At 48.7% G+C, this 72,089-nt stretch overlaps 1 protein-coding gene across 1 annotated transcript; it reads left to right on the top strand.

The window, feature by feature from the left end:
- Window positions 1–23,279: 23,279 nt before the first annotated feature.
- Window positions 23,280–25,642, top strand: LOC141021485 (uncharacterized). Its single transcript, XM_073497349.1, has 2 exons — window positions 23,280–24,206; window positions 24,997–25,642. The coding sequence occupies exons 1-2, from the start codon at window positions 23,298–23,300 to the stop codon at window positions 25,273–25,275; spliced, it is 1,188 nt and encodes a 395-aa protein (XP_073353450.1). The 5' UTR covers window positions 23,280–23,297; the 3' UTR covers window positions 25,276–25,642.
- Window positions 25,643–72,089: the final 46,447 nt, after the last annotated feature.

The raw sequence follows: 72,089 nt of genomic DNA on the forward strand, positions 1-72,089 counted from the left end.
GTTTGACACAAGAAAAACAAAGGAAGTGAAAAAAAGTTGGAGTGGATGCTAGATTGCCAATTAACACATGATTTCATAGGAAAAATTCCTATATCATTCTATCATATGAATCAAACGACCTATGTAGGAAAGTTATGAGGTGGGGTCTCTCCAAGAGTGTTCCTCGGCTCACACCTAGCATCATGGGGGTCGAACTTGGAGTTATTCATCTGGTACATGTGGCATCTCAGATCTGGACACAAGGTGACTCAAAGCCGGACGTACACGGTCAATGTCCACCGTCAAGGGGGTAAGGGCGGACACGACATCTCACTACATCCGGCCGAGGGCGCCGCCAACTGCACTCCCGGTTGTACCCGCCTCCTCGCTGCATTCAAACACCTACATTTAAACCCTCGTGGAATGCAAGAAACCCACTCCAGCCACACGTCCGTTCATGAGCGGGACGCCGGCCAAGCTCCTTCTTCGACCATTTTCACCACCCTTTCAGCGGCATCCAGGAGCAGGAAGAGCAGATCTTCAGCATAAAAGCCGTCAGGGTGGCCCGTCGAGCCCGACAGTTACGAGCGAGGCAACTCGTTGCTCCACCTACCTCCACTACAAAAAAATACACTTCCGTGATGATACGTGTTTGACACAGTAGGTCACGTTTTCTGTCATGCCTGTACATCCATGATGATTTTATGACAGAATCAAGATAGTCATACCTGTGCTGTCGTAGAAGTGTTCCACGACATTACCAAAATTATCATCACGGAAGTGTCCACTTCCATGACGATAAATGGCGCGTCATGGAAGTGCTTTCATCAAGGGTAACCGACACGTGGCATCCATCATATCGGCTCGCCGTTAAGCTATCGGGTTCCGGTTTGGATCCATTAACCCATTAACAGCCCAGACCAATGGGGATTTTCCACGTGTAAAATTCTCAATGGATAGAGGAACCACGTGTCGGCTCAGCTTCAGGACAGATGGCATCCACGCATTGGACAGGAGGCGCCTATAATACATCGGCACGTGGCATGGCCCAACAGAAGCCCATTCAGGTGAAAAGGCCGGCCCGTTTGACTTGGTCAAAAGGTAGCAGGCCGGTGCATGGAAAGCCTGTTAATGGCATGTTCCCATATAGCCCATTTACAGCCCGCTAACTCAAGGCCCATTATGGCCTATCCGAATTGGGCCCAATAGCGTTATCTGGGCCGTCCGATATGATTCCAGCCTGTTTTAACTTCCGGTCCATGTATAGCCCATGACGTCTTTCGGCCCATACGAGGCCATTTGTAACTCTTGCCCTTTAAAGGCCCATGGTGAAACTGGCCCATAATGAACAGTGTAACGCTTTACACCCATTAACGGCCGTTTCCAGCCCGTGTTACCTTTCGGCCTTCTAAGGGCCCATTTATTCTAGGGCTCATTTCCAACATTCGGTTACTTACGACCCATTACTGGCATGTTCTACTTTGAGCCAAATTCAGCCCATGGTTACAGTCGGCCCGTCAAAGGCCCGTTAACCCGTTGGGATGTTCTCGTAGCGTCATCAAATATGGCCCATTAACGACCTGTGATGCCTATGGGTAGAATTAAGCCCGTTATACATTTCGGCCTATTAACGACCTGTTATGGTAGGGCCATAAACAAACGATTTCCACTCTAGCCCGTTTACGGCCCATTTTGTGGATCGTTATTGGTCCACGAATAATATGGCCCGTATAAGGCCCATTGAATATACAACCCGTTGAGGGCCCATGGATCCTACGACCAGTAGGCGGCCCATGGTCACTACAGTAGGTAGCAGGACCACGGTTACAACGGTCCGTATTTTGCCCATGGTTATTGTGGCCTAGTTATAAAAAATAGGTTATTGTGTCCACTAGAAAAACACAGAAAAAAAACTACAGTGACTACAAGCAGAGAACTAAACAAGACAATAAGGAAATAAATAAGCAAGCAACTAATGCTAGACTACTACGGCTATCACACATATTACATCCACTGGGCATCAAAGTTCGCCACCACTGTAAATATAGGGAACAAAGTAGCATATCACATACGCTGGTTGTCAAAGTTGGCGACCAATGCAAATAAACGCCGCAACAAAACAAGTCCAGAACTGAAACCACTTCAGAAGAGCTCAAGAAATAATATCCTAGGTACCCAACATGTTGGCAAGATTCTTAGCAAGCTTATGAACTTTCTCTTGTTTTGCGCTTAAATCCTCGAGCGCTTGCTGTTGCACCAGAAAGTATGCATCTGAATTCTACAGGGACTTCCTTAGTCCTTCGGCTTCGTGTTGTAGCACATCTGATCGATGTCTTTCAAATTGATGTTGAGACTCAAGAAGACGAACTGATACAGGCAGCGAGTTCGAAGAGCTTCTGCCAGGAGTAGTGGCCAGTAACTCGAACACTACTTCAAGATAGGACTTTTGGGTTCTCTCACTGTCATCAAGATAGTTTTTATCAGCTGTCTTGGAGACCAACAGGGATATCTCGCTATCTTGAACCTTATCTGCATTACTTCCTTTACCATTGCATAATGGGGTACTCTTCTCCAATATTTTGTCTGCATTCTAAAAGAGAACAAGCAAACACATCACAGGTTTACCATGTTGTATATGAAACTCATTTTGGTAAATCAGTTCAGTGATAAAGTGGAAAGGATAACATCATGAAACAAACATATATCTATGTACCATGGTCACTATATGGTCTATATCATTCTAGTTTTTGTTGCCAAATCAAGATAGAGACACAGTTCAAATAATATATGTTTAAGATAAAGCAGAATAGTCAGAATATAAGTGTTGGAAACTACACAGCAATAACAACACTTGTAATGTGCATGACATGAGAACATAACTGCTTATTCAATTGAAACTAAAATCAACACAGAGCAAGTTACAATGGCAAACTAGTTAAAGAAACAGGTTTAAAACATACGTGTTGCGCCATTGGAGTTACAATTCAATCCTTCAAATTTGAAAATAGTTGGTATGAGTAAATACGGTGACGCAAGAGCAAAGGAGTATGAACCATAGCTACAGAACCTGACCTGAGAACAATTATTCTTCTGCTTTAAGCATTGATTTGGGGTTCGGAGTGGTGGTCCTCGTGGTTTTGGCACTTTGGTTGCCTTACTAACTGCTCGTGTTTGGGTGCACTGTGTTGGAGATTGTGCTGTGTCAACTGAAACTAGGTTACTATGTGCTGGGGTTGGGGTTAGAAGGGGTGTAGCTGGTTCTCTGTCCAACATAGTAGGGGTACAATCTGTGAGAGTCTGGGTTATGTGTGGTGGGGCTGGTTCTTGGGCAAGTACAACCGTGGTTCTATCTGCATTGACTGGTAGCATATATTTTCTGAAGACCGTGTTGTTACTCCCTTAGATACTGCCATCACCCTCTCCAATTCAAATGGCTAATAAACAAGAAAAGTAATTGAATGTACAGTCATTGTATGATAGACATGTGCAATGGATAGTGGGGAAGAAAAGAGGGCATGAAATAATTCACATTTATGTTGTCTAACCAAACAAGATAGCATGATACAATTTCACATATATGATGGCTAACTAAACATGATAGCATGACACAATTTCACATATATGATGGCTAACTAAACAGGATGGAAGACATAGTTCAAAATATGATGACTATGTGAACATGATGACATGATATAACTATATAATGTGTTTATTAAATAGGTTGTCATGCCATAATTAACATACACGCCGCCTATGGAAACATGATAGCATGATATAATTCACGGATAGAATGACATAAATATGATGACTGTAACACTATACAGGATGAGATGATATAACTATATGATGTGTTTATTAAATGGATTGGCATGCCATAATTCAGATAGATGTTGTCTATGTAAACATGATGGCATGATACAATTCAAATATATGATTTATATACTAAGCAAGGAAGCAGACGGCAATCGCATATATGATGTAAAAATTAAGCAATGCAAGACAACATATGCATGATATGAGTAATATAACCCTGCCAAGTTTGAGCATCGACCTCAGGGGGGAAATAGGACTGGTCATCTGTCTCTGAATCCTGCTCTGAGGAGCTATCTGTAACCAGAAAAATGTCTGCTTCAGCAGTAGTATTGTCTTCTCTGAATACCTTGTTTTCACTCCGGATACTTCCACCGCTTCAAATGGCTGATGCACAGGAAGAGTAGTTGAATATACAAACGTTGTCGAGAAATGGAATACGTAATACAAAAAAGGGATAGCATGGTGTAATTCACATATATGATGATTGGCTAAACAACATCGCATTGCATAATTCACATATATAATGCCTTGAAACAAGATAGTATTGCATAATTCACATATATAATGTCTTGCAACAAGATGGCATCGCATAATTCACATATATGGTAATTAGACACTAAACAGGTGGCATTCACACAAAGCATGTCTAAACTAAGCAAATGACATAGCAATGCAAGACACCATATGCACGATATGAGCAACATAACCATGCCAAGTTACAGCATACACCTCGGGGGAGGGGGATAGGACTGGTGATCTGTCTCTGAATCCTCCTCTGAGGAGCTATCCGTAACCAGCGAGATATGCGCTTTGTCAGATAGCATAGTCTGCTCTGAAGACCTTGTTTTCACTCCAGAATTTTCCATCACCGTGTCAAATGGCTGATGCACACGAAGAGTAGTTGAATGTACTAACATTGTTGACAAATGTAATACATAACGAAAAAAAAGGATGGCATGATATAATTCACATATAAGATGACTGGCTAAGCAGGATGGCATTGCAAAATTTACATGTATGATCCCTGGCTAAACAAGAGGGCGTTGCATAATTCACATATACAATAAAGAAACTAACATATGGAATTCACACAAAGCATTTCTAAGCTAAGCAGATGACATATTTGATGTATAAAGTAAACAATGCAAGGCACCATATGCATGATATGACCAACATCAGCATGCCAAGTTAGAGCGAAGAACTCAGGGGGTAAATAGGAGCGGTCTTCTCCTTCTGAATCCCCCTCAGAACAGTTATCTTCCTCTTGATTACAATCTGAAATGGGTGGAGGGGGCTGCCTTTGCACCCACCATGGAGCGACACCTGCATGAAATTTTATTGCCACGCAAGGCTGGTCTCTTTTGCTCTACATGTTCAGTTCCATTGTGTATAATAACTGACATGCATAGGAATAAAACATAGTGAAATTATGTTAGGAGTGCATCTAGAAATCTAGAGTGATGGTAGGAACCTGTGGATAGACTCAAAACCGATGATAGCAGGCATATAATGGCTTTAGTTAAAAAATACAGATAATGGCTTCTTTACTGTTTATTTCCCACCCAACATGAAACTCATAGTAGACACCAGAGATTAACCAGATAGTAGATAGATACTATTGATTGCGGCCCCGATATGTACCCCGCAACCATTTAGAAACTCAAGTTTGAGCATTAGTTTGGATCTGACTCAGAGTCTAATAGGTGAACAGGAAAATAAAGTAGCATGTAATATTAAGTGATGCATAACGTAAGTAGACACGAAAGAGTGCGACCTCTCTTGCGGATCTGTGCAGTCCTCAAGGTCATCTGCTCAGTTGATGATGGTAATGCAGTTGTCGTGGCTGCCGGCGGTGGGGAAGAAGATCTGAGGCGGTGAAAGACAGTCTGGAGGGCGGATCCCTGTTGTGGTGGACCCTTCTGTTGTTGGAGCAGCTGAGCTAGGGTGGACAACGGCGTAGCATGAGCGGGACAAACCACACAAGGTTTTCTTTGACAACTATCTGTAAGAGAAATAATTCTATAAGGGCTCATTTGAATTGGAGAATTCTAACAACACAAGGATAGGAAATACACAGTAATACGATAGGAATGTATGTGCAAAGAATTTAAAATCACAGGAATTGGAATGCATGTGCAAAGAATTTAAAATCACAGGAATCTGGGTGTTTGGTTCACAGGAATTGGATGGTCACAGGAATGCAAAGAAGCATGGTCAAATTAAGTCAAACCACAAGAAAATGTACTGTTATAATGCTATTATGCTACTATCACTTAGTCTTGTTCTTCATGATTAGGATTTTGACAAGGAGGGCCAAGTGGATATTAAAATTCCATGGTTTTTCTTTGAAAGAGACACTAATGGAACAAATCCTACAGTTTTCCATTGATACATTCCTTTGAACCAAATGCATTAATAGTAGTACCATTGGAAACTTTACATTTCCTATGTTTTTCCTTCACTTTTCCTTTCGACCACTGGTAATTCTAGTAGGCAGGCTTGAACAGGCAAAAGCCTACAGTCCAAAAATGTTTTTGTGCTACTTGTACTACTTTGGACCCAGGCCACTGCCCTACTAACTCAACTCCCAGGCCCATCTACACATGCACAACTCAAACACGCAGAAATAAATAATGATGGTTTTCCAGAGAGTCCATCACGGATAACTAAGTTGCCTGGTACCTCACTGCTTGTCATATAGTAGGAGAAACTATTCGTATTTCACGTTACTATGTGTGCTCAGTGGACTATATATATAACATGTAAAGTAAAAATGTGATGCAACAAGTGTACAACCTCTTTGGCGAAGCCATGTTGGTCTCTTCATGATTGGGTTGGTCGGTGAGGATGCTCCGGCTGATGTGGCTATCGGAGGAGGGGAAGAAGATCTTAAGCGTCTGGAGATGGAGCCGAGGGTACTGCTCTGCTATGATGGAAGGTTTCGTCGTTGGAGCAGCTCCGGTGAGTTGTACGACGGAAAGGCTGAAGCAGGACAAGAGAGACAATATTAACTTAAGTGGAATTCTAATAGCATCTCCAATAGATGATGTAAAATACATAACCACAAAGTGCTAGATGTAAATACATCAGCCGCTCATCTCTGAACTTAAATGTTGAAACTGAATTTAACTGTCGAAACTAAATGTTACTATCGAAACTAAATTTTGCTGTCGAAACTGAACGCACTAGTAGCAGAAAAGTAGTAGTAGCAGCAGCAGCGTCCGGAGTAGCAGCGCGTGCAAGTGGCCGGCGACGCCGCCGTAGATGCAGTCGCGCCATGGCTCGGGACCGAGCGCCAGCAGTACCGCGAGATCGAATCAAGAAGAAAATGCAGAGATTAGTGTAGAACATCTTTGGTGGCGCTGATTTGGCCTCAGCTTCATCCGAGGAATCGGTGATGATGTTGCTGCTCCGTGTGGTGCAGGTGAAGACGGCGTTGTGGGAATCGAGGTGGCGCGAAAGACGGAGGGGACGTCGGGGCAGCTTCTTGGAGGTGGAGGACGAGGTGGATGAAATGGCGGGATGACGAGATAGATAATGGATCCTCATCCGGTGCGGAGGATGAGGGACGTCGAGGTGTTGCTGTGGACGACGTCGTTGGGGAAGAGGCTGCTGCTAGGTGGGCGACCTCGGTGTACGAATGGGGGTGTAGGGGACGGGAGGGGGAACCATGGCTTAGGGACGCACTTGTCTGAAATGTGGGGTAAGTTACGAAAGTAGCCCCACTGATTTGCACTAGGTGGTTCTTTCGGTTCAGTGGTATCACGAGAATTTCGTGTGTCGGGATTTCATAGGAGGTGGGAGTTTTCGCGTGCATTGTAATTTTGGCATAGCAAGGCACGGGTTGAGATGTAGGGAATTTTAGGAGTACAACGAGATAGAGATATATCTTAAAATTTCGGGATAACAAGGCGCGGGTTGAAATTTCCGGACAAGCCTAACATGTACTCTAACAAATCAATTCGCACTTCCCTCGATGAAAAAACAAAAAGAAATCAATTCGCATCACAAAAGAGTGTCTAGTCCCATGTATTGTACCAAATCAATTCGCACTACAAATGCCATTCATAACTTTGAATCCATGTTATGTTCAATTAAAATATTTCGCTACGTGTATAATGCATGCAACCTCCTACTCAAATGAACGTTTTAGTGCATTCCAAACGTATATACTACTGCTTCAATACGAACTAAATTTGAATTCGTTTCTCTATTTGAATAAGATCTAATATCATGATTATTTTCATGTTAAACCATTTGAATTCGTTTCTCTGTTTTAATAAGATCTACAATCATCATTATTGTCAAGTTAAACCATCGTTTGTATATTATCTTCACAACACACCACATGATTACTGTCGAGTTAGATATGAACTATGTGTACTATATGAACTCGAACTTGATTTTTTGAATCCACTTTATGTTGATTTCAAATCATAGTACATTTCAAACTCTAACTAGATCTTCATAATCTAAACCATGTCTCATATGTATAATGTGTTTATCACATAATGTATGGTGGCCCGCCCCCTACGCCTACAAGTATTTAGATGTGAGTTGCAAGCGCCACACATTATCACAAATTCAAATAAAATGTGAGACTATTCAATATATAGTATGGTTTAGGTTGTTTGATATTTAGTTGTGAGCTGCAAACGCCACACATTATAAAAAATTCAAATATAATGTGAGATTGTTCGATATATAGTACGGTCAAGATTGTTCGATATTTAGCTGTGAGTTCCCAATGCCACACATGATCACATTATGGTATAACATGTCCAAAACCACACCACGCGTATCACCGCTATATTCAGGCATGCATAGGTTTATATCACTATGATCTCTTATTCAAATATATGAATCCACTTCCATATCGAATTATGATCTTTGTTAGTCTCTTACACCCACACAATCCTCTAACCTTTGTAGCTAGCACTAACTTTCTCTCGTGCATGCACACACCCTCCTCGCCCTCCCCCTCCCTCAGCATCCTATCCATCGCGCACATTCATTTTTTTTCTTTAGGTCGTTCTCTCACGGTCTCCACAACTCCTTTCCGATACACACCGATCAATAAACCTCTCCAGCGATGTCTGCCTACCACATACACACACACTTTCCATCTCCTCCTTTCTGTGTCCATGCCTCATGTCTCTCATACGGTCCCACACATGTGTAAACTCTCGCCCCTCTTTTCATCGATCTCACAATCGCACACTCCTCCCCCTACCTAGCTAATAGGCCTCTCGCACAACCTCCTTGCTCCATCTCTCTCTCTCTCTCTATCCGTCTCTCCAGGCCTTATTGGCCTCTAACAAATGGATGTACACCGACCGATCTCCCTCTATACATATAGCTAGCTTGGTCATTTATAACTCGTTTTCCCCATGCGTCGATCGATCTACCTCATTAGTTATGTCTCTCCATTCCTCCGACACACAACAATTGATCTACTGATCTAGTTAGGTCTGCTTACCAAACACATGGCCCCCCTTCATCATCCATGCATGCATCCCGACACATCTATCATGCACACGCACACACAAAAACACATCCCCACTCTTCTTGATAATATTGCAATTGTACCCTCAGTTTGTCTAGTAGACCTCTTTCACCATCTCCGAGAAGCAACTCCACCACCCCTCCGGCACTCCACCCCTCTCTCCCCCCTCTCTCTCTCCCTCTATCCCTCTCTCTCTCTCTCTCTGTCCCAACCTATTTCCCGTCCTTCACTTATGTATGGATGTCGACCGATCTCACTCAAGACATAGCTCGGTCTCTCCTTCTCAACACATATATGAGTCGATCTACCTCTCTAGTTAGATCTCTGCCTCCCCCTCCCCTCCCCCACACACACCGATAGATCGAGCGCTCTAGTCATGTCTCCCTACCACACACGAACTTGCTATGTGCCCTCTGACGTTCCGTAGGTCAGTCGCCCTATATCTTTGACGTGCACACACACAATTTCGATGGCTCTCTTCATCGATCTCACACCCACAAACTTGATCCTCTCTTCGACTCTATCGATATCTTTGACCCCTCCCTCTCTTCTCGTGGATCGCCCCTCTATATATGATATAGACAGGCCTCTATTTCACACACATTGCATGTGTCAAATTTTTGTTTGAGATATCATCGACACATATTCCCATAAATCACCCCCCATAACACAAAACACTCATGAATGCACACGCCATCTCTCTAGCTTTGTAGCTCTCTGACACACCCCCGCATAGGTGGGGGACGTGCACGAAGAGAAGAGGCACACGCACGACGCACGTACTCCCGTCTCTTTCCCAACCACACATGCGCGGGTACACGGTGGCGCCCACGTGGTAATTTGAGACGTGTACTAGTTGTCCACTTGATGGAGGATCGTGTACCACGGGTGAACAAACAAATTGTGACTTGACGTGTTATTTAAAAAAAGAGGCAAACCATGTGGGGCCTACCTTAGAGGCAAGGCTCTATACACTGGAGAGGCTCTGTATTACTTTTGATGTGTCCCGTCAACTCACAGAACAAGGAGAAAGCTTGCTTAGTACACCCTCTCCCCTGCCCAGGGGCGCGGTGGCTCGCATAGTCGCAGGATGAGAAGAAGCTTGCTTACTACGCCTACGCCCACTCCTCGCCCACGCATGCGGTGGCTCGCAGGACGCGGAGAAATTTTTACTACTCCCTCCATTAGACGTATATACACTCCTCGTCCCTACATTGATTAGAGAGATTATCATATTGTTTGAAATATATGTCTTTTAGCAAATTTGAATGTGAACTACTAGTACATACTCCAAACACTGATGTATATAGACGTATTTTAGAGTGTAGATTCACTCATTTTGCTCCGTATGTAGTCCATATTGAAACGAACGTAGTAGTACGCACACTCCCTTGCCCCTCGACCCTCGCCCATTTGGTGGACGTGCAACAATTCATTCTGTCTCAGATAACCAAAACCATATACTGTAGTACCATTATTGCTCGACTTCCCGAAGAGGCGAAGAGCCAAGCGCAAGGTTAATATTTTTTAGATGCCAAGCGCAAGGTTTATAGGAGAATGAGTAGTAGTAGTACTAGTAGTATGTACCAGTGGTACGTACTGTATGAGGAAGAAGGCAAAAAGAATGTATGTTTTGTGTGACAGTCTCTTCTTGCACGACGTGCTAGACCTAGTGGACCTCATTGTTGCAATGGGAGTACTATCATAGATGGCACGATTCAGAGTGGTGGGCAGCGGGAATAATTCGGAGCTGCTTAGTCTTAAACCCCATGTAGAAGTCCCATCAAAAGGAATAGCCATCCTCTAAATGTGCTCCTATGTAAAATGAGTAAATGAGACAAAAAGATAAAAAGACAAAGTAAAAAGATCACCAGCCTTAGAGTCAGCCCTATTGTGTCAGTGAATGATATTTCTACGCCGTGATTGACATGACTATATTATTAACCATGTTGCGGAGGTAGAAGCGGTTTTTTATTTATTTGCGGAGGTAGTAGCGGGTGGATATTCAATGAGGAGTGAAATGATCGATGCTTCCTCGGTCAAACATAGAGAAAGGTGGGCCTCGTGATTTTATGGCTTATTAGTCAATATTACTACCTATACTCTTTGCCCATATAACAACTGTGTGGTAGAGTAGTGAGCTATACTTTTAAAAACCATGCTCGAAGAGAAGAGGTGCACGCACCCATGCACGTAGTACTAGTAGCACTCTTTGCGTCTTTTGCGTCTTCCCCAACCACATAGGTTACACAGTGGAGCTCATTTCTGTACGATGATGCAGCCCATGTGATAATTTGACGCGTCTAGTAGTAGTTACTCACTTAATGGAGGGTCAGGAACCATGCATGAACGATGCCGCATCATTTATAAATAAAGTTCTTTCGCTTCTTGACGGCAGCGAACTTGCGGATGGAGTTGACCATCATGTCGTCCATGCGAGAGGCGGAGCCGGCGTCGGTGAGGGTTACGACGCTGGCGGTCACCAGCATCGTCTGGAAACTTTGCGCGGTGTGGGGCCGCAGGCCGGCGCCTTGGATGATTTGGCACAGCCGACTGCTGCTCGCGACCATCGCCTCCATAGGTGCTTCTGGCTTCTGGTCACTTTGTCTTGGATTGGAGTGAGCAGTGTTGCGCAGATACTAAGGAGTATATGGATTGGAGTGGTGGGGCGCCTTTATATGAGAATCCAAACTCTGTTGCATTCACATTGTGTTGGCTCTATTCTGCTTCTCCAATTAATTCCCTCTGCATGTAGAGTAATTTGAGGATGCATCATTGACCGTTCAACATCTCGGGAACCGCTACCCTCTCCCTCCTTGCCATTCAAGCACCTATGGAGGCGACTGCCACTCGCGTCTATCGCATGTCAGGAGACGTTCTCGTCGACGACGAGGTGCCTATGGTGAGTTCGTAAATTTCAAGATGATAGTACTAGTATACTCAATATTGTGCACCGCGACCAAGGCCGAGAGGAAAATGAGAGAACTACGTATTTATTAACGGTGTAGATTCACTCATTTTGCTCCATATGTACTCCGTCTCGGTGTAGTCTAGTCACTTGTTGAAATCTCTAGAAAGGCAAATACTCCTTTCTGGTTTACAGGCCTATACTAGCAAGTACTACAATAGTGGGGTCACATAGCAATTTTGTCTCATGCAAGAGCCTGGCTATATGCGTGCTCCAAGGTTTGCAACTGCCACGTTCGGGTTGCACTTGGCTCTTCACCTCTTCAAGAAGACGAACAATGATGTTACTACTACTGCTTCTACAGTATCGAATCCACCGCTCCATGTCCGTCCACCGCGAGCGGGAGGGATAGCTTGTTGTAGTACTATAAGCAAAAGCCTATCCTCGTCTGCGAGCCACCGCGCGCATGGGCGAGGGAGAAGGCGTGTAGTAGTAAAATCAAGCTTCTCCTTGTTGTACGAGTTGACGCAACACATCATAGCACTGGCCCCACATGGTTGCCTCTAAACTTGGCTGAAAGACCCGTGGTGTACTCCATTTGCTGCAACCTCTAACATTTACCCCACCACAAATTAAAATATATATTCCTGTCTTGACCAGATGAGCATGCAAACTAGAATCACCAGGATGACAGGTAGGGCCAGAAGATTATTTTAATCAAAAAAATATAGCATGGAGCCGACCCCAACGATTTTAAGATTACAGGCACGGTACACGCTATCCTAGACTACTCTAGACATGAAACTGCCACACGAGCGTCTGGGCTGCGCTTGGCTCTTCGCCTCTTCGGGAAGTCGAACAATGATGGAGTAATACTGCAGTGGAGGAGTACTACAGTATGCTTCTGGTCATCTGACACTATTGAACTGCTGCATGTCCACCACGTGCGGGAGGAAGAGCGTGTAGCGGACGAAAGGTTCTCCTAGTCCTGCCAGCCACCACGCTCATGGGCGAGGGAGGAACACAGCTTCATTGACTTACTGCTCCTGCCTTTGCGTCTATGACAGGTGGGCCCAACAGGTCGGTGGCTCACCTGTCATGCAGCCAAAGGCAGGTGCGGTTAAGGCGAGAGGGCGTTGTAGTAATCAAACTTCTCGGTCTTGTATGAGTTGACGCGACACATCAAAGCACTGCACTCAATATATTTCCATAATTTGCGTTTACCGATGCATTAATTACAACGCATGCATGCATGCCGTGACTCTCCTTTAATTTGCGTTTACCGATGCATTAATTACAACGCATGCATGCATGCCGTGACTCTCCTTTTGATACTTGCATGTGTTGATTTAATGCACCTTGAAGTAGTATGAATATGTGACGGTAAAGCTTTGTAATGCCCCGGCCCTAATAAAGTGAGAGATGGTAGTGCACGCGGAGGGCGAGATCATGCAGACGGAACAAGACCCGACGATGGAGCTCTCTATGGTCTCGATGGACCTCACCTTGCTCCACTGCCCCTTGAAGCCTCCAGTGCATGAGGTTCGAATACACCTCGTCCGTTCGGCTGATCGAGCAAGGTGCAGGTTTCTTGATTGATGTGTTGTTCGATTGATTTGTGCAGTGCAAGGGAGGGCACCTGGCTTGCGCGGACTGCCGCGTCGAGCGCCCCGGGAACCAGCGGCAGTGCCAGAAGTGCGAGTGCGGCGGTGGCTTCGACGTGTAGAACACGGCGGTGGACGCCGTCCTCTCCTCGGTGAGGGTGGAGTGCCCGCACGAAGGTTGTGGGCTCTATGTCACTTACCACAGGCTCGCCGATCACCAGAGCGTGTGTCCGCTCGCGCCCTGCAAATGCCCCGTGCCCATCTGCGGCTACGAAGGCCCGTTGTCGGTGCTCTCCCACCACATCAGCACCGTGCATCCCATGCCTGTGCACAGGATCAAGTACGGGAAGGCGCTCCAGCTCCAAGTGCCACGGTCGGAGCCACGGCTCTTGCTGTTCGCGGAGGAGGACGGCCGCACGTTTTTCTTGGTTGGCGGCGTGCTCGACATCGGCGCGCCTATCGCCGTGTCGGTCGTCTGCATCAGAGCGGGGGCGTCCCCACTACCGCACTACGTGGCCAAGCTGTGGGCGAATGGCCCGCCGGGGGAGCCCAAAGGCAGGACCGACGCCGTCAAGGTGGAAATGGAGGTGACAAGCAGCAGGGATCCCGGCGACGTCGCCGTGCAGGAGCTGACCTTCTTCACAGTTCCGCCCAAGCTGCTGGCCGGGGCTAAGCTGGTGTACCTCCACATTCAAATTGACAAGCACATGTCCTAAATGATTCTACAGTGCCTTCTGTTTATCTTAGTAATATGCTAATATAGGGGTTAGCTCGGTCTAATTTAGCTTAAGAGATGGTGGGTTTTGGTGGCGATGCAACAATTACCTCGACATCAGATCAGCAGTGCAAGTAATTTCGAACAGTCGAATGGATATTTTGTGTCTGTTGGATATAAAGATCCTTTGGGTAAGAAGTAACAGCTTATATGCTTTTTTCGAAACGGAACAATGATAGTATAATTTTTTTTGACATGCACTAATATTTTCGAAACGGACGTCGGGCTGTAGCTAGAAGGGCGGTTGGGACGCGACATCGGCCCATACCGTGGTGACCCCCGATTGGGACGCACCGACTGTGGATTTTCTCCCTCGCCGATGCCGACCGCGTCTATGCAGAACATTGTTCCCTTCCCCCAGCTGCGGGATCAGGCCGGATATGTGACCGGCGGTGTGGCCACCGTTGTTCTATGCTTGTGAAGAGAGCAACCCAAGCAAGCAGGCTTGTAGCTTAGGCTCCTGTTAGTGTATATATAGTGGTTTTGTTTTTCTCTCCATATCAACCATTTTATATTACGTACGTGTCATTGAAGAGTGAAATGATGGTTGCTTCTTCCGACCAACTTACTGTGTGATTTGACTGCTTCTTTAGTGGCCCCTACACGTACTCCCCCTACGTGTATGCAATAGTCACACGTACACATGGACGCAAAAACGCGCGCGACGCCCTAATGCATGCATGTCCGAGCACACGACGGAACACACACGGTCATGCTCAAGTGCTCAACCTACACGTGCATGCACACACATACTCAGCCAGGGTGAGCTAGTGACAGTATAAACACCGGAAAATGTATATATTGAGCGCAATGAGCGTATTATGAAGTCCACTGACCGTATTTTTACAAATATACAGTGACAAACAGTGTATTTATCTCGTTTGAAATTAAGCCATATTAACCGAAGAGGAGGCAGTATGGACTAGCATTACTTTGTTGTGTCCTGTCAACTTGCCGAACGAGGAGAACCTTGCAGGACGTGAGAAGCTTGTGCGAGGTGGCTCGCAGGACAAGGAGAAACTTTTGACTAATGCAAGCTCTCCCTCGCTCAGGCGGTGGACGTGCAACAGTTAATTCGGTGTCAGATTGCCAGAAGCATACACTATACTAGTACTATTATTGTTCCACTTCCCGAAGAGGCGAATAGCCAAGCGCAAAGTTTACTAGTACTAGTACTACTACTATAGTCTATAGATGTATGTACTATACCAGTACTAGGAACCGGATGGAGGAGCGTATGCACTCTTCTTATATTTTAAAAATGTGATAAAGCAGTCTTCAACACACTTGGTTCTCTTCGAGGGTTCTCGCATGTGATAATGGAAGTTGATTGCATGGAACACCCGCCATAATTCTCGCTTAATTCTGGCTCATATCCTGTTACAAATAGGAGCGCTCGGTAATATTTCCTCTTTTTTTGTTATTCAGCATGTAAACAGGTCAGCAAACCTTGCGGCGCATCTTTGTGCGCACCATGCTTGCTGCACTTTGAATGTGGCCGAGAGCTGGCTTGATGAAACACCTCACTTCCTACTTCTTTTTTGCGAGGTACCTTGCTTCCTAGTGACCAGTGTCTTGGCTGGTCGTCCTAAGAATGCTTATATATGAATAAAGCTCTCTCATTTACCCGCAAAAAAGATTAAGCCATATTAACCGGAAAGGAGGGAGTATGGACTAGCACTACTTTTTGGTGTGTCCCGTCAACTCGTAGAACGAGGAGAAGCTTGCAGGACAAGGTGAAGCTCGCTTAAGCCTTTTGACTAATGCAACGTACCCTCGCCTAGGCGGTGGACATGCATCAGTTCATTCGGTGTCAGATTGCCAGAGGCATACACTGTAGTACCGAACATGCGGAGTACCATCATTGTTCGACTTCACAAAGAGGCGAAGAGCCAAGCGCAAGCTTTAGTAGTACGAGTAGTACTACTACTAGAACCGCATGGTGGAGCCTCTGTACTCTTATTTTTTTAATCTGTGATAAAGTACACATTTATTCCGGACAAGGGCAGAAAACAGCAGCCCAACATGTAATGATGATATCGATCAACCATGCGCGAGCCCGTCTGTGTGTTCTCGCTCCTCGTCTCTCTCAAGGAACGGCGGGTTGGCCATTTTGCCGTCAATTGAGATCGGTTTGCTCACACTCCGGACCCACATGTCAGTGATATGCCAAGAGGAGGTGCATTGACCGACTGGCCATACGCGTACTTGGTTTTGCACCTTCATACTACTCCTCCGTCCGTCACAGTTTATAGGGCGCGCTTCATTATGATGCATTTCTCTCAATGCATTTCCACCACCAGAGAGACTTTAGACGCATTATGTTTAATGCTCAATTAATTAGGGCGTGGTAACCGCAATCAAGTCCACAATTTTCTCTCGATGTACTATGGGGTGGAAGCACTGCATGCATGTGTGGACGCAATATTTCCTCTAGTAATAGACGCCGTGCTATAACTACCAATGCTATTTTTCAGGCCGATCGCTAGTCGCCTTGGTCCCAGAGATTTTTTTCTAAAGTGCACTCTATAAACAGTGACGGATGGAGTAGTATGAGCGGATTCAAAGAAGAGCATATTGATGTTTGCTTCTTTTGAGCAACTTACAGTGGGAAAGGTGGGGCTTCTGATTTGACTACTCATTACTCACTATTAATGCGGCGCAACGACCGGGCTGAGTCTCCCATGCGGCTGTGCACTACCCCCTCGGTTCTTAAATATACTCCGGAGTATTTGTCTTTCTAGAGATTTCAATGAGTGACTACTCAAATATTTGTCTTTTTAGAGATTCAAATGGACTACTACATACAGATGTATATAGACATATTTTAGAGTGTAGGTTCACTCATTTTGCTCCGTATGTAGTCACTTGTTGAAATCTCTAGAAAGACAAATATTTAGGAACGGAGGGAGTACACATACGAAGCAAAATGAGTGAATCTACACTAAAATATGCCCAGTTGAAATTTGTAAAAAGACAAATATTTAGGAACGAAGGAGTATAATTTTGTGCATGGCACATGGACCCGGATGCCGAAGAGGCTTCTGGCAATGCTATCAAGCTTCCAACATTTGTTTACATAATTGACGTACTATACAAATAATTTTCCAGCGACATGAAATTGTACAATGGTGTAAGCTTTCAGCTTTTGTTTCGTGTGTCTTGCCATCGATGCTCTTTCGGAAACAATAAAAAACTAACTTCATTGCTAATCAGAGCTAATATTTACATCACAACTGAAGACAAAGTTGTGAGAAGGTGTTAAATTAAAATTGATCCATGCTTTCATTGGCAGCAACGTCCCCTCAGCTCTGTCTAAATCAACAAGGCATGTTGGGAAAAAAGTAGCTATCTGGAGCATGCAACATTTTGATCATTTTGTGCAGTTCCACTAAAATAGAGCTGAGCTTCCCTGTTCCAAAGATATTAAGTGTGATTATGATAATAGAGGACTGCTGATGAAACAATAAAAACACAAATAGAAGCCGGTCACCTTTGCAGTCTCTCTTAAGACTAACTAGTTGGAGAAGATTTAGGCTCGGAGTTGGATGAGTATGATAGAGCAAAACCAATCTCCCTTTGTGCAGTCGCAATGAAATGTAGAGACGTTGCCCGTGTGACAGTTTGGTAGAACTGCACAAAACACTCTTAAGAAAAAAAGTGATTTGTGCAGTTCACCAAAAGGTCGCAATAGCAACGAGGTGAAATGGATAGCCCTGTTTGCAAAAAAGAGGTAGAAAGGGAACAATTACTGGCCAATAACAGCTGATGACACATGCGACGACAAAAGAGAAGCATATTTCTTGTCCTAAGGGAAGATAACAACACGGTTGTGTTTGTCTAAAACGGTGTGAGGACGAGATTGCAATATGGAAAGTACGCCGGACGAGCTACATTTTGGGCAAAGTACTATGGAAGATCCACATGCAGCAACATGGGAAGACGGGCAGTGGAGCAAGGCCGGAGGGGATACCTGGAGGTTGTCGGGATGTAACTAGGTGAGCGGCGGCGGGCGGAATCTGCCCATACTGCAGCAGCGAGCAGGTGGCGTAGGTCCTACCACGCCAGAGCTTGGTCAGAGAGAACGACGTGTACCGCAGATCGGGACATGCTGCCTCGGCACCGTCGAACGGAGAAACGATGCACGTCTTCCCTTTCCGCCGGTGGATAGGATGCAGCGGATCAGTGACCAATGGTGAGAGAGAGAGAGTGGCCACCGCAGCCTTGTGTGAGATACTCTGAAGAGAGACAAACCAGGCAGACAGGCTCCATTGTATATAGTGGAGCGTACTACCTTTTTCTCCATAAAATCGTTTTGTATTCTGTGTACGTGCCATTGAGCGATATAACTTTATTTAAAAATAACGCGCCAACGCATCAAGTCGAACTTTGTTTCGTGCACGCGTGGTACACGACCTCCGTAGGTAAACAACCGATACACGGGTTAAAATTAGCACCTGGGCTGCCATTTCGTATAGAAATGAGCTCCACCGTTTACCCGCACGGGTGTGGCTGGGCACGAAGCGTGAGTACGTGCACGGTGCACCTATTCTCTTCTTGTATACGTACACCACCTACGTGGGGTTGTGTGAGAGAGATACAAATGTAGAGAGATATAGTGTGTGGGTTCGTGAGAGTTTTGGGGGGGGGGGTCAATCAAAAAATGTAACATATGCAATGTGTGTGAAATAGAGTCCTGGATATATCATATATATAGAGGGGGCGATCCACGAGAAGAGAGTGGAGGTATCATCGGCTTGAGGTGTCCATATAATCGAAGAGAGGGATGATGTGTGTGTGTGCGCACGCGATCGATAAAGAGTGCCATCGAATTTGTGTGTGCCCACGTCAAAGATATAGAGTGGCTGGCCTACTATAACGAGAGAGGGGACAGGTGCAGTTTGTCTCTGTGGCATGGATACCTACCTACAACGCTCGACTATCAGTGTGTGGTGGGGGGAGGGAGGCCTAATTAACTATAGAGGTACAATGGCTGGTATATGTGTGGAGGAGGAGAGAGGCCTACCTCATGTATTAAGGGAGATCGATCTACCTCATGTATTAAGGGAGATCGATCGGCATCCATGCATATGTGTAGGAGAGGAATAAGGTTGGGAGAGAGACAGAGCTAGAGTGTTGGAGGGGGTGGTAGTGGAGTTGCTTCTAACATATGGTGGGATAGGCTTGCTAGACAACCGGAGGGCACGCTTGCAATATCGATAAGAGAGGGGATGGCTGCCTGTCTGTGCACGTGCGTGTGAGAGACGGGTCAGGAGGCATGCATGAATGATGAGGGGGGACGATATGGCTGTGGTAAGCAGACATAACTACATAGGAAGATTAATCGTCCTTTGTCAGAGAAAGGAGAGACATAACTTGTGAGGTACGTCGATCGATGGGGGGGGGAATTGTTAAAGTCCTCCTAGGTATATGTTGGGAGATCGATCGGTATACATGCATGTGTGTGTTAGAAGCAAATGAGGCACGGGGAGAAGGATAGAGAGAGAGGGATGCATCTAGGAGGTGGTGCAAGAGTCATACTATATCGAGGGAGAAGGAGTGTGCGAGTACGAGATCAATGAAAAGAGTGGTGGCAGTGAGGCATGGCCGGTGATAAGGGAAGAGGGGAAGCTTGTGTTTGTGCTAGGCACACCTGGCTAGAGAGGCATATCGACTGATGTGTGCCATAAAGAAGGAGCTGGGGGGCCTACACACACCGTGGGTGACGACCTAAAGTGAAAAGACGAATTTGCGCGATGGAGCTAGAGAATGCTGAGGGAGGGTGAGAGGGATGCGGGCGTGTGCATGCACGAGAGAAAGTTAGCGCTAGCTAGCTACAAAGATAAGAGGAATGTGTGGGTGTAAAAGACGAATAGAGATCATACTTCATTATAAAAAGCGAATTCGGATATCTGAAGAATTTATCATAGTGTTTTAAACCGACGCATGTGTGAATATATATAACGGTGATACACATGGTGTGGTTATGAACATGTTATACTACACATAATATATTTTATCTCTACTCTTATAAAAAATAGAGTTGTTGATGATGGCGTGCCTGCCATCCTGCAATATAGGCCGTCTGATTTATATCTGACGGATAGGAAGGAAACTATGGCAATTTTGAAAAAAGATACCCACACCCCTCTCCATATTTGCAAATTAGGCCTCCCCTTGATCATGTTGATGTTCTGTGGAACGCATGGGCATCTTGCTAGTACTATGTATAATATATAGAACATTGATCATAATTTGGGCTAATGTGTGGCTTTTGCAGCTCCGGTCTAAATACTTGTCATAATGTAGGGGGCGGGGCACTATACTATGTGTGATAAACACGGTGTACATATGGAACATTGTTTAGATTATGAATATATAGTTAGTACATGAAATGTACTATTATTTGGAATCAACATCAAGTGTATTCAAAAAATAGAATTAGAGTTCATGTAGTACACATAGTTCATATCTATCTCTATTATAATCATGTGGTGTGTTATTAAGGTAATACATGAATGATGGTTGAAGTTGGCAACAATCATGATTGCAGATTCTTATTGAAATAGAGAGACGAATTCAAATTGAGTTCGAATTGCAGCGGTAGTATAGACATTTGGAATGCACTAAAATGTTGGTATGAGTAGGTTACATGCATTATACAGCATGCGAAAAAATTTAATTGGACATAACATGGATTCATACTCCCTCCTTCCATCTATATAGGGTGTAATGCGTTTTTTAAAACCGCCTTTGACTATTGACAAGATTAATAGTACATGACATGCACAATGTGAAAATTATATCACTGAAAGAACCTTTCACAGACGAATTTAAGGGTGTGCTTTGTGTAAGTTGCATGTCATATATTATTGCTCTAATATTTGGTCAAAGTTAGCATTGAAAAACGCATTAGGTCCTATATAGATGGAAGGAGGGAGTAGCTTTGAATAGCATTTTCATAGTACAGCGGGGCAAGACTCTCTCTTTGTGTGGTGTGAATAGTTTTATTTTTTTTCATTTTCTTTTTGGTTGAGGGAAGTGCGAATTGATTTGGTACGTACAAGTACAAGATTACACGTTAGGCTTGTCTCTAAAATTCAACCCGCGCCTTGTTATATCCCGAAAATTCAGATATCGTGCTCCCAAAACTGGCGCCTTCACAAGCCGCGCCTTGCTATCCCGAAATTACAACGCGCGCGAAAACTCCCTCCAGCTACCAAATCCCGACACGCGAAATCCCCCTTCTAACCCTGAGCGGAAAGGGCCGCTAGTTCAAATCGGTGGGGGGTACATTTGTAACACACACTACATTTTGGACAAGCGCGCCCCTAAGTCATGGTTCACCCCCTCCCATCGCCTCCTTTTTTCCATTTGAAATCCCAGGCCGCCATAACCTCTCCGCTCCAGCCGCGAAACCCCACCCTCCTCCATCCGCCACCTCACCGCTGCCCAGCCCGAGCCTCTTCCCTGACGACGTCGTCCACCGCAACATCTCGACGTCCCTCATCCACCTCCCCGGATGAGGATCCGTTGTCCATCTCGTCGTCCCGCCGGTTCAGCCGACCCGTCCTCCACCTCCAAGGAGCTGCTCCGACGATCGCCTCGTCTATCGCGGCTACTCCATCCCCATAGCGCCGCCTTAGCCTGCTCCACAAGAACCGCAGCATCCTCACCGACTCCTCGGACGAAGCCGAGGCCTACTCGGCACCACCAAAGAGGTTGTACACTAATCGCATCGCACCTTCTCCTTAACTCGACCTCCCGACACCGATGGTGCTCCATCCCGCACCCCCATGGAGCGGCTACCTTGAAGCCGGCGCTGCGGCCGACATCTCCACGGCGGCTCTCCCCCAGTGCGAGGCCCATTCGGCGGCGGCGTCCATACCAGCCGGACCTGCTGCTGCTGCTCCGGCTCTCGCTCACTCGCTCGCGCTGCTGCTGCTCCGGCTCTCGCTCACTCGCTCGCGCTGCTGCTGCTCCGACTCTCGCTCGCGCTGCTGCTCTCCCCCTCGCTCGGGCTGCTCCTCTGCTCCGATTTAGCTACACTTCAGTCGGCTGAATCGACTTTTGGGTCAGTCGATTTTCAGGGGCTGGGGCGGCTCGCCGGAGTTAAGGAAGAACCACCCGTAGCGGGGACGGGGGCTCGCCAGAGAGGTACCCCACTATCTATGTGACGCCCCGAGACCGATGCTCCGTCTGCCTTCCTTGTTTTGCGAGTCAGCTGTGTTTTATTTGTTTGTTGCATTCGTCATCGCATCATTTGCATTGCATCGGCACTTCGTTGCCGCCATGTTTTAAAAACTTGCATCCCCTCGTAGTGGCCGCGTCCCCCCTTGCTTCCGCTGACCCTTCCGAGACCAACCTCGTTCTTCGTTTTCCCTCTTGCTTAAACCGGAGTCCCTCTTTGCACAGTGCATCGCCCCTCGCGCGCGTCCGAAATTTGTCCCGAACCCGAACCGGACTTTCGTTACCGTTGGGTCCGGATCATCCCCTAACATCTACAAAACATCTCCGTTTTCTTTGTTGGACGCTCTAGCCTACTCATTATCGACCGCCCGATTACGATCGGACGGATCGCGTTAAACCCCTACCCTAATCCCCTACCTATATAAATAGTCCAACCCTAAACTTTAGGAAGCTTGTCCCATCCTTCCCACTCCGCCGCCACCATCTTCCTCGGGATCCATCCCGAGCCAACTACCTCTCCACATGATCCATCCAATCCATCGACCGCTGCCTCCCTCGTTTCCCCACCAACAGAGCCCGCACCATGATCCAAATCCTCTCGGCATCTCTCTTCATCCTCCTCCCAGGAACAAAGCCATGGCGCCCGAGGCCTCCCCTAGCTCGCCTCGTCGGAGCCCTTCCAGCGGCTGCTCCAGGCGTCGCCCTCGTCTCTCCTCATCCTCCAGCCGCCTCCCCTCCCGGCTCCCGTGCGTGTCCAGCACCAAAGGAGAGGAGCTCCTCGAGCCTCGACCCAGCGGCAGGTGCCCGAGCGCCTCCTCACCTCATTCGTCGCCGCTGCCTGCCTCGCCTCCTGCCGAGCGCCTCCTCACCTCGTTCGTCGCCAGGCCTGCCTCCTCTGCCTCGCGCTCGTTCGCCGCCGCCGACTCCCTGCCGCTGCCATCTGCTTCCCCTGCAACGAGCAGAGCCACTGCCGCCCCAACCCGGCGTGCCTCCGCCCCTTCTCCGGCCAAGTCCGGCGCCCCATGGCCGGATCCGCCGTCGCGTGCTCGTCGGTGGCCGCCCCTGCTCCTCTCGCCCCGACTCCCCTGCGTCCTCTGCATCGCGTCGCCGACCTCCTCTCCAGCAAGGAGCCACCTCCACCGCCCTTGCCCGTTCTGGCCGGATCCCGCCGCCTGGGCCCCGTCCCCGGCCACCGGTGCCCTCGCCGGAGACCATCTGCGCCGCCCGTCAAGTCTACCGCCTCTGCTTCGCTCGCCTAAGCCAGCGCCTCGTCCCGCCTGCTGCTGCTTCTGTTCTTCAGAAGCGAACAGCTCGCCCGCTCACCCCGTTGACCGCAGTCGTGCGTGGCCTCCGCGCCTGGGCCAGCAGCCTCCCCTTGCCTTCTCCAGATCCGGCCCAGTTCGCCTCTGCCTCACCGGGCCAAGCCCATGGGTGAGAAGCCCCTCCAGTACCCCCTCCTGTACTCTATCGGACCAGCAAGATGCGGCCCGTGTTATTTTTTTCCCTGCGCTGCGATTTTAGCATTATCCAGGAGTTCATAGTTTACAGAAAACCCCCTCACGTTCATGCATTAATAACTAATAAACCGTGCATCGGATTAACATGATTTAAACATGTAAAATGCTTAGAATTTTGTGTAGTTTAATAATATGCCATTTTCACCCATGTTAAAATTGTTTAAAATGTTGTTTGATTAAATTTGCTCGAATAATATGTTAAAATGATTTATTTCATAACTAAATAACCGTAGCTCGGATTTTAATAAACTTTATATGTAAATGGGGTAGAAAAATGCCTAGTTTAACTTGGTGCGCTTTATTTTGCTGTTTAACAATATTAAAATTGCGTTTATGGCAGAACAGTACCAATCCCAATATATGGACATGAGGATTTTCCGGAATTGTTGTTGTTTGTTTCCGGCCTCATTTAACTTGCTTAAATAGGTAGTTTCCTTATGCTTCACCTCTTGCCATGGTTAAAAACATTTAATATTGTTGGGTCCATAAACGAGAGAGAACTAAATAATTGATGTGGTGTTTCGTCAATATGCAACTCGTTGCATATTGAGCCCCACTTAATTTGTAGTGTTGTTTGTTGCACTTTGCCATGCCATGCCTCATTAAACCGGACATGCATCATATTTGTTTTTGCATCATGCCATGGGAATGTGGTGGTTGTTTACTATGTTGTTTGTTTCTTTCCGGGTTGCTTCTCTCGTTAGCTTCGGTTTCTTTCCGGAGTTGTGAGGATTCGTTCGACTACGTCCGTTTGTCTTCTTCATGGACTCGTTCTTCTTCCTTGCGGGATCTCAGGCAAGATGACCATACCCTCGAAATCACTTCTATCTTTGCTTGCTAGCTGTTCGCTCTATTGCTATGCCGCGCTACCTACCACTTGCTTTTCAAGCCTCCCAAGTTGCCATGAACCTCTAACCTTTGTCACCCTTCCTAGCAAACCGTTGTTTGGCTATGTTACCACTTTTGCTCAGCCCCTCTTATAGCATTGCTAGATGCAGGTGAAGATGAAGATTGCTCCATGTTGGATTATGTTTATGTTGGGATATCACAATATCTCTTATTTAATTAATGCATCTATATATTTGGTAAAGGGTGGAAGGCTCGGCCTTATGCCTGGTGTTTTGTTCCACTCTTGCCGCCCTAGTTTCCGTCATACCGGTGTTATGTTCCTTGATTTTTGCGTTCCTTACGCGGTTGGGTGATTTATGGGACCCCCTTGACAGTTCGCTTTGAATAAAACTCCTCCAGCAAGGCCCAACCTTGGTTTTACCATTTGCCTACCTAAGCCTTTTTCCCTTGGGTTCTGCAGACTCAAGGGTCATCTTTATTTTAAACCCCCAGGCCAGTGCTCCTCTGAGTGTTGGTCCAACCTGTCAGTCGCCGGTGGCCACCTGGGGCAACTCTGGGCTGGCCTACCGGAAGCTTGGACAATCCGGTGTGCCCTGAGAACGAGATATGTGCAGCTCCTATCGGGATTTGTCGGCACATTCGGGCGGCTTTGCTAGTCTTGTTTTACCATTGTCGAAATGTCTTGTAACCGGGATTCCGAGACTGATCGGGTCTTCCCGCGAGAAGGAATATCCTTCGTTGACCGTGAGAGCTTATAATGGGCTAACTTGGGACACCCCTGCAGGGTATTATCTTTCGAAAGCCGTGCCCGCGGTTATGTGGCAGATGGGAATTTGTTAATATCCGGTTGTAGAGAACTTGACACTTGACCTTAATTAAAACGCATCAACCGCGTGTGTAGCCGTGATGGTCTCTTCTCGGCGGAGTCCGGGAAGTGAACACGGTTTCAGGGTTATGTTTGACGTAAGTAGGGGTTCAGGATCACTTCTTGATCATTGCTAGATCACGACCGTTCCGTTGCTTCTCTTCTCGCTCTTATTTGCGTATGTTAGCCACCATATATGCTAGTGCTTGCTGCAGCTCCACCTCATTACCCCATCCTTTCCTTTAAGCTTAAATAGTCTTGATCTCGCGGGTGTGAGATTGCTGAGTCCTCGTGACTCACAGATACTTCCAAAACAGTTGCAGGTGCCGATGAGACCAGTGCAGGTGACGTAACTGAGCTCAAGTGGGAGCTCGACGAAGATCTTGTTCGTTGTGTTGTTTCTTTTCATTTTGATCAGTAGTGGAGCCCAGTTGGGACGAATAGGGATCTGGCAGTTGGGTTGTCTTCTTTTCTTTTGGTTCCGTAGTCGGACCTATGTGTGTATCTCTGAATGATGTATGTTTTATATATGTATTGTGTGAAGTGGCGATTGTAAGCCAACTCTTTATCCCATTCTTGTTCATTACATGGGATTGTGTGAAGATGACCCTTCTTGCAACAAAACCACAATGCGGTTATGCCTCTAAGTCGTGCCTCGACACGTGGGAGATATAGCCGCATCGTGGGCGTTACAAGTTGGTAATCAGAGCCATCCCCGACTTAGGAGCCCCCTGCTTGATCGAATCGCTGGCGTTGTTGAGTCTAGAAAAAAATGTTTTGAGTTTTAGGATTATATATATCGGAGAGTAGGATTCTTTTTACTCCTCTGTCCCTTCGTTGCTCTGGTGAGGCCTCCTGACGTAGAAGTTTTGACTATTCTCTCCTCAAATTTCACTAAAAAATTTTTTTAGGATCACGCGGGTATCTTGGAATCGTTCCGATCGATTTGTGACGAGAACATTGTTCTTGGTGCCTCCTGTCATTTAGGGGTTGTGGCAGTGTCCCGGGGAGTTGAGCTCCGAGGTGTTGTCGTCACAATTTTATCGTTGCAGTTCTGGAATACCTGAGTTTCGCCGACATCGAAATCTCTTTTATGCAGTTGTTGGTGAGATCACCTCGACGCCACCCAGTACTGGGGCGGGAGTTCGGGAGTATTGCCATAACTTGTATAACGGATGTTTTTCGAAGGTTGAGGTAAACGATTTCCGAAGGTTTCTTGGTTATGTTGACGGATGGATACAGCTGGATCTAGGGATTGCTAGTTTGGGTGATATATATTTGTGTCCCCTATATCCCCTACACCAGATTGCATAACCAGAAAGTTTCGGGAGTTTATAAGTGGGAATTCAAGTAGCTCTTAGGATATCTTTCCGACAGATGTATGATATGAGATTGGGGTTCGACGTCTAGTGGTCCGCCTGTATACGGTTGATTTTACAGTGGTCTCGTTGTGTCTTAAAGAGTCCATGGCTTTGCCGACTCGGGGACGCTTCGTATGTCATGTGCACAGCCTTGTACATGATGGTGCTGTACGATTGAGCCCGTGTGGGCCCCACCACGAAAACTTCAGACGAAATATCTATCAGATGTTTGTTCCGGCTTATTTCCTGAGCCAATCCTTTGTTTTGTTTTGTTTTGTGGTATTTGAGTTGCTTCGAAGTCAAATGTTGAATCCATACCTTCCCTAAACGGTGTTCTCATATTTCTATGTGAATATTAATCCTTCTTGATCATCGAGATTGCCATCTTAATTCTATTTCCAACTGGTGTGTTTCTCTTCAAGATGATCCCATCATTCTCCCCATGCGAAAGATCAACTCTAAGTTTTCTCAACGGTGTTCGTTTCATCCGACCCAAGTTGCCTTTGTTTTTCCCGCCCTCCCACCCTTTTTCTTCAAGGACTCAGATTTCTTAACCAAGTATCCATTTTATTGATGCAAAGTCTCTTCATTCTTTTCTTTCAATGTTCTTATCTGGTGATTTCTCATGAAGATACTAACAAAACTTCAAGTTCATCATTCTTCATTCTTGTATTATTCTCCGGTGGATTAAATTCAAGCTTTGTCGATCATATCTTTTCCTCGTTTCAAATGTTTTTCTCGTGCCGGTGTACCTCTTTATCATCCACTTCTCGCCATTCATTTGTTCCGGATTGCTGAAGATATCTCTGAAGATTCGTGTTTCCACTCCGCATCAATTCTAACTATTTCAAGGTTGTTACCTCATTCTAACCATTTAATTCAACCGGTGCAATCTCCTTTTCAAGTAATCATTTCAACGGTGTATCTTTTGAGTGGGCCCTAACCCACAGGTCTTTTTTCCAGGATCTTACCTGACTCTTCTAATTTTTCTGGAGTATTCCCAAATTCTTTTCGAAGTTTGACGTAAGAATGAGTTATCATCAGTCATATTTCTTCTCCAAGATCGCTTTCAAATTATTTTCATCGTTGGTTCAACCTTTCTAATTTTTCATCCCGGAGTATCTCAATAATTCATGGTGGTGTCTCTCATCATCATTCTCCACATGTGAAGACCGAAGAAGAATTTCTCCTAAATCTTGGTCCGTTCTCTTGAAGATTCATGGTTCTAGCTTATGCCATCCTCTCATAATTGTTTTCGATTGCGAGAATTCTTTTCACCCATCCAAGCAATTCATGAGTCTTTTCAGTTTGATTCTCCGAAGGCCATCATTTCAGAAGATTTCTTCGTTCTAAGTTTTTCAGCTTCGTTCTCCAATTATTCTAAATTGATGTCTCTTCGGTCATCTCCATATTATTCCGGTGCATCGTCCAAGTATTCTCTAATCAGCTCGTGATCTCTTCGTTCTCGTGTATCAAATTCCCTTGAGTATTTTCGCGCGTTCTTTAATTCTTACGGTGTTTCGTCCTCTTTTCTTCAATTGTTTTCAATTCTCGTTGTGGTTCGTTCAAGATTTCTCTTCTTTCGTTATCATATCAATGTATTCGTTGTTTCAATCCTACCGGTGGTTCGATGAAGACCTTCCCAAGTTTGCGCTGTGTCTATCTTAATCCTTTCTACGGGGATAAGTAGTTTGACAAACCCATTGCTTGTCATCAATTAATTGGTGAAGGATGAGCATAATGTAATTCTTATTCTTGTTTCATCGAGTAAATTCAATTCCTTATTTCGGAGGTTCATCAAAATTCTTGATCTCATTTGTTCATCTTTTCTTTCCGGAGTTCCAAGTTTTATCGGTTATATCATCCCGAAGCTCCATCTAAATCATCGCAAGGTTTCTCCCGGAGTTATTTTCAATTTTCCCTTTCGTTTGATCATTATTTTATTACCGGAGTTCTTCATGGAGGCTCTACATGGCGGTTCGTCAAGGATTCCTTTCATTTTTCAATTGTTCTTCAAGATTTCTCTTGAAGTTATGTTCCGTCAAGCTATACTCTAAAATAAACAGGGTGTTCAACACATGTTTTGTTTTGAGGAGTTTAAGCATTCTTCATATTGCATTCCGAAGTGCAATTCTTTCCCTCTTATCTTTTGAGGTGGTGTTATGTCATTTTCACAACTTCCTTTCCTGTTTCATGACTCACATGTTGTCAAGAATGAGATATTTTAAATCCACCAATCTCTTTGTTGGAGTTATCTTGTGTCATGTTTCACCTAAAGCCTTCCCTAAGGAATGTTGCTAATTGTGGTGTCTAACAATGATCCAAGTTTTCCCCTATCCTCTCGGCGACAGAAGTTTTCTTCTCTTCGTTGATCTCAAGCAAGAAATTGTTTCCGCTAGTGGCGGGTTGTCACCTCATAATTTTGAGAAGTTTTCCATAAGCCCACTACAAGCTTGTTCTTTTCGTTGTTCGTTTTCCAACAATTCCGTTCTAACCTTCTTGGAAGGATGCTTTCCAAGCTCATTTGTGGAAGGTGTTGTCATTTCCTTCTCCGTTCTCTTATTCTGACGATCTATCTTCTATTCGTTCGTCCCGGAGGCATTGTGATGTTGCTCTCTTCGATCAATCATCTTGTTTTGTCAAGATCATGTTTTTTTCCTTTCTTATCCGTTTAGCCGGAGTGTCGTGTTTTCATTCGAGTTCTCTCTTCTTATCAAGTTTTGTCACTTTCCTCAACCGGAGTGCTGTCTGAAATCTTTCTTACCCCTTGTGCCATTCTTTCATTAGTTCCGGAGACAACATGTTGTTAATTTCATCGAGTATCCTCTCATCTTGTCAAGATCAAGTTCAATTCCTTCCATTTTCAGTCGGAGTGCTGTCCAAATTATATCATTCTTATTCCTTCTCTATCTTGTTTTAACCGGAGTGGTTTATATATCTATTGTGTCACTTAACATCAAGGTTCTCATGGTGTTCCTTGTCTCTCTTTTCTACCGGAGTCTTCTCAGTTTTGTTCATCTCCGTTGTGTCATTTCCTCAAGCTTTGCGACCTCTCAAGGTTCTTTGGTTGCACTCGTTTGTCAAGAAGCAATTTGTTTTACCTCTTCTCTTCGTCTCCCGTTTTTCTCCGGTGCCATCTTAGATCTCGGGACGAGATCCTCTTGTAGTGGTGGAGTGTTGTGACGCCCCGAGACCGATGCTCCGTCTGCCTTCCTTGTTTTGCGAGTCAGCTGTGTTTTATTTGTTTGTTGCATTCGTCATCGCATCATTTGCATTGCATCGGCACTTCGTTGCCGCCATGTTTTAAAAACTTGCATCCCCTCGTAGTGGCCGCGTCCCCCCCTTGCTTCTGTTGACCCTTCCGAGACCAACCTCGTTCTTCGTTTTCCCTCTTGCTTAAACCGGAGTCCCTCTTTGCACAGTGCATCGCCCCTCGCGCGCGTCCGAAATTTGTCCCGAACCCGAACCGGACTTTCGTTACCGTTGGGTCCGGATCATCCCCTAACATCTACAAAACATCTCCGTTTTCTTTGTTGGACGCTCTAGCCTACTCATTATCGACCGCCCGATTACGATCGGACGGATCGCATTAAACCCCTACCCTAATCCCCTACCTATATAAATAGTCCAACCCTAAACTTTAGGAAGCTTGTCCCATCCTTCCCACTCCGCCGCCACCATCTTCCTCGGGATCCATCCCGAGCCAACTACCTCTCCACCTGATCCATCCAATCCATCGACCGCTGCCTCCCTCGTTTCCCCACCAACAGAGCCCGCACCATGATCCAAATCCTCTCGGCATCTCTCTTCATCCTCCTCCCAGGAACAAAGCCATGGCGCCCGAGGCCTCCCCTAGCTCGCCTCGTCGGAGCCCTTCCAGCGGCTGCTCCAGGCGTCGCCCTCGTCTCTCCTCATCCTCCAGCCGCCTCCCCTCCCGGCTCCCGTGCGTGTCCAGCACCAAAGGAGAGGAGCTCCTCGAGCCTCGACCCAGCGGCAGGTGCCCGAGCGCCTCCTCACCTCATTCGTCGCCGCTGCCTGCCTCGCCTCCTGCCGAGCGCCTCCTCACCTCGTTCGTCGCCAGGCCTGCCTCCTCTGCCTCGCGCTCGTTCGCCGCCGCCGACTCCCTGCCGCTGCCATCTGCTTCCCCTGCAACGAGCAGAGCCACTGCCGCCCCAACCCGGCGCGCCTCCGCCCCTTCTCCGGCCAAGTCCGGCGCCCCATGGCCGGATCCGCCGTCGCGTGCTCGTCGGTGGCCGCCCCTGCTCCTCTCGCCCCGACTCCCCTGCGTCCTCTGCATCGCGTCGCCGACCTCCTCTCCAGCAAGGAGCCACCTCCACCGCCCTTGCATGTTCTGGCCGGATCCCGCCGCCTGGGCCCCGTCCCCGGCCACCGGTGCCCTCGCTGGAGACCATCTGCGCCGCCCGTCAAGTCTAGCGCCTCTGCTTCGCTCGCCTGAGCCAGCGCCTCGTCCCGCCTGCTGCTGCTTCTGTTCTTCAGAAGCGAACAGCTCGCCCGCTCACCCCGTTGACCGCAGTCGTGCGTGGCCTCCGCGCCTGGGCCAGCAGCCTCCCCTTGCCTTCTCCAGATCCGGCCCAGTTCGCCTCTGCCTCACCTGGCCAAGCCCATGGGTGAGAAGCCCCTCCAGTACCCCCTCCTGTACTCTATCGGACCAGCAAGATGCGGCCCGTGTTATTTTTTTCCCTGCGCTGCGATTTTAGCATTATCCAGGAGTTCATAGTTTACAGAAAACCCCCTCACGTTCATGCATTAATAACTAATAAACCGTGCATCGGATTAACATGATTTAAACATGTAAAATGCTTAGAATTTTGTGTAGTTTAATAATATGCCATTTTCACCCATGTTAAAATTGTTTAAAATGTTGTTTGATTAAATTTGCTCGAATAATATGTTAAAATGATTTATTTCATAACTAAATAACCGTAGCTCGGATTTTAATAAACTTTATATGTAAATGGGGTAGAAAAATGCCTAGTTTAACTTGGTGCGCTTTATTTTGCTGTTTAACAATATTAAAATTGCGTTTATGGCAGAACAGTACCAATCCCAATATATGGACATGAGGATTTTCCGGAATTGTTGTTGTTTGTTTCCGGCCTCATTTAACTTGCTTAAATAGGTAGTTTCCTTATGCTTCACCTCTTGCCATGGTTAAAAACATTTAATATTGTTGGGTCCATAAACGAGAGAGAACTAAATAATTGATGTGGTGTTTCGTCAATATGCAACTCGTTGCATATTGAGCCCCACTTAATTTGTAGTGTTGTTTGTTGCACTTTGCCATGCCATGCCTCATTAAACCGGACATGCATCATATTTGTTTTTGCATCATGCCATGGGAATGTGGTGGTTGTTTACTATGTTGTTTGTTTCTTTCCGGGTTGCTTCTCTCGTTAGCTTCGGTTTCTTTCCGGAGTTGTGAGGATTCGTTCGACTACGTCCGTTTGTCTTCTTCATGGACTCGTTCTTCTTCCTTGCGGGATCTCAGGCAAGATGACCATACCCTCGAAATGACTTCTATCTTTGCTTGCTAGCTGTTCGCTCTATTGCTATGCCGCGCTACCTACCACTTGCTTTTCAAGCCTCCCAAGTTGCCATGAACCTCTAACCTTTGTCACCCTTCCTAGCAAACCGTTGTTTGGCTATGTTACCACTTTTGCTCAGCCCCTCTTATAGCATTGCTAGATGCAGGTGAAGATGAAGATTGCTCCATGTTGGATTATGTTTATGTTGGGATATCACAATATCTCTTATTTAATTAATGCATCTATATATTTGGTAAAGGGTGGAAGGCTCGGCCTTATGCCTGGTGTTTTGTTCCACTCTTGCCGCCCTAGTTTCCGTCATACCGGTGTTATGTTCCTTGATTTTTGCGTTCCTTACGCGGTTGGGTGATTTATGGGACCCCCTTGACAGTTCGCTTTGAATAAAACTCCTCCAGCAAGGCCCAACCTTGGTTTTACCATTTGCCTACCTAAGCCTTTTTCCCTTGGGTTCTGCAGACTCAAGGGTCATCTTTATTTTAAACCCCCAGGCCAGTGCTCCTCTGAGTGTTGGTCCAACCTGTCAGTCGCCGGTGGCCACCTGGGGCAACTCTGGGCTGGCCTACCGGAAGCTTGGACAATCCGGTGTGCCCTGAGAACGAGATATGTGCAGCTCCTATCAGGATTTGTCGGCACATTCGGGCGGCTTTGCTAGTCTTGTTTTACCATTGTCGAAATGTCTTGTAACCGGGATTCCGAGACTGATCGGGTCTTCCCGCGAGAAGGAATATCCTTCGTTGACCGTGAGAGCTTATAATGGGCTAAGTTGGGACACCCCTGCAGGGTATTATCTTTCGAAAGCCGTGCCCGCGGTTATGTGGCAGATGGGAATTTGTTAATATCCGGTTGTAGAGAACTTGACACTTGACCTTAATTAAAACGCATCAACCGCGTGTGTAGCCGTGATGGTCTCTTCTCGGCGGAGTCCGGGAAGTGAACACGGTTTCAGGGTTATGTTTGACGTAAGTAGGGGTTCAGGATCACTTCTTGATCATTGCTAGATCACGACCGTTCCGTTGCTTCTCTTCTCGCTCTTATTTGCGTATGTTAGCCACCATATATGCTAGTGCTTGCTGCAGCTCCACCTCATTACCCCATCCTTTCCTTTAAGCTTAAATAGTCTTGATCTCGCGGGTGTGAGATTGCTGAGTCCTCGTGACTCACAGATACTTCCAAAACAGTTGCAGGTGCCGATGAGACCAGTGCAGGTGACGTAACTGAGCTCAAGTGGGAGCTCGACGAAGATCTTGTTCGTTGTGTTGTTTCTTTTCATTTTGATCAGTAGTGGAGCCCAGTTGGGACGAATAGGGATCTGGCAGTTGGGTTGTCTTCTTTTCTTTTGGTTCCGTAGTCGGACCTATGTGTGTATCTCTGAATGATGTATGTTTTATATATGTATTGTGTGAAGTGGCGATTGTAAGCCAACTCTTTATCCCATTCTTGTTCATTACATGGGATTGTGTGAAGATGACCCTTCTTGCGACAAAACCACAATGCGGTTATGCCTCTAAGTCGTGCCTCGACACGTGGGAGATATAGCCGCATCGTGGGCGTTACAATCTATCTTAGGGTTCAGGGTGGGGGGCTGGGGGCCTAGAGGACTGGCCGGGGCGGCGGCGGACCGGTGGTGGGGAGTTGTTTCAGGGCGGCGAGGCGGCGCTGGGGCCGGTGGTTCGGCCGGTGGTGGCTGGCGGCTCAGGGGGGTGCAGGTTGAAGATGAACTGCAGGCCCTCCCTAAACTACATGTCAAGTGCCTCTCTGCTTCCATTGCGTTCTGTTTCGACAGTAACATTCAGATTCCACAATAAATTTCAGTTTCGAGAGTTAAGTTCAGAGTCAACAGTTTTTACCTCATCTGTTGTAGTCAGGTGGTTTTTGGTGATGTAAATTTTACCTCTATTTTACATCATGCATTGGAGATGCTATTAGAATCCCACTTGAGATTGACGATGTCTGTCTTGTGCTGCTTCAGCCTTGACGTCTTACGGCTCACCGGGCCTGCTCCAACGATAGAACGATCCATCACAACAGAGCAGTGCCCTGGACGCCGTCTACAGATTCCTTAGATCTTCCTCCACACCTCGGACAGCCACCTCTGGCTCAACTGCTTCAGCGACCAACTCAATGATGCTGAGGTCAACACGGCTACGGCAAAGAGGTTGTACACTTGTTGCATAACTTATTACTATACATTCATGTCAATCCATTAGGGCTATTTTTGTTCAACGAAAAAACATAGCAATAGGGAATTTTCCAATGGCACTCTACTATTCAATTATTCATGCATTTTGTTGAAAGGAATGAAGCAAAACATCCACCTGGACCTACTTTTCAAAATCCTATGCATGAAAACAAGACCAAGTGCATTAGTGGCAGAATAACATTCTAACTGTACACGCTTTCATATGGTTTCACTTTATTTTGGCCATGTTTCTTTGCATTCCTCTGCTCTTCCAATTCCTGTAAACCAAACACCCAAGTTGACAGAAATCCTGTGTTTACAAATGCTCTGTTTACCATGTGCATTCCTATCCTATTATGGTATTTTTCCTATCCCTGCGTTTTTAGAATCATGCAAGCCAAATGAGCCCTTACAGAATTACTTCAGTTACAGGTAGGTGTCGAAGGGAACTTTGTGTGGTTTGTCCTGCTCCTGCCGCGACGTCGTCCACCTCGAGTGAGCTGCTCCATCGACAGAAACATCCACCAAACCACACATCACAACTCGTGGCCGTCTTTTGCCACCTCAGATCGCCTTCCCTGCCGCCGGCACGCACTGGAACGGCATCACCATCATCGACTCAGCAGATGAACCTGAGGAGTACACGGGTCCACAAGAGAGGTCGCACTCTTTTGTTTCTGCTTATGTTATGCATTGCTTAAAATTACCCGCTACTTTATCGTCCTGTTCACCTCTTGGACTCCAAGTAAGGTCCAAATTAATGTTCAAACTTGAGTTCTAAATTAGTTGTGGGGCACATATCGAGGAAGCAATGAATAGTATCTCTGTCTAATATCTGGTTCACCTAGGGTATGCCTATGTTGTTCATCTTGGGTGGGAAACAAATAGTAAAGCAATCATCATCTGTGTTTTTATTAAATTAAAGCAATCATCAGCCTGCTATCATTATTTTTGGATCCATCCACGGGTTGTTACCATCACTCTAAATTTCTGCATGCTCTCCTTACATAATCTCACCAGAATTTTTTTCGTATGCATGTCAGATATTGTACACAGTCATGTTGAACATGTAGAGAAAAAGAGAAGAGTTTTGCGCGGCAATACAATGTCATGCGGACATCGCTCCATGGTGGGTTCAATGGCAAACCCTCCCCAACCCTCTCCATATTGTAATATAGAGGAAGATATCTGTTCTGAGGCGGATTCAGACGCCGCTGACCACTCCTACTTACCCCCAAGGTGTTTTCTCTACCTTGGCATGATGATGTTAGTCATATCATGCATATGTTGCCTTGCAATGCCTACTTTTGACATCATATATGTCATCTGCTTAGTTTAGACATGTTCTGTAATGCCACCTGTTTAGTTTCTATATCATAAATGGGAATTATGTAGTCTCATGTCTTTTAGCCAGCCATAATATACGTGAAATGTGCAATGCCATCCTGCTTAACCAGGCATCATATATTTGAATGATATCTTGCCCATCCTTTTCTTCATTACATTTCCATTTGTCGACAATGTTTGTACATTAAACTACTCTTCCTGTGAATCTGCCATTTGGGTGGGAGATTGAAAAATCTGGAGTGAAAACAAGGCCTTCAGAGCAGACAGTGCTACCTGTCGAAGCAGATCTCTTGTTGGGTCCCGATAGCTCCTCGGAGATGGATTCAGAGACAGATGACCAGTCCTATTCCCCCACCGAGGTGTATGCTCTAACTTGGCACAGTTATACTGCTCATATCATGCATATGGTGTCTTGCATTGCATAGTTTAGACATCATATACACAATATTCAACACCATGTTCTTAGTTCAGACATCATATCTAATGCCCTCTGTTTAGCATATAAATCACATATGTGAATTAAATGATGCAATCCTAATTACTTAGATAACATGTAGGTGAATTATGTCATGCGATCCTGTTTAGTTATTCATCATATCTTTGAATTATGTTATGCTATGCTATCCAGTTTAGATAGACATCATATATGTGAAATTATGTCATGCTATCCGTTTTAGTTAAACAATATACATGTTAACTATTTCATACCCTCTTTTTTCCACACTATCTATTGCATCTGTCTCTCATACAATGTCTGTACATCCAACTATGTTTCCTGTTTATCAGCCATTTGAATTGGAGCGGGTGATGCCAGCATCTAATGGACTAAAAACACGGTCTTCAAATAAAACAGTGCTACCTCTTGGTGGAGATAGCACCCTGGTTGTACATGCACGAGAACCAGCCCTACCACACATAACCCAAACTCTCACAGATTGTACCCCTAATGTGATGGACAGAGAACCAGCTTCACCCAATCTAACCCCAACCCCAGCAGATAGTAACCCAGTTCCTGTTGACACAGCACCATCTCCACCATAGAGCTCCCAAACAAGAGCAGTTAGTAAGGCAGCTCCAGTGCCCAAAGGGCCAGTACTACCATGGCGAACCCCAACTCCACCAGTTAGTACGCCTATTCCTGTGGAGGAAGCACAACCAACTAGTCGTAGTTTAGCATCTATCGCATTTGATGTTGTTAAATCGTTTGTGTGTATCTTCCCATCTTGGAAATATTATACTGAAGATGAAGGAAAATGCCAGTTGCAGGTGTTTGTCCAGGAGTTATGTGTAAGTAATGTTATTCATGGCAATTACTTTCCTTTGTCCCATACATCCTACCTCCATGATGGTTATAATACAACAAATTTTCCCATTTTTCTCTATAGAGAAGGACTGATTTGGAGAATCAAGATGAGGTAACCTCTGCTAATACCTCTGCTATTTTCAAGAATGCTTGGTGGCAGTATCAGAATTACCTGAAGAAAACGTACTTCACCGGCAAAGAAACTCATCAAATTCCCTTACGTTCTCCTGAGACACATTTACTGGACGATGACTGGGAACGCCTTGTTCTGTACTGGTCCCGAACCAAGAATGTGGTAAGGTATATGAGCTCATTTTCTATTTTTAAGTACTATATTCTTGCGTCTTACTGTACTCTGTTCATGTAGAACAAGTGCTTAAACCTGAAGAACAACTGTTCTAATTTAAGATTCCATTGCTATCATAGTTCAAAAAAGCGCTAGGCGTTAATTGTGCGTTTTGCCACCGCCTTGCGCTTTACTGACCAAAGCGCATGCTTATGCGCAGTTATGCACAGATTAAGTGTAGTTATGCGCAATGCATTTCGCCAATGCCTAGAGCCTAGGCGCGCTTAAGCGCTCACTTAGGCGCGCCTTTTTTAACTATGATTGCTATCGTGCATACTGCTTTGCTCTTGTATCACTGTATTTACTCATACGGACTTATTATTAAATTGAAGGATCCAATCGAAACTCCAATGGCACAGCAGGTATTTTCACACATGTTTCTTTAACAGGCTTGCTCTTATAAATAGCTCTGTTGATTTCAATTTCAATTGTGTATACAGTTGACTTCTCATATCATGCACATTACTAGCATCACAACAGAGCCAATAGTGTTGTTGTACATGTAGACCCGTGGTACCCATCTGAAATCTTGTTGTGCCGTGTAGTTTCCCATGCTTTGTATTCTTTCACTGCTGCTTTGTCTTGAACTGATATGATTTGAACCGTGTCTCTATTTTGATTTGGCAAGACAATGCGGTGACCATAGGACATAGATATATGTTTGTTTGATGCTTTTATTATGTACTAGTACTTGGCAATAGAAGACTTGGTAGTTTAATCATGTCCACCTTACTAATGAACTGGTTCACCGAAATGAGTTTCATATACTAGGACATGCTAAACCTGTTATGTGTCTGCTTGTTTCTTCCTTTAGAATGTTGACAGAATATTGGGGAAGAGTGCCTTAGTAAGCAATGGTAAAGGAAGTAATGCAGATAAGGTTCAGGATAGTGACACATCCTTGTTGGTCTCCAACAAAGCTGATAAAACAGCTAAGGAAGACTATCTCGAAGACAGTGAGACAACCCCAAAGTCCTGTCTTGGTTTAGTGTTTGAGTTACTGGCTACTACCGCTTGCACAAGCTATTCAAACTCACAGTCTGAATCAGTTCGGTTTCTTGAGTCTCAACTACAAGCTGAAAGACATCGATCAGCTGTGCTGTGACAAGAAGCGGAAGGACTGCGGAAGTCCCTGGAGCATTCAGATGCATACTTTCTGGTGCAACAGCAAGCGTTGCAGGATTTTAGCGCCAAACAGGATAAAGCTAATAAGCTTGCTAAGCTTATTGCCAGCTTGGTGGATACCCAGGATAACATTTCTTGAACTCTTCTGAAGTTGTTTTAGTTATGCTCTTGTTTTGCTGCCGCGTTTATTTGCACTGGTGGCCAATTTTGACGGCCAGTGTATGTAGTATGCTGCTTTGTTCCCTATATTTGCACTGGTGGCGAACTTTGATGCCCAGTGGATGTAATATGTGTAATAGCGGTAATAGGCTAGCGTTAATTGCTTGCTTATTTATTTCCTTATTGTCTTGTTTAGTTGTTTGCTTGTAGTCTCTGCAGTTCTTTTTCTGTGTTTTTCTAGTGGCCACAATAACCTATTTTTGGAAACTAGGCCAAAATAATCATGGCAACACACAGACTGTTGTAACCATGGGCCTCCTGCGGGCCGTATGATCCGTGGGCCTTCTACGGGCCGTAGGATCCATTGGCCTTCTATACGGGCCGTAGGATCCATGGGCCTTCTATGGGTCGTATGATCCATGGGCCTTTTACGGGCTGTAGGATCCATGGGCCTTCTACGGGGCGTATCATCATTTCGCCAATCATGGGCCGTACTATTCGAGGACAATAACGGGCCGTTAATAGGCCATATTTGATAACTCTATGAAAATAGCCCAATGGTTTTTTGATGTGAAAACGGGCCAACGTATTAACGGGCCACAAACGGGCCGACTGTAACCACGGGCTGAATTTGGCCCACAAGCTGAAAATGACAGTAACAGGTCGTAAGTAACCGAATGCAGGAAATGAGCCCAAGAATAAATGGGCCCTAAGAAGGCCGAAAGATAACATGGGCTGGAAACAGCCCAACGGAATAATGGGCCGTTAATGGGTATAAAGTGATACGCTGTTCATTACGGGCCAGTTTTACCACGGGCCGTTAAGGGGCCGAGGGTTACTAAGAGCCTCATATGGGCTGAAAGACGTCATGGGCCATACATGGGCCGGAAGTTAAAACGGGCTGGAATTATATTGGACGGCCCAGATGATGATACTGGGCCTAATTCGGATAGGCCGTAAACGGGCCCTAGGTTAGCGGGCTGTAAATGGGCTATATGCGAATAGGCTATTAATAGGCTTGCCGTGGGCCGGCCCGCCACCTTTTGACCAAGTCAAACGGGCCGGCCTTTTCACAGGAATGGGCCTCTGTTGGGCCGTGCCACGTGTGAACGTATCATAGGCGCTTTGGGTCCAATGAGTAGATGACATCTGTCCCAACGGTGAGCCGACACGTGTTTCCTCCAGCCAATGATGATTTTACACGTGGAAAATCCCCATTGGTCGGGGCTGTTAACGGGTTATTGGATCCAAAACCGAACCCGATAGCTTAACGGCGTTCCATTATGGTGGATGCCACGTGTCGGTCACCCTTGACGAAAGCACTTCTGTGACGCGCGATTTATCGTCATGGAAGTGGACACTTCCGTGATGATAATTTTGGTAATGTCATGGAACACTTCTACGACAGCACAAGTATGACTATCTTGATTCTTTCATAAATTTGTCATGCATGTACATGCATGACAGAAAATGTGACCTACTGTGACAAACACGTATCATCACGGAAGTGTATTTTTTTTGTAGTGTTAGTTGCCTCCTATGGTGGTGGCTAGTCCTATTTATAGAGACCCTAGTCCTCTTCCCAAATATTAGACGGGAAGGGATCCCACAATGGCCAATTTGAAGGGGGACAACTAGTAGAAGTTATCCTAACAAAAGGTGGTCTTCGCCTACCAAAGGCTCTGCTCGTGACGCCGTCGTGGGCTCCGCGGTGACCTCCCTCCTGCCGTCCTGCTGTCTTCGTCTTGTTGCACCGATATGGAAATCTTTCATTGATGCCTCGGGACTCCTCGCCTGCGCTTGCCTCTTTAGCACCAAAGAGGCAACAAGTAATCTGCGCCCGCTGGCGCCCGCCTGGCCTTGGTTGTCACGCCTCACGTCACAGGAACCTCACGAGGTGCCCCTCACCTTGATCTCTCCGCTCCTCGCGATTTAGCCTAGCGAGGCTGCCCATGAGGAGGTCTTGTGTCGCCCGCCTCGCGAGGCTTGGCCCCTCGCGAGGGTCTTGAGTGTTTGCTGGTGAAGATGGGTCGTACCAGGCCGCTAGAAGAGCCACGCTGTGGTCCGCGGGCAGGCAATTCTGGTGACCCCCGTTCCCAGAACGCCGACAGTACCCCCGGGCCCAACGCACGCTCGGACTTGGCTTCGAGGCGAAGACAAGGGGCAAGTCTGGAGCGCCACGGGCCCCAACCGCCTGCGGCCTTGATTGACGCGTGGCGACTTACCAGACGTGGGCATCTCCGCTTCCCCACGCTGCCTCGGCAACTGCCCGACTTGACAAAAGCCTGGCGCGGGCCGCGCTGCCTTCATTGCTCCCCTTCGTCTTGCTCCAGATCCCTATTCTTGCTCCTTGTTTACAAAGACTCCAGATTCGCCCAAATCCTCCTCTGAGCCTGCCGCCAATGGCGCCCAACAAAGCTCGGGCTGCTCCTCCGCCATTCTGGTACGAGCCTGCGCTCAATGCGCCGAGCGTCTCGGAGACGAACCTTGCCACCATGCTCCTGAAACGGCGGAGGGCGATGAGAAGAGGAAGACTGCGCTCCGGACTGGCTCCGCCAAGCCTGAGGCCCCAGGCAGCACCTTCTACCCCTTCTTCATGAGCAGCATCTTCGCGGGGTTGGTTTCCCCCTTCTCCGATTTCTTCTATTCCGTCCTCAGCCATTACAAGATTCATGCCCTGCATCTTCATCCCAACTCCATCCTCCTCCTGTTGATCTTCGCTTTCTATTGCGAGGCGTACGTCGGAGTGATGCTATCCGTGGCACTATTGCGCCACTTCTTCTTCCTCCGGATCAAGGAGCGCCACTGCTTGGGGTGCGTCAACTTCGTCGCAGCCAACAAGACCAACGCGATCTCAAAGGCCGAGAAGGCCAAGGGCTTCAGGAGCAAGTGGGTCTTGATGGATACCAAGTGCTCCCTGAGGGAGTCCTAGATTAAGGGGTCCTCGGGCATCCAGACTATGTGACATGGGTCGGACTAATGGGCTATGAAGATACAAGACAGAAGACTTCTTCCCGTGTTCGGATGGGACTCTCCTTTGCGTGGATGGCAAGCTTGGCGTTCGGATATAAAGATTCCTTCCTCTGTAAACCGACCCTGTACAACCCTAGGCCCCTCCGGTGTCTGTATAAACCGGAGTGTTTAGTCCATAGAGGCAATCACAATCATACAGGCTAGACATCTAGGGTCTAGCTATTACGATCTCGTGGTAGATCAACTCTCGTAATCCTCATATTCATCAAGATCAATCAAGCAGGAAGTAGGGTATTACCTCCATCAAGAGGGCCCGAACCTGGGTAAACATCGTGTCCCCCGTCTCCTGTTACCATCGACCTTAGACGCACAGCTCGGGACCCCCTACCCGAGATCCGCCGGTTTTGACACCGACATTGGTGCTTTCATTGATAGTTCCGCTGTGTCATCACCAGAAGGTTCGATGGCCCCATCAGTCATCCACAACAATACCGCCTTGGGAGGGGTTTTTCTCCCCGGCCAGATCTTCGTATTCGGTGGCTTCGCACTGCGGGCCAACTCGCTTGGCCATCTAGAGCAGATTGACAGCTACGCCTAAGGTCACCAGATTAGTTTTGGGAATCTAGACTATGTCGCTGATATCCGAGGAGACTTGATCTTCCAACGGTTCACGACTCCAACTACCGCTCTAGCTTTAGATTCAGAGCGCGCCGCCAGGTCCGAAGACGGGGTTCTTGAACCCCCCGGACTCTCTGTGGCCACTAAGCCCAGTATGGGAGAGCCGGAGGAAGTAGTTTCACTGGCAACCATAATGAAGCCGGACCTTTCTCCGGACACTGGTTCTGAACCTTCGGAGTCAGTGTCCTGTGAGCTCAGCCAAGGAGTTTGCTTCCCGCCGCATTCCACGAATTTTCTTCTACCCGGCCAAACCTCGCCTTTAAGCGAGGCTCTGGACTTAATGCGACCCCTTGTCATTACAGAGGAGCAACGTCTGAACTACGCCCTGCCCGAACTAGGGGCTGAGAGCAGGGAATTTTATGTCCCACCCACTGCCCACTTCATATCCACTGTCGAAGACTTAACTGACAGGCTCGATTACGGCTTCGAAGACATCGACGGTATGGACGACGATGCCGGAGAAGAGCAGGCCCAAAACCCGTCGTTTACCGAATGCTGGACGGTCACCTCTTAATATGGCGTGTACATGCTGGATACACCCAAGGAGGACAATGGCGATAACGAGAAGAATCCAGTCGAGGATAAGCCTCCAGAGATACAACCAAAGCGCCGACGTCAGCGGCGCCGCTCTAAATCACGCCGTGGAAAAGACAGCAATACTGGCACGAGAGACAATAATACTCCGGATGAGGCCGAAGACGAAGAAGAACCCGTTGAGGGAGTCCTGGACTAAGGGGTCCTCGGGCGTCGGGCCTGTTAGCCATGAACCGGACTGATGGGCCGTGAAGATGCGAAGACCGAAGACTGCACCCATGTCCGGATGGGATTCTCCTTGGCGTGGAAGGCAAGCTTGGCGACCAAATATGTAGATTCCCTTCTTTGTAACCGACCTTGGGTAACCCTAGATCCTCCCGGTGTCTATATAAACCGGAGGACTTCGTCTGGGGAGAGAGATACTCATAACCATAGTCATACAGGCTAGACTTCTAGGGTTTAGCTATTACGATCTCGTGGTAGATCAACTCTTGTAATACTCATATTCATCAAGATCAATCAAGCAGGAAGTAGGGTATTACCTCCATAGAGAGGGCCCGAACCTGGGTAAACATTGTGTCCCCTATCTCCTATTACCATCGACCTTAGACGCACAATTCGGGACCCCCTACCCGAGATCCGTCGGTTTTGACACCGACATTGGTGCTTTCATTGAGAGTTCCACTGTGACGTCAACGACAGGATTGATGGCTCACCTCGTCCTTAAAGACAATATTACCACCGGAGGAGGACTGGCCCCAGGCCAAAACCTCCGGCTGGGCGGCTTTACCATGGCCGCCCGTTCGGCCGTTAAGCCGACAATGACCTCTCGGGCCATCGAAAATCCCCTTCGTATCAACTCCAGACACTCCAAGCAGATGGATCCGGCAGAGTTTTCATCTTTAAACGAGCTCCTTGATCGCATTGCCGCCCTAGGAATCGCCACATATTATGATCGGATCGGGCTTAAACCCGACCAAAGAGAAATCAAATCTCCACCGGTCACCCACCAGATAGCGGTAGTCGAGGAGCAAGACGGCGACTCTTCCCCTATACTGAAGACGGACTATGTTCGGATCGACGACCCTGCAGAGCCGGATACCCACTAGCGAAAGGATGTGACCGGCCTTCCGAACATAGAATCGGACGGCGGGCATGAGCAATCAGAAGATACTCTGGAGCCCGGACTGTTAAGTCTGGAAAATCCTCAGACTCTGGATCATCGATTGGGTCAGGGTCCGGATTCAATTCCACCCACCCACCCAGACATAAGCGCTCTTATGAGCATACAACAACAGTCTTAGGAAACAGTCCACCACTTCTGGGCCAGATTCCTCCTTGTCAAGGACATGGTTAAAGATTGCCGCGACGAGGACGCGATATCAGCGTTTTGCAACAATTGCACGGACGAAGGAATCCTCAACGCCATTAATCGCCACCACATACTACACTTTGCTGACTTGGCAACTATCGTACAGAGGTACAGCGCAATGGAAAGCGCCTGGGAAGATCAGGCAGCTTGCTGGGAGCCATCGGTCCCAACTCAACCTCTCGTCCAGGCGAAAAGGGTGCATCCCCGTGACACGCCCAGTCCAATAGCCAAGAAATATAAACCCATTACGCGGCACGGAACCGTTCTGGAGGGATGGCTCGATGGCCCATGCAAAATACACACAACACCCGATACCATATCAACCCACAACGTTAGAGCATGTTGGATACTCTGGCAGGTAGCCAAGAGCGGCGAGGACATCCTTACCAAAAACGCCCCAGAGCAACTGTCACGCCCAATATGTGATACTATCCTAAAGAGACTCGAAGGTCCCACCAAGGATAGAACCGCATATTGACACGCTTTTGCAAGGTGGATATCATTACATCAACATTATATAATATATGGGGATACATACAAGGCATACACATGCCGCAAGAATACATCAATACATCATACATAAGATCAATCATCCGACTACGGATGAAACACGAACAGAAGCTCAAACGACATCCACCCTACTAGCCCAGGCTGCCGACCTAGAACCTATCCCCTAATCGAAGAAGAAGCAGAAGAAGAACTCCAAAACAAGTAACATCGCTCTCGCGTCATGATCATCGCAAAACCTGTACCTGCAACTGGTGTTGTAGTAATCTGTGAGCCACGAGGACTCAGCAATCCCATTACCATGGGTATCAAGACTAACAAAGCTTAATGGGTAAGGAAGGGGTAAAGTGGTGAGGTTGCAGCAGCGACTAAGCATGTATGGTGGCTAACTTACGCAAATAAGAGCGAGAAGAGAAGCAACGGGACAGTCGTCAACTAGCAATGATCAAGAAGTGATCCTGAACTCCTACTTACGTCAAACAAAACCCAAAAACCGTGTTCACTTCCCGGACTCCGCCGAATAGAGACCATCACGGTTACACACGCGGTTGATGCGTTTTAGTTAAGGTCAAGTGTCAAGTTCTCTACAACCGGATATTAACAAATTCCCATCTGCCACATAACTGCGGGCACGGCTCTCGAAAGTTTATACCCTGCAGGGGTGTCCCAACTTAGCCCATTATAAGCTCTCACGGTCAACAAAGGATATTCCTTCTCCCGGGAAGACCCGATCAGTCTCGGAATCCCGGTTACAAGACATTTCGACGATGGTAAAACAAAACCAGCAAAGCCGCCCGATGTGTCGACAATCCCGATAGGAGTCGCACGTATCTCGTTCTCAGGACACACCGGATGAGCTAAGCTTACAGGTACCGACGTAACCCAAGTTGCCAAGGGATGGTCCCGCACGGTGCTCTAGTTTGGACCAACACTTAGACAAGCACTGGCCCGGGGGGTAAAAATAAAGATGACCCTCGGGATGCGCGACTCCCAAGGGAAAAAGGCTAGGTGAGGCAAATGTAAAACCAAGGTTGGGCCTTGCTGGAAGAGTTTTATTCAAAGAGAACTGTCAAGGGGGTCCCATAAATCACCCAACCGTGTAAGGGACGCAAAATCAAGGAACATAACACCGGTTTGACGGAAACTAGGGCGGCCAGAGTGGAACGGAACACCAGGCATAAGGCCGAGCCTTCCACCCTTTACCAAGTATATAGATGCATTAATTAAACAAGAGATATTGTGATATCCCAACATAAACATAATCCACCATGGAGCAATCTTCATCTTCACCTGCAACTAGCAACGCTATAAGAGGGCTGAGCAAAGCGGTAACATAGCCAAGCAACGGTTTGCTAGGAAGGGTGAAAAGGTTAGAGGCTGACATGGCAATTTGGGAGGCTTGAAAAGCAAGTGATAGGTAGCGCGACATAGCGATAGAACGAAGCAACTAGCATAGCAATGATAGTAATGAGATCCAAGGTGACGGTCATCTTGCCTGAAATCCCGCTAGGAAGAAGAACGAGTCCATGAAGAAGATGAAGCCACGAAGACGAACGAATTCTCACGATCGCAACGACACGGGAACTATCGAGAAGAAGCACACAACAAGGTAAACACACCACACATGAACAAGGCATGATGCTCAACCAAGTATGATGCATGAAAAGGCTACATTAAGCTACTCATGGCAAGAGAGGATGCATACAAGAGCAACACATCAAAGCAAGTTTAAATGAGGCCGGAAACAACCTATAACAATTCCGGTAAGTCCTCATATGCAAATTTCGAAATTGGTCCAGAACTGAATAGCCTTATGTTCAAGTTGTTAAACAGCAAATTAAAATGCACCAAGATGATCTACACGAAATTCTAGTCAAGTTACATATAAAGTTCGTTTAAATCGGAGCTACGGTCTAGAAGATATGAGCAAAACAAGTTAAACATGGCATTGATGCAAAATGCATACAAACATAAAACAAACACACTCAAGGCATGGATGCAACATGATAATATGAAGCTACATGCAAAACTAAGAAAGTCTCATATAGAGCATGCTCAAAACGGAGCAACGGTGCAACACATACACTCCAAACAAGATATAACAACCATCTGTCCAAAACAGCAACTAGGCATCTAGCAAGCATCAAAACAATATGCTGCAGCAACTCAACATAAAAACAAAAGGCATGGATATGATGTACAGGTAAAGAAAAACAAAACATGAACACTGAGGTATCTCCATAAATCACTAGAACATGCTCCAAAGGACATGGCAAGATTGCAAATAATAACAGATTCACAGACTTAGCAGAAATCACTGGACATGGCAGAAATAACATCAGGTTGCAAGGTTTGGAGCTATCAAACAACAAGTTACAGGAACATATTATAGCAAACAAAGGCATGGCATGAATCTACTAGTTGCATAAAAAAATTCCCTTACTGATGACGAGCCAAAAAGGCACAGAAGATATGATGGCACCCAGGTAAACATAGCAAGTTTTGTTAACAGGTTTCAGACTTGGCAGAAAACAGAGCATGGCAGAAACAGTATCAGGAAGGCATCTTGGTGAGCTTGATGCACTCATCACGAAGCAATGCATGACAAAACAAGCATACCTACAGTAAGATGGCATGTTTATGGAGCTATCCATGGGAAGAGAAAATACATATCATGAAAGGATCAACTACAACAATCTTGGCAAAATTGAATAACACGTAAACAATCTGCCAGGAACATTTTATAGCAAAAGTAGAGCAAGATTGAGACATGCTAGGGCATCCCATAATTGCAAACAAGGACATGGGTGGATAGAGCACAACTATATCTACAAAACATCCTTACTGAACATCACCAAAAGGAGCATGGATCTCTCTGTAGACACATGGATACATGGCAACAAAATAACAGCAGAAACAGACAGTGAAATTACTAAGTCCCTAGAATCAGAAACATAACGAAGCCTAGTTTGCATGCTTGTGCTAGTCACCACAGAGATTACAAAAATACATGGCATACACCTCTGTAAATATGGCATGGCATACATTAAAACACATGTAGAGCTCATGCCGATAAGATGCACACTTCAAATGCAACAAAAATAACAAATCCTCATGTTCTGATAAGTAACAGCATATAGCACTCTTGCACTAGAGTTTGGGCAACAAGATGGACTCAAATGAGCATGTCATAATGGGAAAAAATGAAGAGCATCTCGAGACGAACATTTCGATATATTACACGCACGAAACGGAGCTATATGCAGAGAGTTATGATGCAATAAACAGTAGCATATAATGTAAAAGATTCGGGACTTGGAAAGAATTTTCGGAGGGGGGGAAGAAAGTCAACCGTGGGCAGTGGATCTGGATCGGGCTCGCCGGACTTCGGTCGCCGGAGCAGGAGGGACGGCGCGGCGGAGGAGAGGAGGGAGACGCGGCCGGAGGGGAGCTCGGGCGCGGGCGCCGGCGCGGGACGGCGGAGGAGCGGAGCGAGGAGCGGCCGGTGACGGCGTGGAGGCGCGGGCGCGGGACGACGGAGGAGCGGGCGAGGCCGACGGGCGCAGCGGCGCCGGCGAGGCGGCGGGGCACCGCGGGAGGAGGCGGAGGTGCGCGGTGGAGGCGCGCGGCGGCGGCTCGGGCCGCGGGGGCCGGCTGCGGGCCTTGCGGGCCGGCGGCGGCGCGACATACGAGGCGCCACATGTCGGCCCCTGGTTGGCCGGGCACGGCGGCGGGGATGTGTCTGGTGGCGGCGGACGCGTCCGGTGGTTGCGGGGGCGATTTGGTCTAGGGTTTTCGCCCGAATTTCGGAGGGGGAGGTGTTTTATAGGTAGAGGGAGCTAGGAGACTCCAAATGGAGTGCAGTTTTCGCCCACATGATCGTGATCGAACGACCTAGAGCATGGAAGTGACTTAGATGGGTTTTGGGATGTTTGGAGGGGTTTTTTTCTGCAACACACAAAAGGACTTTGCGGTTACCCGGTTAACCGTTGGAGCATCAAACGACCTCCAAATGGAACGAAACTTGACAGGTGGTCTACCGGTGGTATACCAAGGCCACTTGACAAACCACGGTCCATTCCGAGAACGTTTAACACCCACTCACGAAAAGAAACAAGAGGGGTGCGCCGGTGCATGTGGGGGTGTCGGATTGCAAAACGGGCAATGGGGAAAATGCTCGAATGCAGGAGACGAACACGTATGCATAAGAGATGCACATGATGACATGATATGAAATGCATGACATGAACAAAATGCAAAACAAAAAACAAAACCCGACCACGAAGGGAATATCATAACACATAGCCGAAAATGGCAAGAGTTGGAGTTACAAATATGGAAAGTTACATCCGGGGTGTTACAGCAACACACTCCAGAAGACGACGACCCCAGAGTATTGACGGTCTTCGAGTCATTCGCTTCAAACAATAAGCGCAAAAGGGCACTCCGCGACCTTGCGGAAGTCTGTCAAATCACCGCGATAAACCCTTGGAACGACACGGCTATAACCTTTAATGCCGGTGACGAACCAAAATATAGGACAGTCCGAGCGCCAGCCGCATTAGTCCTCAGTCCCAACATGGATGGCTTTCGACTCACCAAGGTCCTCATGGACGGCGGTAGCGGACTAAACCTCATCTATGAGGATACACTCCACAAAATGGAAATAGACAGAAGCCGCATCGAGCAAAGCAACACGACCTTCTGAGGAATCATTCCCAGTCGGGAGGCGCGGTGCACGGGAAAAATCACACTTGACATGGTATTCGGCACGTCGGAGAATTATCGGTCCGAAGAAATAACCTTCCAAGTGGCTCCTTTCTGCAGTGGATACCACCCCCTGTTGGGGCGAGATGCTTTTACACGCTTCCAAGCTATACCTCATTACGGGTACATGAAGCTCAAAATGCCCGAACCAAGCGGCATAATCACTCTTGTCAGTAATCCGGACATAGCACTCCGCGCCGAAAACAAAACCGCATCCCTGGCCTTTGAGGCATTATGTGAAGCCCTCGCGGCCGAAGAATTAACCGCACTGCGCTCCATGGTGGATAGGTACGATGTGATCTTAGACAAACGACCCAAATCCACCTCCTTCAAACCAGCAGAAGAAATAGCCAAATTCCAGGTCCACCCAACGGACCCCAAGAAGACAACATCTATTGGAGCACAACTAGACCCAACGGTCGACGCCGCGCTATGGGATTTCCTTCGCGAAAACTGGGATATATTCGCCTGGCACCCTTCTGATATGCCTGGAATCCCACGCAAGCTCAATATATTAAAGGGATACAAACCAGTCAAACAAGCACTGTGGCGCTTTTCCGAACCCAAACGCCAAGCTATGGGGGAGGAGCTAGCCAAGCTAATTGAGGCCGGATTCATTAGAGAAATAAAACATCCGGACTGGGTGCCAAACCTGGTGATGGTACCAAAGAAGGACAAATCCTGGCGCCTGTGCGTCGATTTTAAATAACTCAATAAGGCTTGCCCTAAGGATCCCTTCCCCCTCCCCCGCATTGATCAAATCATTGATGCTACCGCGGGACATGACTCACTGTGTTTCCTCGATGCATATTCCGGATACCATCAAATCAAAATGAAGGAGTCCGATCAAGCTGCAACAGCATTCATTACCCCATATGGGCAATTCTGCTTCAACACCATGCCCTTCGGGCTCAAGAACGCCGGCGCCGCATACCAACGCATGATTCAAACATGCCTGGAGAAGCAGATCGTCAAGACAGTTGAAGCTTATGTGGACGAAGTCGTCATCAAAACTAGGCACGTCGAAACACTAATAGACTATTTACGTATCATATTCAACAACCTCCGCGCGTATGACATTAAGCTCAATCCGGAAAAGTGCATTTTCGGCGTCCCTGCTAGAAAACTGTTGGGCTTCATCGTTTCCAATAGAGGAATTGAAGAAAATCCAGCCAAAATCCGAGCTCTATCACAATTGGCTATGCAAACAGACCTTTAACAAGTCCAAAAACTCGCGGGTTGCGTGGCAGCTCTAAGCCGCTTTATCTCCAGATTGGGAGAAAAGGCACTGCCACTCTATAGCCTTCTACGGCGAACCGATCATTTCGAATGGACGGACGCGGCAACAGCCGGACTGGAAGAAATAAATACCCTTCTATCGAAGAACCCAATCCTGGCCGCGCCAAACGTCGGCGAACCCATGTTACTATACATATCGGCGACACATCAGGTGGTGAGCGCCGTGCTCGTCATTGAATGAGAACAGGACGGACACAAATTCGCGCTTTAGAAGCCAGTATACTACGTATCCACTGTCCTTACACCATGCAAATCCCAGTACCCCCATTATCAAAAGATAGCATATGCGGTCTTCATGGCATCCCGAAAGCTACGACACTACTTCCAGGAGTGTTCGATCACGGTGGCTTCCGAAGTACCACTCAATGATATAATAAACAACCGCGATGCCATGGGCCGGATTGCCAAATGGGCCATTGAGCTCCTTCCATTTGATATTACATACAAACCACGTCGAGCTATTAAATCCCAAATACTGGCTGACTTCGTCGCCAAATGGACAGAGGTCGAACTCCCTAAAGAGCATGGCACATATTCCAATTAGGTTATGTATTTCGATGGCTCCAAAATGCTGGCAGGACAAAGAGCGGGCGTCGTTTTAACGTCTCCTACTGGAGACTTCGTTCAGTACGTACTCCAAATACTATACACAGACTCCAACAACGCAGCCGAATACGAGGCCTTATTGCATGGTCTCCGGATGGCTGTCTCCATGGGCGTACAATGCCTAGAGGTGCGCGGGGACTCAAACCTTGCAATATTTCAAATAAATGGAGATTTCAATGCCAAAGATCCAAAGATGGCAGCTTATCGTAATGTCGTCCTAAAAATGTTGGCTCGGTTCGAGGGGCTCGAGTTCCATCATGCGGCCCGTGAAAGTAATCAAGTGGCGGCTGTTCTGGCTCGTATTGGCGCCAAGTGCTACCCCGTCACACCTAATATATTTCTAGAAAGGCTTTTTAAGCCATCCATGGTGTGGCAGGGGAAAGCGGCAACACTAGTCAAGATCCGAGCACAACCCCAGATGCCGAACACACAGATATCATCGGCAGCTCAGCCACCGAAATAACACTGTCGGCCCATCTCATTATGGCAATCATTGCCCCATGGACCGAACCTTTCCTGGCCTACCTTAATAGGAAAGAACTTCCTAAGGATCAGAATGAGGCCCGCCGCATTGTCCGCCGTTCGAAGGCCTACAAGGTTCACGACGGAGAGCTCTATAAGAAAAGCGCTACCGGACTCCTTCAAAGGTGTATCTCCAAGGAGGAGGGGCGGCAGCTCCTGGCTGAGATTCATGCCGGTCTCGGCGATCGCCACGCCACAGCTCGGGCCCTTGTTAGCAACGCGTTCCGTACAGGATTCTATTGGCCGACGGCCCGAACAGATGCACAGGACCTTGTCCAATGTTGCGTCGGATGCCAACTCTTCGCCAACCATATGCCCCCACTGTCCTACAAACAATCTCCATCACTTTGCCTTTTGCGGTCTGGGGACTGGACATGGTAGGACCCCTTAAAGGAGGAAGCAATAAGAAAAAATATCTGCTGGTCATGGTGGACAAATTCACCAAGTGGATAGAACCCAAACCAGTTAAAACAGCCGAAGCCAGACCAGTAATAGACTTTATATCCGGCGTCGTACACCGTTATAGTGTTCCACACAGCATCATCACTGATAACGGCTCCAACTTCACAGCCGATGAAGTCAAAACCTGGTCCGCTAATCTAGGCATCAAGCTGGATTACGCCTCTGTCTATCATCCACAGACAAACGGTCAAGTCGAAAGAGCCAATGGTCTTATTATGAGCAGCATTAAGCCTAGATTAGTGCGGTCTTTGAAAGAATCAGACAAGCACTGGGTTGAGGAGCTCGACTCCGTACTCTGGGGGCTGCGGACCACGCCCAATCGCACTACCGGATACACACCTTTCTTCATGGTGTACGGCGCAGAAGCAGTGTTACCCTGCGACATTATTCATGACTCACCTCGAGTGCACATGTACGAAGAGAGAGAGGCCGAGCTCGATCGGCAGGATATCATAGATGCCCTGGAGGAGGAGCGCGACATCGCAAAAGCCCATTCCGCATTTTATCAACAGCAGGCTTGCAGGTATCAAAGCAGAGAAGTGCGGGCCAAAACTTATAACGTCGGTGAACTCGTTCTATGCCTGCCGGAGAAGAAAAAGGAAAAACTCAAGCCCAAGTGGGAGGGTCCCTTCATCATCGACGAAGTTCTCACCGGAGGGGCGTACCTCTACTTGGTCATATACTAAACTAACGGGAATTTCTTCCCCATTTGACCCTAGCGGTCTGACCCAGGCCATGTGATTTGGATCCAGCTTGGTATACCGCGTTTTCACCATGGCCCAGGCCTCTCGCGCACCCTCCCGGCAGGCCGATATCTTCCATAGTCGGATACGCCACTGCGCTCCCTTGAACAGCTCTACAAGCTCCTCCATACTCCCTGAAGGGGAGGCGGATGGCCATAAGTCCTTGGCTACACTCCGCATCACCTGCCGAGCTTGCTCGTGTAATTGCGACAGCCCTTACAGAAGATCACTTGATGATCCGGACACCTCCTCTTCGGGATGGCCCGTCAACATACCTGCAATCATAGCTATATCAGCTACTTTTACCTCCAAACTGTTATAAGGTAAATTCGGCCACGTACTGAATTTGCCGCCTTGCAGCTTTTTATTCTCCTTCACGGAGTCGGCTAGCTGGGCCCGCACATCTTTCAGTTCTTCGCCCGGTTTGGTGTTTGAATCCTGGAGTTTGTTTTTCTCCTCTTTGGCTCGGGTCGGAACACGCTCGCCTGCGGCACATAATCTTTTTGCCTCTTTCTCTCCTGCTTGAGCGGTTTTCAACTTCTCTTCCAGTTGATCTGATGATCCGTTAAATGTTGCTTTGTGGCTCTGCCCAGCCCATCTCGAGTAGCTCGGATGTATGCATCAGCCGAGCTAAAGGCATCAAACGCATCTCTTGAGAAGCCAAGGTCCCGTAAAATGGCCCTCCAGCGCCGATGATTCATGGCGCTCTCCACTTCCGAGTTGGTGACGGACATATCTTCCGAGCCCTCGGCCGAAGGACAGTCCGGTGTCATTCCCGTATTGGCCCCATCTCTCCGGAAGGGTCTACACCCCAGCTGTTGGGAGTACGACCGGCCGAATTCCCAGACATAGTTCAACGAACCTTTTTACTGATACAGGACAAACATAACAGTCACAGCTGGATGTGACTACTAAAGCATACTTTCAAATCCATACCTCTTCGACGAAGGCCCGGCCGTGTCTTGACTTGTCTTCCTTTTAGAGGCCTTGCTCGGCGCGGGAGCCGCTCTCTTTGGAGTCGCCCCCAGGGTAGCATGACGCGCCGAACACCTCCCCTTTGGAGCATGAGACAGTGCGGTGGGTGAGGCAGTGCGAGGAAACACTTTCGAGGGGGATTTCTCCTGATGACTTATGTGGGAAGCAGGAAGAAGACCAGGGTAATCGGCGATAATGGCCACTTCCGTGCCATCGTAGCTCGCCTGGTAAAACACCCCTTCCGCAAGTACCACGAATATATCCGGGTCCTCTTCAAACCCAGGATCAAGCTCCCGGTTGTGGTTCTCTGGTTGTGGGGTGGGGCTGTGAAGACCCTCGGTGATCTTTCGCCAATGCTGTTATAAATAGAAGGATTAAGAATTCATTAAAGATGACTTGGAAAGTGGAATGAGTAAAAGCAGAGGGGTCAGCACTTACCCAGCTGGGAGGGTCATACACAGAATACCCATCTCTGCGCTTGATGCGAAGGAATTCCTCCTCCTCCCCTTTAAACAGCCCGGCCAGTATCTTGGCCAGAGCGGCGGGGGTGTCCGGACCTTTCCGACCACAGAGGGATGCATCGTCCTTTAAACATCGTCCTCCTCTGTACTGAAGTGTTTGAACCCCTCACACTATTGAGGTCGCTATTACCTCGACTATTGTTAATCCAGACTAAGCAAACGTCTTTATCTTGCTCATGAGCTGACCAAATTTCCGCACTGTCATCCTCTTCAAGACTCCGGGGACGCCAACTGTGGCGTTTCTTTAGCGGAACTCTTGAAAATTCGGGAAGGCCCTTCCGAACTGGGTCGGGAAGTGCGACGTCCTCAATGTAGAACCATTCGGAAGGCCATTCTTCAGATGCCTTCCTTGGTGTGCCGGACAGGTATCCGGTATCGGCGATGCGCCATATTTCGGCTCCGCCCAATTCAAATATTGACCCCTCGTGGTTGCGCGGGACAAGACAGAACAACTTTCTCCATAGTTCAAAATGGGCCTCAATACCCAGAAATAGCTCGCATAAAGCAACATAACCCGCAATGTGCAGGATAGAGGCGGGAGTAAAATTGTGCAGTTGGAGTCCATAATATTCCAGAAGCCCTCGGAGGAACGGATGAATTGGAAATCTGACGCCTCTTAGCAGATAAGGGACGAAACACACTCACTCCCCCCCCCCCGGATGGATTGGGGAAGTCCTCCGCATGGGTCTCACCATTAAAGGAGGCCAGCCCTGCTCGAACAGGGACCAGATCTGCGGGGGGAAGAAATCCCTGCGTTTGCAACTTCGCCAATTGACCGTGGGACACAGAGCACCTCTCCCACTCACCTTTCTCTGGGTCGGAATGGGAGGAGGAGCTGGGAATGCTAGCCATGTTGGGGTGACCCTTCCTAGCAATCTCTGAGGATTTTCTCCGCGTGATGCCGAATGGATCCAAGATCCAATCTCTTTAAATAGACGCTCTTTCTTGCATGGCCGGGGTGCTATTTGCAAAAATACTCTGACCTTCCACATTCGTTCGACACGTGGAAGCTGAAGTCATCGATGCACAGAAGCCGAGGGGTGCGGCATTGAATTAAAAGCCGAATACATTACTTGGAAGTCATCGGAGGAGGAACCCGCCTTGCAATGCCAAAGACAATCTATGCGCCGAACACCTCGTCATTGAAGCCTGGTCCGGGGGCTACTGAGGGAGTCTTGGACTAAGGGGTCCTCGGGCGTCCGGCCTGTTAGCCATGGGCCGGACTGATGGGCCGTGAAGATGCGAAGACCGAAGACTGCACCCGTGTCTGGATGGGATTCTCCTTGGCGTGGAAGGCAAGCTTGGCGACCAAATATGTAGATTCCCTTCTTTGTAACCGACCTTGGGTAACCCTAGATCCTCCCGGTGTCTATATAAACCGGAGGACTTAGTCCGGGGAGGGAGATACTCATAACCATAGTCATACAAGGTAGACTTCTAGGATTTAGCCATTACGATCTCGTGGTAGATCAACTCTTGTAGTACTCATATTCATCAAGATCAATCAAGCAGGAAGTAGGGTATTCCCTCCATAGAGAGGGCCCGAACCTGGGTAAACATTGTGTCCCCTGTCGCCTGTTACCATTGACCTTAGACGCACAGTTCGGGACCCCCTACCCTAGATCCGCCGGTTTTGACACCAACACCCGTCGAGCCAACGTCCGAACAAGACGATCAGGAAGATGGGCAAGTTAGCCCTCATGAACAGGCCAAAAATGAAGACTTGGAGGACAGCAATTATCTTCCACTCTCCAAGGATGAAGTGAGCCTCGGCAACCAGGATTTTATCATGCCTGAGGAACCTCTCGAGCAGGAGCGCTTTAAGCGCCGGCTAATAGCCACTGCAAGGAACCTGAAAAAGAAGCAGCAGCAGCTTCAAGCTGATCAAGATCTACTTAACAACAGGTGGACTAATGTCCTGGCAGCCGAGGAATATGGCCTCGAGCGCCCAACCAAAAGTTACCCGAAGCGTAAACTTCTACCTCAATTTAAAGACGAGGCACTGGACCCCGCACCATCAGCGCGTAACGTGGCTGACCGACCACCACGTGGCCGGAACAAAACGGCAACTCAAGCCGAGCACCAGCCTGTAGCACCTCGTCGTAAAGGTAGGTACACAACAGCTCGAGGATATACATATGACCTGTGGCAGGACCTGGGCAGTAGAGCAGGTCAGAACAGATCAATCTACGGATCGCGGGGGCATGCCCGGACGCACGACGACGGCAATCTAGCCAGACGGGACAAGCATAATCACGTCTGGGCCGAAAATCGCAGACGGACTCCATCCGAGCCACGTCGCGACTTGGCTCGATATAGAGGCGCCGCACACCCCCTCTGCTTCACTGATGAAGTAATGGAGCATAAATTCCCGGAAGGGTTCAAACCTATGAATATCGAATCATATGATGGAACAACCGACCCTGCAGTATGGATTGAAGACATCCTTCTCCATATCCACATGGCCTGTGGCGATGATCTACATGCCATCAAATACCTCCCACTAAATTTAAAGGGACCAGCCCGGCACTGGCTAAACAACCTCCCAGAAAACTCTATTGGCAACTGGGCAGACCTGGAAGATGCCTTTCGCGACAACTTCCAAACTACTTATGTCCGGCCTCCGGACGCCGATGACCTCAGTCACATCATCCAGCAGCCCGGAGAGTCAGCCAGGAAGCACTGGACTAGGTTCTTAATTAAAAATAACCAAATCGTCGACTGTCCGGACGCCGAAGCCCTAGCAGCCTTTAAACATAGCGCCCAAGATGAGTGGCTGGCCCATCACCTCGGCCAAGAAAAACCAAAGTCTATGGCAGCTCTTATCGCACCGATGACCCGCTTCTGTGCGGGAGAACATAGCTGGCTGGCTCGACGAAACAATAGCACCAGCGACCCTGGCACCTCTAAGGTCAGGGACGGCAATGGCAAGCCTCGATGCAATAAAAACAAGCGTCGAAACAATAATGTAGGAACCCAAGACACGGTGGTCAACACCGGATTCAGTGGTTCCAAATCCAGTCAACGGATGAAGCCATTCAAGGCAAACAAAGATGGCCCATCCAGTTTAGACAGGATACTGGATAGGCCCTGTCAAATTCATGGCAGCCCTGACAAACCCGCCAACCATACCAACAGAAATTGTTGGGTTTTCAAACAAGCAGGCGAGCTCAACACCGAACACAAAGGGAAGGGGCCGCCTAGTGACAGCGAAGACGAGGAGACTCGCCAGCCAAACACCGGGGGACAAAAGCAATTTCCCCCCGAAGTAAAAACAGTAAACATGATATCTGTGACGCATATCCCTACGAGGGAGTGCAAGCGCGTACAACGAGACGACTACGCCATAAAGCCAGTCGTACCAAAATTTAACCCATGGCCAGCCTATTCGATCACTTTTGATCGCAATGACCACCCAACAGGTATCCGTCAAAAAGGTTCGGCAGCTCTGATCCTCGACCCAATCATTGAAGGATCCGATCTCACACGAGTCCTTCTAGACGGCGGCAGTAGCCTTAATTTGCTCTATCAAGACATTGTTCGCAAAATGGGCATTGATCCCTCAAGGATCAAACCCACCACAACTACCTTCAAAGGGGTAATACCCGGCGAAGAGGCTCACTGTACGGGCTCAATCACACTGGAAGTTGTCTTCGGTTCGCTGGACAACTTCCGAAGCGAAGCCTTGACCTTCGATATTGTTCCGTTCTGTCGTGGATATCATGCACTGCTTGGGCGGACCACTTTTGCTCGTTTCAATGCGGTCCCACACTACGCCTATCTAAAGCTTAAGATGCCCGGTCCACGCGGCGTCATAACGATCAATGGAAACACGGAACACGCCCTCCGTTCCGAAGAGTATACCACGGCCATCACAGCCGAAGTACAAAGCGGCCTCGTTAAACCGCATACCTCATCGGCCATTAAGCCACCGGCCCTTACTACGCAATACCGGTCAATTTTAGAGCTAGATTAGCAGTTCTGCCTCCGTCGTTCGCCGCATATGACCGCAAAGTTTACATCGCGCATGCATAACTATGCACTTAAAATACCTTGGTCATCGGCGGAGGCACAATGCAGACAGGCCTACAACATGGTTCGTCCTCCTACAGATTTTCTCCCTTCCTTTTAACTATTTTTTATCTTTTGTCACAGATGAATCAAAACATGTTCGTCCTATGGACCTGCAAGGACTCTTTCGAAGCCCAGTTTCGTCCAGGGAACCAAGGATTGCTCCTTTTAAGGAATCCTCTTCGCTAAGGCAAAGGCAGCACAGACATGCAACAGGAGGTCCAAAAGATTTTTTTGGACCAAATACTCTATTTAAAGCCTGGATATAACCTTTTTCCTCAGCCTTCGACCGCTGGCATGTAAAATGACCTGGGAAGGGGTGTTATAATCTGTCAGATTGCGTTCGACGTATCAATCAGATTCCAGTGAACACAATCCGTCTTCAGTATTTACTTTTCCTCATAGAACTGTATTTTACCTCTTCGGTGGTTTCACATACACACCTCGGCACTAATCGCCAGGGGCTCGATATGGCAACATATTAGCTGCCAACAAGTCCGAACAGCTCTACAGCATACTTCGGCGTCACGAGTTTGGCATTATATGCATCAGCTCCGAATCATGTCTTTGGTCAATAGTTGGGTTGCCCGGCTCCTGTGCTTACTAGCTTACGTTCCGTTCTATCGGCTAGGGTAGTAAAGGGAGAACTACTGTAATTCTGTTTCCGATTCACCTGGTTAAACACCTCAGTAGAGAAAGCCAAAAGCTGACTGTCATGATACGGTGAGAGCTCGTCAACCACTCGACGACTTATTAAAATCTTTTGCGATTTCTTCCGTATAACACGAAGGACCGTTTTCCGGTCACCTATGTAGCGCAGCCGTATTCGAATAACCGCGCACATACAAGGGGCTATATCGTAGACCCACCGTCAAACTCCTATGGCTAAGTGAAGGTGTTAAAGCCCTATAGTCCGATTGCCTAGTTTGCCGCACTGACACCTCCTTCACGGACCAAGACGTTGGGTCAAGTGTAGTCAGTCGCTACTCGAACACCCCCACATTATATGCGAGGGGGCTGAAGCCGACGACTGGCAAACTTTCATATTACAGAAAACGGCCACAAAGGAGGAAATACCTTTCAGGCAAAAGGCATAAAAATAACACAGCCTTAATATATCATAATATTGTTATCACAATTCCGATATATTCACTCGAACATAATATATTTCGAGCACTGACCCTCTATCAAGCGGGCGCCCTCTAGGACATCCGCAAAATAATGCTCCGGCGTGCGATGGTCCTTGCCCTCGGGTGGACTGTTTGCTGCAACATCGGTGGCCTTCATGTTTGCCCAGTACGACTTGACGCGTGCAAAGGCCATCCGTGCACCTTCAATGCACGCCGACCGCTTAACGGCGTCGATACGTGGCACCGCATCAACAAGTCGATGCACCAAGCCGAAATAACTGTTCGGAATTGGCTCAGTTGGCCACAGTCGGACCACGACTTCCTTCATGGCAGCTCCGGACACCTTGTGGAGCTCGACCCACTGGGCCATTTGTTCGTTCAGCAACGATGGAAGCTTTGGCACGTTGAACTGTGACTAGAAAAGCTTCTCCGTTGCACGTCCGTCTTGCACTTGGTAAAACTGCGCCACATCGGCGACACTCTTCGGCAGGTCCAAGAGTGAGTCTGGAGAACTCCACAATTGATTAAGCAGGGCATACTTCGGGTCGCCGAATTTAGTCTGTAATAGAAAGGGCTTACTAGCCGCTATCTCCCCAGCTTGCCGGATCTCCACCCGAGCCGCTCTAGACTCGGACCGTGCCTCTCGCGCCTCTTTGTAAAGCCTTGTTGAGTTCGGCTGCCTTGGCTTTGTTATCCTTCTCGAGTGATTCGCATTGGCCAGTGGCATCTTTTAGTTCTCGCGCCAGGGAAGATATTCTCTCCTCGCACTGGCACCGAGCGGCCTGTTTGGCCTTTAACTCAGCAGCTGCCTTCTTGACAGCCGCACTGTTCACTCTGGCTTGCTCCTTGGCCCGGGCAAGTTCAGCCCGAAGGGTCTCAACCGCAGCAGCACCATATGCAATTATGCATATCCTAGTATATAATTCTCAACTTAGTGCTCATATTATTATACATGCATAAGCTAACTGCATCAAAACATACCTCGTGCCTCGTCAAGCCGCCTGTTAACAAGAGTAATGTCCTCATCCCCTGACTCAAGTTTTTGCTTTAATCTGCAACTTCCGCAGTGTGGGCAGTCGCCACTGACATAACAGCCTGTTTTCAAATTAATCATATCATTTCCTGAGCATATATTTTTGATCCTCTGATCGCCTCCGTGTGGAAGCCGACCAGAGTCTCAGGGACTACTATCTATACAAAGCCGCATTCAGCATGTAAAGAGTGGTTAAGATATTACATTGCATACCTCAAAGCCTCTTAGTAGGCCCGTGAAGGCTTCATTCAATCCGCCCCTTGCGGACAAAATCCTCTCAACTACCATACCCATTAAGGTACACTGTTCCTCTGAGATGGACGCATTTTGCAACATGCCCATTAATGTATCTGGCGCCTCTGGATTCCTGGAAGCGGCTGCGGGAGTACGAACTCCCTTTGAAGGGATATGTTTACTCGACCCTAGCGTCATCTTCGACTGTAAACCGGATAGTCCGGGGCCTTTATTTTTGGTCCCCATAGGGGCTGCACACCCCGGACCCTTGACGACCGAAGTATCACCTTCGGGCGCTGTCTTCTTTGCCCCCCGCACCACTTGATGATCGGAGGAGACCCTCTGGGACGACACCTCGAAGTCGTCCGCCCTAAGGGGTGAGGAAGCCTGTGGAGGTGCCTCGCTTTCCATCATCTCCGGAAGCAGGTCACCCGAGGAGGAGGACTGTTGAGGAAGACTTCGGGCTGGACTACAAACATATATTTAAGATGTTACCCTTGTAACCTGAAAAGAACGGGATATGTCTAGAATACACTTGTTCACTTATGATTCGGTGAAAGGCTTGTCCTTACGGAGGAACTGTGCGGCAATGTCGTCTTCCGAACCCGAACCGTATGACAGGGACATCTTCTCTCTCTTGGGAGCCTCCACCTCCAAATCTTCGGAGGCGTTCCTTTTCTTCCCATGGGGAGAAGGGATATCAGCTTCTTCTTCTCCTTCGTCTTCAGAAGAGGGAGTTCCGGTCTCCCCGAACATAGCGTCCGGTGTACCTTTAGAGTGGAGGCCACCTTTGGCCTTTTTGCTCTCCTCTTTGTCCTCCTTCGCCGGCATTTGATACGGCGCCGGGGCCAGCATCCTTGTCAACACAGGATCAGCTGAGTCTTCGGGAAGTAGAGTCGAACACCTAATTTGTTCCGCCTTCTTTATCCATCCCTGGTCGAAGACAGTTTTCTCAGTATATTGATATGGAATAATCAACTAAGCTATGTTCAGGAGTTGAGTGCTTACCAAGGTATCCGGATGGTTGCAGTCAAGGCCGATGTCCTCGGTTGTATCCGACCACTGCTTTCGGGTCCCGAAGAATAACTTCCACATCCCTTCATGCGTTGTGCCAAAGAAGTGCTAAAGGGTCCGTGGTCCTTCCGGATTGAACTCCCACATGCGGAGAGGCCGTCGCTGGCACGGCAGGACCTGGCGGACTAGCATTACCTGGATCACATTGATGAGGCCGGTGTCCTTTTCAAGGTGGCTCCGGATACGGCTTTGTAGGGTCTGCACTTCATCAATTGATCCCCAGTCCAGCCCCTTATTAATCCATGATGCGAGTCGTAATGGAGGGCCAGATCAGAACGCAGGTGTAGCTGCCCACTTGGTACTGCGGGGTTCAGTGATGTAAAACCACTCCCGCTGCCATAGGTTGGAAGTTTCCGTGAAGGAGCCCTTTGGCCAAAGAGTACAAGCGAGCTTGCTCACCATAGCACTGCCACACTCCGCTTGCTCCCCGTCGACTACCTTTGGCTTCACATTAAAGGTCTTGAGCCATAAGTCGAAGTGTGGGGGAATGCGAAAAAAGGCCTTGCACATGACAATGAACGCCGAGATATGAAGAAAGGAGTCTGGAGCTAGATCATGAAAATCTAGCCCGTAATAAAACATGAGGCCATGAACGAAGGGGTGGAGAGCGAACCCTAGCCCCCAGAGGAAGTGGGAGATGAATACGACACTCCCGCCGGATCTGGGTGTAGGAATAACCTGCCCCTTAGCAGGGAGCCTGTGGAGGATTTCCGCGGTCAAGTACCTTGCCGCCCAGAGTTTCACGATATCCTCCTCTGTGACAGAGGAGGCCACCCACCGGCCTTGAGGGCTGGGACCGGACATGACTGGGAGGCTTGGAGCGATTAAGTTGAAACCTGGGTGCTGGAGCTCGAGGTTGGAAAGGTTGAGGAAGAGGTAGGCGTAGAGAAGAAAGCGGGTCTATACCCCGTTATAAAGGCGATGAATATCGAATGCCTCCTCATGGGCCTTAAAACTTGCCTATTCCCAAGGAATCATGCCAACGGGGCGGTTGGATTACCCATGCCCGTATTGATGAGAATCCCGCAATAAGGGGACACGATCTCTGCTTTGACAAGACATGCCAATAAAACCGCATCTCAAAGCATGGAGCGGGAGGCTAAAAATGGTTTGAAATAATGACCAGGTAGGGCCGCGATGTCACGCTAAGAATGTTGTCAGTAGATTGGACTCGTCAAATATTATACCCTCTGCGGGTGTGCGTGGTACTTGTTTTGCAGAGCCGGACACGTTTTCTCTGTTCGAAGGCTGTTTTGGAGTATTCGGAGGAGGAACCCGCCTTGCAATGCCGAAGACAATCTGCGCGCCGGACACATCGTCATTGAAGCCTAGTTCAGGGGCTACTGAGGGAGTCCCAGATTAAGGGGTCCTCGGGCGTCCGAACTATGTGACATTGGCCGAACTAATGGGCTATGAGGATACAAGACATAAGACTTCTTCCCGTGTCCGGATGGGACTCTCCTTTGTGTGGATGGCAAGCTTGGCGTTCAGATATGAAGATTTCTTCCTCTGTACTCTGTACAACCCTAGGCCCCTCCAGTGTCTATATAAACCGGAGGGTTTTGTCCATAGAGGCAATCACAATCATATAGGTTAGACATCTAGGGTTTAGCTATTACGATCTCATGGTAGATCAACTCTTCTAATCCTCATATTCATCAAGATGAATCAAGCAGGAAGTAGGGTATTACCTCTATCAAGAGGGCCCGAACCTGGGTAAACATCGTGTCCCCTGTCTCCCGTTACCATCGACCTTAGACGCACAGCTCGGGCCCCCCGACCCGAGATCCGCCGACTTTGACACCGACACTCCCACCCACGGGGCCATGATCATCAAGGAATTAATGGCGCCGCGCATGGCTCCCCTACAGGCGTGCGCGCGCCTCTTGTGGAAGCTCGGGCATGAAGGTGACGACCTCCGCCTGCGTCCGGAGGCCCTGTCCAATGAGGAGCTGGGCACGGCCCTCCGCTCCTTGGTTGGGGACGACCAAGGGTACCCACCGGACTCCTTCGTTCCCTTGTACCGCCGCCCAGATGGAGCGGAGACTGCCGCTGCCGTGCATGTCTTTGATGGGCGTGAGCTCGTGCCGCCTGCGCCCTCGGATGTCCCGGTGATGATGACTCTGGTGGTGGTGTCCTCCGATGAGGAGGAGGAGCAGGATTCGGCGGCCACCCCGGAGAGGTCTGGGGAGACCTCCCCTTCGCGCAAGGCTGATCTTATTCGCGCCTTGCCCGACGGCGACGACCACCCATTGAGGGAAGTCCTTCCTCCTGTTAGGGTCACTACGAGGTACAAGGTTTTCCCCTCGGGGAAGTCGATGTCCAATGTCCCAACGAAGAGCAGATCGTCGCTGATCTCTCGTGGTGGCGCCCCTGCCTCACCACCGCCCGAGGCCACCGTGGCCTCGCAGACTCCCAGGGCCCGCGCGCCTGTGCCCCAGGCCGCGAGGCCCTTAAGCTCCACACTTCTGAAGAGGCGTCGGGACTACACCGCCGTGGACCAGTGAGTTTCCTGCCCTGACCTTGCCCTTGTTCCTGCTTCCATCATGGCTTCCTGATGCTTCCTCCTTGTGCCGCTAGGCCGACGTCGTCATCGAAGAAGAAGAAGGAGGGGGCGGCCACATCATCGAGGACCCAGTAGCCTGGCACGGCCGCACCTCCTCTGGCGCAGAAAGGCGGCGACGGCAGCCACACCTCTCCGGCCCGGTCATCCTCGCGAGGCCAAGAGGAGCGTCTCCAGGAGAGATCGACCCCCAAGGCCTCGACAGCTCCTGAGGCGCTCGTCCCCAGCCCGCCGGCCGAGGCCCTGCAGGATCCGGAGCTCCTGGCCTCTTCTTCCGCCGCCATCAACCTGCAGGTCTTGGCGACGACGCTGCCTCCTTCTTCCGCCTCACCATCAGCTCATAATCCTTCTGCCTCGCCTGACGTCCTGGAGCATGCTCTTTCTGCGCTGACCCTGCTGCGGAAGGATCTTCAAGGCACCGACCGTCGCCTGGTGGCCTGGTGCCTGGAGCTGATCTCTAGCTGGATCCACTCTGATGCATCCGTCCGGGAGGCGCTGAGCCAGGCCATGGCGGCTTCCGATAAGGACAAGCAGGCCGCTGCCCAAGCCGTGGCTTCCTGCAAGGTGGTGCTGAAGGACGCCAAGGCCACCAAGAGGCGCTGCTAGTCGATGGAGGCCGAGCTGAAGGTTATGCGCAACGAGCATGCAGCCGAGGCTCGAGACCGCAAGGCAGAGGAAGAGAAGATGAAGGCCTGAGAGGATGCCTTCAAAGGTCGCGACGCCAAGCTGGAGCAGTTGGCGAGGACACATGCCACGGAGAGTAGTCTGCTGGAAAAGATGGAGTAGGAGATGAAGGCTGAGAAGGCCAAGCTGGAAGCCAAAGCGAAGGTCCTGGCTGACGACCGCGCGACCTTTAAGCCCCTTGAGGAGAGGTCCCGCGTGGCGTTGCGGGCACTCTACAAGAAGGGCTTGGAGGAGTCGCTAGCGACAGACGACGAGGGCCCCACCCAGCTGCTCCCTCATCTTGTCGCGGTGCTCGTGGACGTTGTTGACGGGATCGACCCCTTGGTGGAGGAGGAAGCCCGTGCGCTCTCCTCTGCTGCACTAACTTGCGTCTTTAGCCACCTCCATCTTCACGATCTCGACGCCGACCTTGACGAGCTTCTCGAGCCCGTGGATGACGAGCACTGCGCAGCCGCTGCTGAAGCCGTGAAGAGCCAGGTGGAGGCCTTGCTAAAGAAGTTCCGCGCCTTCAACCCTGTGCCCTCAACTGGTGGCGCTGCTGAACCTGCAACTCCGGCGGCGGCGCAGGTGAGGGCAACGTCGCCGTGGAAGGGGCACCCCTTGCAAATGACAGCGGTGTCCAGGGATGACGAGATGGCTTGCTGGCGGCTCCTTTTCTTGCTTTGCTTCTGCAACATGCACCATGCCTCGTGGAGGCATTTAAACTTGTGTTTGGTATTCGGAGAACAATATGTCTTGTAATATTTGTTTGAGATTCCGCGATTTCCTTCCTGTTTGCTTGGTGTTCTGCATCGGCAGGGCCCGACCCCGCGCATACCTCAGCCACCATTGGATCGTCCGGATCGCCAGGGCGAGAACAAGGAGTGAGGGGCTACGTGGCCAGTTAAGCTCCTAAGGCGCGATGCTCAGGAGTCCCCCTTGACACGCAAACAACTTACGGAGAGGAGATGCGGGAGTAGGCCTAGTGTTCTACGTCGGTGGGGCCCGACCCCGCGCATACCTCAGCCGTCGTTGGGTCGTCTGGATCGCCAGGACGAGTCCAAGGGGTGAGGGGCTACGTGGCCAGTTAGGCTCCTGAGTCATGATGCTCGGGAGTCCCCCTTGACATCCAAACGACCTTCATACCTTGGCTCCGCTCGGGAGGGCGCGTGAGGACCAGGTCTAAGGGACCTGGCAGGGCGGCGTACGCTTGGGCGTGACCTGAGCGCAGCCCCCGTGCCCAGCCCCCTCGCGTGGCTCTCCCGAGGGGAAAGCGTTGCGGCGAGGTTGTACATTGAGCCGGGTGGCTCCCTGAGGTTGGTACGGCCATGGGGCCGCCCTCAGTTGTTTATCACCAGCACGGAGCGTAGCGCTTCCGCACTTCCACGAGCATAGCCGCTCCTCGACCATGTCGACTGCCAGCATGGAGCATGGTGCTTCCACTGGTGCGTGGGTGAGGGCTCCCTCTGAGTGGAGCCCCCGGGGCGTGTACATCCCCGCCCTGACATGTGGCTCGCACGGCAGGGCTAGACGAGGTGTGTCTGGGCACTCGTGAGCCAGCGCGGGACTCACGAGGCCCTACCTCAAGGCGGGTTGCGCCTGGTCTTGATTCTTGATGGATGTAGTGGTCCTGCGAGATGGTTAGGCAACTTGCGTCGGGCGAATCTCCTGAGGCGATCACATGAGAAGGCCAAACACCAACGACCCCAGGAGGTGACGTGAGCGGGGCCAGCCCGCCAAACAGAGCTTAGTCGTTGGGTTTATCGACGCTGCAGGGATGGACGCGAGCACAGACGCCGTGCCTAGTCTTCTCATGCGAAGAATCCTAAAGAAAGACGACCAGCGCGCGGCTCCCGTGGTGGCGAGGCACCGGGTCGCACGCCCTAGCCTGTCCATCCATGACCAGCGCATGCGAGAACAAGGCACCAAGGGCCACGAGAGGTGACATACACGGGAGCGGGCCCGCGAGCCAGAGCTCAGCATCTTGGGTTTGGCGACGCTGCAGGGACGGACCCGAGCACAGACGTCGTGCCAGTCCTTCATCATGAGGCAGTCGTGGGTGGGCTTGCTAGGGCGTGCGACGTTCAGGGCATTGGAGTGCCGGGCAGACAGGTGGTAATCATAGGAAACTCATGCGAGGGAACAAGCTAGCTTAGACAGACGCAAAAATGATACATGCCACTGGGACAGACCCGAGCGGCCTGGGGATGATGCAGCCCGAGGGGCGCCCCGACGGAGTAAGCTAAAGATGCAAAAAGGATACATGCCGCAGGGACAGGCCCGTGCGACCTAGGAATCGTGCAGCCCGAGGGGTGCTCCCAGCTAAGTAAACTTGGAAAATGTCACCTGGTACCATTTTCGAAGGAGGGTTGAGGTAGCCGAAGGCGCACAATGAAGGAGTCGCTCCTCATGAGCCACCAGGATCCTGAGCCTCAGGAGGCTCTGGGGGCTCGGGTGGTTCCTAGAGGACCGTCGCCATCTCTGCGAGGACTGCATGATGCCTGGCCTCCTGAGCCGCTAGGATGCTCTGCAGGTGGCGCTGGAAGGCGGTTGCCGCGTTCGGCAGGCCAAATGGCATGCAGACATAGCTGTGAGGTGGACCCTTGCACTGCCTGAGGGAGTCCTGGACTAAGGGGTCATCGGGTGTCCGGCCTGTTATCCTTTGGGCCGGACTGATGGGCTGTGAAGACATGAAGACCGAAGACTGTACCCGTGTCCGGATTGGACTCTACTTGGCGTGGAAGGCAAGCTTGGCAACCGACTATGTAGATTCCCTCTGATGTAACGGACTCCATGTAACCCTAGATCTCTCCGGTGTCTATATAAACCGGAGAGCGTAGTCCGGATAGACATATACACATTACCATAGTCATACATGCTAGCCTTCTAGGGTTTAGCCATTACGATCTCGTGGTAGATCAACTCTTGTAACACTCATATTCATCAAGATCAATCAAGCAGGAAGAAGGGTATTACCTCCATAGAGAGGGCCTGAACCTGGGTAAACATCGTGTCCCCCGTCTCCTGTTACCATCGATCCTAGACGCACAGTTCGGGACCCCCTACCCGAGATCCGCCGGTTTTGACACCGACATTGGTGCTTTCATTGAGAGTCCACCATACCGTCGCCAAAAGGGTTGATGGCTCACCTTGTCGTCAAGGATAATATCATCTCCGGAGGAGCCTTGGCCCCAGGCCAAACCCTCCGGCTGGGCAGCTTCGTCATGACCGCCAGTTCAGCCCTTAAGCCGACGATGACCTCTCAAGTCGTCGAAAAACGCCTCCGCGTTGATCCCGAATACTCCGCTCGGATGGATCCGATGGAGTTATCGTCATCGAACGAGCTCCTGGATCGCATGACCGCCTTGGGGTCGCTACAGACTACGATCGTGTTGGGCTTAAACCCGACCAGAGAGAAATTAAAACTCCGCCGATCACCCACCAGATGGCGGTAGTCGAGGAGCGGAACAACTCTTCTGCTATATTGAAGACAAACTATGTTCGGATCTCCGATCTTGAAGGGCCGGATATTCTCCGGCAAAAAGGCATGTCTCGTCCTCCGAACATAGAGTCGGAAGATGAGCCTAAAGAATCAGCCGATATCCCGGAGCCCGAACTGTCAGGTCCGGTTGATCTTCAAACTCTGGATCCAAAATCGGGTCAGGGTTCAGATTTAATTCCACCGACCCACCCAGACATAGATGCTCTCACGAGCATCAAACAACAGTCTCAGGAAACGGTCCACCACTTCTAGGCCAGATTCCTCCTTGTCAAAGAAAGCTAAAGGATTGCCGCGACAAAGACGCGATAGCAGCATTTTGCAACAACTGCGCGGACAAAGGTATCCTGAACGCCATCGATCGCCGCCGCATACTAAAGTTTGCTGACTTAGCAACTATTGTACACAAGTACGGCGCGATGGAAAGCGCCTGGAAAACTCAAGCAGCTTGCTGGGAACCGTCGATCCCAACTCAACGCCTCATAAAAACGAAGAGGACGCACCCCCGTGGCACGCCCACCCCAACAGTCAAAAAACATAAACCCATCACGCTGCACGGCACCGTTCTGGAGGGACGGCTTAACGGCCCATGCAAAATACATACAACACCAGACACCATGGCAACCCACAGCCTTAGAGCATGTTGGATACTTCGACAAGTAGCCAAGAGCGGTGAGGACATCCTTATCAAGGACACCCCAGAACATCATCCTCCAGAAAACAACGACGCAAGGGTATTGACGGTCTTCGAGACATTCGCTTCAAACAATAAGCGTAAAAGGGCACTGCGCGATCTCGCTGAAGTCTGCCAGGTCACTCCAATTGACCCCTAGAACGACACGGCCATAACCTTTAACGCCAGTGATGAACCTAAATACAGAACAGTCCGAGCGCCAGCCGCATTAGTCCTCAGTTCCATCGTGGACGGTTTTCGACTTACAAAAGTCCTCATGGACGGCGGCAGCAGACTAAATCTCATTTACGAGGACATGCTCCACAAGATGGAAATAGACAGGAGCCGCATCGAGAAAAGCAGCACAACCTTTCGAGGTATCATTCCCAGTCGGGAAGCGCGGTGTGCGGGAAAAATTACACTTGATGTGGTATTCGGCACGCCGAAGAATTATCGGTCCAAAGAAATAACTTTCTAGGTGGCCCCTTTTAACAGTGGATATCATGCCCTGTTAGGGTGAGAGGCCTTCACGCACTTTCAAGCTGTACCTCATTATCGGTATATGAAGCTAAAAATGCTCGGGCCTAATGGAATAATCACCCTCATCAGCGATCCGGATATAGCACTCCGCGCCGAGAACAAAACCGCATCCCTCGCCCTCGAGGCCTTATCCGCGGCCCTTGCGGCCGAAGAATTAACCGCACTACGCTCCACTATGGATAGGGACGATGTGATCCTGGACAAACGACCCAAATCCACTTCTTTCAAGCCAGCAGAAGAAATAGTCAAATTTCAGGTCCATCCAACAGACCCGAAGAAGACAACATCTATCAGAGCGCAACTCAGCCCCACAGTCGACGCCGCACTACGAGTTCTTGCGTGAAAACTAGGATATATTCGCCTGGCACCCCTCAGACATGCCAGGAATCCCGCGCGAGTTGGCCGAACACAGCCTCAACATACTGAAGGGATATAAGCCGGTCAAACAAACACTGCGGCACTTTTCCGAACCCAAACGACAAGCAATGGGAGAAGAGCTAGCAAAAATCATCGAGGCTGGATTCATCAGAGATATTAAACATCCGGACTGGCTGGCAAACTAGGTAATGGTACCAAAGAAGGATAAATCCTGGCGCCTATGCGTCGATTTCAAAGACCTTAACAAGGCTTGCCCTAAGGATCCCTTCCCCCTTCGTCGCATTGATCAAATCATTGACGCTACCGCAGGACACGACTCGCTGTGCTTCCTTGATGCATATTCCGAATACCATCAAATCAAAATGAAGGAGTCCGATCAACCCGCAACAGCATTCATTACACCATACGGGTCGTTTTGCTTCAACACCATGCCTTTCGGGCTCAAGAACTCCGTCGCCACCTACGAGCGTATGATCCAAACATGCCTCAAGAAACAGATCGGCAAGACAGTGCAGGCCTACGTGGATGACGTCGTCATCAAAACCAGACACGTCGAAACACTAATAGACCATATGTGTCTCACATTCGACAACCTCCGTACATATGACATCAAACTTAATCCGGAAAAGTGCGTCTTCGGCGTCCCCGCCGGAAAACTACTGGGCTTCATCGTTTCCAATAGAGGAATTGAAGCAAATCCAGCCAAAATCCGAGCTCTATCACAATTGGCTACGCCAACCGAACTTAAACAGGCCCAAAAACTCGCTGGGTGCGTGGCAGCTTTAAGCCGCTTTATCTCTAGGTTGGGGGAAAAGGCGCTGCCACTTTATCGCCTTCTACGGCACTCCGATAACTTCAAGTGGACAGACGCGGCGACGG

Source organism: Aegilops tauschii, chromosome 4, assembly GCF_002575655.3.
Source record: "Aegilops tauschii subsp. strangulata cultivar AL8/78 chromosome 4, Aet v6.0, whole genome shotgun sequence".
Lineage (NCBI taxonomy): Eukaryota > Viridiplantae > Streptophyta > Magnoliopsida > Poales > Poaceae > Aegilops > Aegilops tauschii.

Coding starts and splice junctions, on each gene's coding strand:
- LOC141021485 (XM_073497349.1), top strand. CDS start 23,298: ATGATCCATCCAATCCATCGACCGCTGCCTCCCTCGTTTCCCCACCAA. Junction 24,207..24,996: donor TCACCGGGCCAAGCCCATGG/GTGAGAAGCCCC, acceptor TTCTCTCGTTAG/CTTCGGTTTCTTTCCGGAGT.